Source organism: Lacerta agilis, chromosome 16 (genome assembly GCF_009819535.1).
Source record: "Lacerta agilis isolate rLacAgi1 chromosome 16, rLacAgi1.pri, whole genome shotgun sequence".
NCBI lineage: Eukaryota > Metazoa > Chordata > Lepidosauria > Squamata > Lacertidae > Lacerta > Lacerta agilis.
The window spans coordinates 19,506,362-19,567,533 of record NC_046327.1 but is presented as its reverse complement, the minus strand read 5'-3'; the positions used below and the strand labels follow the sequence as shown (position 1 = coordinate 19,567,533).

General features: G+C 45.4%; 1 protein-coding gene across 1 annotated transcript; it reads left to right on the top strand.

Moving 5' to 3' along the window:
* Positions 1-15,404: 15,404 nt before the first annotated feature.
* On the top strand, positions 15,405-58,304 carry FAM131B (family with sequence similarity 131 member B). The gene is made up of 7 exons (XM_033173191.1): positions 15,405-15,545; positions 47,342-47,451; positions 50,363-50,398; positions 53,351-53,444; positions 54,559-54,765; positions 56,077-56,220; positions 57,466-58,304. Exons 1-7 carry the CDS (start codon positions 15,518-15,520, stop codon positions 58,110-58,112), a joined length of 1,266 nt encoding a protein of 421 aa, XP_033029082.1. The 5' UTR covers positions 15,405-15,517; the 3' UTR covers positions 58,113-58,304.
* The last annotated feature ends 2,868 nt before the right edge of the window (positions 58,305-61,172 follow it).

Below are 61,172 nucleotides of genomic sequence, written 5' to 3'. Positions count from 1 at the left end.
CCCTTAGGTATAGATTCATTTTTCCCCTACAAAGAATTCACCTATGCAATGCTGTCTCTTTAATTTTAGCTGGTGGAGTCTGTAAGGTCTGCATTTCTATATAAGCTTGTCTGTCTTGCACGATTCAGGTGACTAGTAAAGACCCAGAAATCCTGTTCCTAGCTTGTGCTGCAGATACACCACTGCTATGCAAGTGAACTAGATATTGAATCCTTAAAAAAATAAAATAAAGTTACATTGCCTACACAAACTAAAGACTTCTATGTGATTTACAAAAGGCAAAAAACTCCCAATGCCTGCTCAGTGAGGGAGGGGAAATACAGCACCAAGAAAATATACAGAAATTGGGAAATAACCAACACACCCAGCCCAGATTGTGTCTGTGTCGACATGTCGTGTGGACACAGTGGCAGCCAGTGAACTGAGTAATAGGGACGCATCCTCAGAATTGCCACACAATGTACAGACATCCCTCATGCTCCCACCGGCACAGCTAGCAAGTGATTTCGCTCGAATCCCTTGATGCCAATCCCTGCCATTTTTTGAGCGCAACATCTGAAGGGGCAGAAGGGGAGCCCGCACAACATGGTACCCACGTGGCTTCCAGGGCAAGAGGAAGCCAGTCCTCCTGGGACAAGGGTTCAAAAGCCACTTAGAGTGGGAAAGACAATCCTGGCAACATGGACCACATTGACTTCCAGTGGCCTGCTGCCTGGGGCTGGGAAGCAGGAGTTGGAAACCTCCTATGGGGAAAGGGGAGAAAGTCCTCCTGGGACTTGAATAGGCACTTTCAAGTCCCACTCGGCAACAGCAGCACACAGAGATCAAAACGCACCCTGAGGATCTTCAGCAGGGGTTGCGAAAGAATCTCTAGGTGGGTGCAACAGCTTGCGTTTCACAGCAGCCGTAGCCAATGTGGCCCCTTCTTCTAGATGTTGTGGGCTGCAACTCTCATAATCTCTGACTAGTGGCCATGCTGACTGGGACTTACGGGAATTGGCATCCAACAACATCTGGATGATGCCGCCATGTTGCTATCTCAAATCCACAACAGGAAAGAGGTGAGGCCCTTTGGTAATATGACGCACTGAGCAAGGACAAAATTTGGCATGCACCCCACCACCCTAAATATTTCTTATTTTCACAATAATTCCCATAGATACAGTTGCTTTTTATAGATCTTCTCTGTAGGTACCCATATAAATATAGGCTTGTTGTTGTTTTGTGCCCTCTTGGCTTGGGGCACTTCCTGCACTGTCCTAAATCAGGCACTGCCCCCCTCCCCCGCAACTGGGGACACCTGATGCAGTCAGCAAAACTTGCATAAGCCAATAACTAACCTTGCTGGCCCCCCATGATAGCTCATGTGACCAGTCCACCTCCCCTCCTCTGTGGTTTGAAAGGCCAGCCCTGCTAGGCAGCATGATCCCGCAAAATACCATTCCCCTATGGCAGGGGTGGCCAACTCCCAAGAGACTGCGATCTACTCACAGAGTTTAAGACTGGCAGTGATCTACCCCCTTTTCGGGGGTTCAGGTCAATGTTTTTGAGCTTCTTTTAGGAAGGAGGGAAGGCCGTTTTGGGGGCGGGTGAAGGGCCAAAATGTTGAGCTTTTTTTAGGGGAGCCAAAGTTGTTCAGCTTTTTGGGGGGAGCCACTGATCTACCAGTGATCTACCATAGACGTCCAGTGATCTACCAGTAGATCACGATCTACCTGTTGGACGTGCCTGCCCTATGGTATCCTTCCCTCATTGTCCCTCTCCTCCCCACACTTCTTGGGGGCAGCATCACCCCCAGAGGCCTATCCCATCACAGTCTAGAAAACCTGAGTGGCCAGAGGGAGAAAGGACCGTGGACTGCATCCCTCCACTCTTAAAATCACATTCTTATAGGTTTGCTGGAATCCCCCAAAACCCTATAAATTAATAAATGGTAGGATCTTGATTATGTGAAGGGAGATATACAAGCTGCAGAGGAATTCCTGGGCTAGCCTATGTAAAAAAAACGACCTGGCCAAACTCGGGTCATTAAGAAACAATACAGGGCCATTGAGGGCCATTGTCAGTGCAAGAGAACTGTCCTTCCCCCCCCCCCCCTTGTCCTGAGATGGGAACAAAGACTGTGGGGTTGGAAGTTTGCCATGGTAACTGAGTGTGAGGTGACAGGAAGAGAGTGTCTTCTTGAGCAAGAGTTGCTGGGGAGAAGAAGGAGGAAGAAGAACTGGGATCCATCTTGGGCAGGCTGGCTGAAGGCTGGCTGGGAGAGATACCTTGGACTCCAGCGCTGCACTGCTGGGGAAAACAAGCCCCTCTTGAGATGACCATGCTGTGAGATCTGGACTCCCTCCATGCAGACTGAAAGTGTAAATGTGTGTAATTAAACTATATTTCTTAAAGCTACAACAGCCTCTGCCGTGTCTCAATTCTCCAAAGGAACACAGTCCCTGGTTGAGGGCCAAGACCTCTGGAATCCTGTGCAACAGCTTGGCAGGGATATCAGTATCAAACTAGAGCGGAATAAAGTGTTTACTTCTCTGTGTACTCCTCCCAGGAACCCTCAGCGGCTGGGAACAGCATTTGGTACTGGATGTTTGTGTCTGGAGTCCAAAGTGAAGTGCCTGTTAGGGTTCTAGGCAGCAGAGGATTAGCAATATGCTCAGGTATGTTCTGAGGTCTTGCCGTTTCATGCAAAGTCCTTTCTCCATAATGTCTCTTCTCCACAGCCTCCCCACCCCATGAGCTCTGAGTATGCGCAACCTGACACCAGAAAGATATGCAGCCTTATGCCATGTGCTCTATCATCTAAGTTCTGCCCTCTTTATGTGGGGTCTATAGTGGTGTGCTGCAAGTGGGGTTGTGTCATATCTTACACTCTGTGGTGATGATGTGAGTCGTTTGTGGGGCTTCCTCTTTTAATCCCCTTTCCGTTAAAATCAATGGGAGAGAAATTTGTTGCGGTAGGACTGGGGTTGAATTAGCAGCGGAGGTGCTGACTGGGGGGTATTGGATGTGGCATCAATGTGCTCCCCTTTTGGTCTTCCCACCTGCAACTCAGCCCTGTTTGTGCTGTTCCACCAGCGTATTTCTTATGGCGCCAGCACACCTTGCGTTCTGTCAGCAAAGGGCCGTGCCTGCTGCCCCCTAAAGCACCTTAGCCATTAGTGAAGGATCGCAAACCATGCATTGCAGCACACCACCTCCCCAGTTAAGGTTGGCTGCCATAGTGTGACGGCAAACAGTTCTGAATAAAAGTGGTAATTCTTTACACCATGGGTAGCGAAGATAGTGCCCTCCACATGTTTTGGACTACAACTCCCATCATCCCTGGCTATTGGCCATGCTGACTGAGGCTCCTGGGAGTTGTAGTCCACCATGTCTGACAGGCACCACATTGGCTATAACTGCAATGCACACTATCCTGCACAGCCATAATTCCCAAATTATGTGTTACAGCATATGCCTGTATTTCCCCCCTTTTAATTTTTTTATCTTGACAAAGTAATAATCATAAATAAATAAGAATAAAAATGTGCACCCCATTCCATTGTAACTATCCAACCTCCCAAAATTTCAGCACCTCTTGTGATGGTTTGACCCCTTTCTGTTTCAACAGTACAAATTCTGCAAACACCTTCCATATCTCCTCAAAATCATTTCTCCTGCGTATTCCCCATCTTACCTTAATGGCACACATTAATTTATCATTACCGTGTTTCTCCTAAAATAAGACACCGTCTTATATTTTTTTTCGCTCAACAAAACACAGTATGGCTTATTTTCAGGGGACGTCTTATTTTAACCGTGTCGCATCGGTATGCTGCATAGCCACGCCTCTCCAGGCTGTTTTAATGGGAGGTACCACGTCACTATGGCTTATTTTCGGGGTATGGCTTATTTTTGGGGAAGGGCTTATATTTCGCAAATGCATAGAAATCCTGCTATGGCTTATTTTATGGCTATGTCTTATTTTAGGAGAAACAGGGTAATAGGTATAGCCCTCACCTCTTTATACCATTCTTCCGTTTTATATTTGCCTTGCCCCTTCCACTTCCTAGCTATCATAACTTGTGCAGCTGTTGATAAATTTGTGAGCAAGTCCTTCATAGGCTGTGTACCTTCCACCCCATCGTAAATTGATAATAATGCTACCTCTGGACTTTCAGTCAGATTTAACCCAGTGATTTCTGTTATCTCCTTAAACACCCTTTGCCAGAAAAATTGTACATATTTACACCCCCACCACATGTGAACATAATTCCCAGTTTCCTGGCATCCCCTCCAACGTAACACCGAATATTCCTTGTTTATTTTATTTAATCTGACTGGTGTTAAATACCATCTCCAAACTAATTTATGATGATTTTTTCTTTTATTCTTATAGACAACATTTTCAACGTACGATTCTCCCATATTTTCTCATGCCTGTATTTCAAGAGGATGACTGGGTGCATTGGAACAAACCAACAAGCTCTCCAAAGTTCCTCACTTTCAAAGGAGTGTGTCTGTTGTATCTCAGCATAATTCACTGTTCTGGTGTCGCCTCTTTGCAGTCAACCTCTCCTAGTGATGGCTCTGCAAGTTGCCGCGGCATGGTTCAACCATTCTTGATGGAAAAACACAGCAGAATGACTCATTCTCAGAGGAAGTGACAGATAGTAGTACCTTTCTACATGAGTTACTGTACCTCTCTGTGGGCTGGTAGTTCCTGCTGCTGTGAACTTTTAAAAAAAGTAAACATTTTCGACTGTTAAGATGGAAGTGTGCTTTCGTTTTCATGTCAGAAATCTGAAACTGAAATCTTCCACAGAGATCAAAAACCTGGAAAATACTGCCCCATAGATTGTGTGGCATTTCTAATTACAGTGCAACAAAATATGTAAGGGGGGGGGGATTAGGGACGCAAACAGCTTTAGAACTTAATGAGAAAATTATCCTAGAGAACCTTAGTTTATCACCAGTAGGCAAACATTTCTCTCAACACAACCACTCCCTTTCTGATACCTAGTCTCCTGCCCTGATCTAGACAACACCGGAAAGGGTGTGTTCCTAGGAACTAAAAGACTTTTAACTCTTGTTACTGGCATGAGACAATTGGTTTTAAAGAAAACATTCCGCTTCTGAAGTCATTGTAACAGTTTGTAGCCCCCTGCTGGTCAATGTATTTTGTACAGTATCTGAAGTGTTGCCTGATTGAAACACAGACAAGTCATGGCATTTGCTTACCTGATTTGCCTTCCTGTACAATTGCTGCGAATCTCAAGGAAAGGACGCAATGAGGTGTGTCTAACCATTTTCCTCCCATGCTTTACCCTATATATGCCGACTTGACTGCTTCAGACCTTCCACTTTTTAAAATGTGTTCTGCATTTGCTAGAAATCAGTCTGCTAGTCTTTTAGCGTGCTCTGGAATCCCTCACCTTCGCTGTTCTGCTTTCGACACCTGCTAATATTTTGTTTTGTTTAGGCAAGCTTACTCAGACATATAATTTACTTCTGTCTACAGTACTTCTTTTTAAATTCTGATTTTATCTATATTTATGATAACCTTATTATGTCTACTTGTTTTTAAAGTTTTTTAACCTTGTCAGTATTTTTTTAAAATAAATATTTTACACTGTTTTTAATATTAAGGGGTTTGGTCTATAAATTCTCTTAAATATAAAAATAAAATGCTATTTTCATGATGCAATTCCTACCTCCCCTGACTGCTATTAGCTGGCACCTTTACTTTTGGGGGGCATGCACATATAGGTATTTCTGTATCTGTGTGTGCATCTTCAAAACATATTTTTCACAGAAAGCGCACAGAGCAAATGTTATCAGCCCCTGGCTATCGTGCTTCTAAATGGGCAAATGGAGCTTTTGGGGGCAGAAGGCAGCAACATCCATTTACATTTGGTGCTTGAAAAAAATATATACAGAGCTTTTGTGCAAGACTGATATTTAGCTATACTTACATGCCGGTAAGAAGGTCTTGCACAGGACTTCTATGGGGTTTTTTTGTACTTCAGGTCTTATTCACACTTTTGCTTGCCCCAAATTTTGTTCGGATTGTATACCAATTAATTTCCCCCAGGTCTGAGAGCTTTTCTTGCTTTTCTGCAGTTGTGTCTTGGGAAAATCCAGTCTTACCTGCTGAATCAGAAGCTTGGTAAGCAAAGTCTCTCTTTGGATTTTCCGTGCATGGAAAGTTCCAATTCAGCAGCAGGTAAAACCCAATTTTTGCAAGGTGCAGCCGCAGAGAAGCTTAGACCTGGAGGAATTAATCAGTACACAATATAGGCAAAATACAGGTCAAGCAAAAGTATAGATGAGCTCTCAGTTACAATCTCCAAGGTAACTCCCCATGCATGTTGAGATCTTGAGAGAATAGCCCTTCTGAACAAGATTCAAACATACTCTCAGCATGCAGCACTTGGAGAAAACAATTACAGGTAGGTAGCTGTGTTGGTCTGCCGTAGTCAAAACAAAATAAAAAATAAAATCCTTCCAGTAGCACCTTAGAGATCAACTAAGTTTGTTCTTGGTATGAGCTTCTGTTTCAGTGTATCTGAAGAAGTGTGCATGCACACAAATGCTCATACCAAGAACAAACTTAGTTGGTCTCTAAGGTGCTACTGGAAGGAATTTTTTCTTTTTTCTTTTGTTTGGAGAAAACAAGTACAGTATGCTCATAATACTTGGGCTCCTATGGAAACAAAATGGCCAGATCGCGCTCAGGTGAGGAGCAAGAGGAAGCAGAGTGACGATAGGGACCACCCGCCAAAACATTGTTTGTGACTAACTGCCCAACCCCGAAAAAGTGTATTAACAGGCAATGACTTTGGATGTATAGTCTGTTGTTTTTACTTAATGGGTTTTTCACAGGAAGATGTAACCTGGATTAAATGTAAAAAATAATGAGTATGGGCTGGCATTTTGATTTTCCATTCTGATGATGAAGATTTATATGGAACTCAAAAGACTTCTTTCTTCTGTATCAATAAGGTGTTATTCTGTCTTGCTACCTATTTTGTGTCCTTTCAGAACTTCAGTCTTCAAATGTTACACATACCTAAAAAGTGGATAGCCGTGAGCCATGAATTCGTTTTTTGTCCCTCCCGCAAGGCTACCTGCGAAATGGACAACTTCCCCACTTGCTTTGCTGCTTCTACACCGAGGTCCACCTCCAAGAGCCTTCTGGCGGTTCCCTCACTGTGAGAAGTGAAGTTACAGGGAAACAGGCAGAGGGCCTTCTTGGTAGTGGTGCCCTCCCTGGGGAACGCCCTCCCATCAGATGTCAAGGAAATAAACAACTATCTGACTTTTAGAAGATGTCTGAAAACAGTCCTGTTTAGGGAAGTTTGTAATGTTTGATCTTTTACCGTGTGTTTTTTTCTGTTGGTAGCCACCCAGAGTGGCTCGGGAAACCCAGCCAGATGGACGGGGTATAAATATTGTATTTTTCCATGTATAAGACTATATTACCCCCCAAATCTTTTAAGTTTAATGTTGCAATTAATTATTTCTTAATTTTGAGCTCAAAAAATAGGGGTCGTCTTATACATGGGGGCATCTTATACACGGAAAAATACAGTAATAAATTATTATTATTATTATTATTGTTATTATTATTATTATGCCTCAGAAAGGACTTTTGCTCCAGCCACCGTGGAACTGGTTCTCCAGACTGGCATGAAAACATGGTTTCCTGTGTTATTTATTTCCTTAAACCAGATTCATTGAGCTTGCTCTACAACTGATCTGCAAGCCTAAATTAACACAGAACAAGCTTGTTCAGCAGGGGTGGTGAATACATCCTTAGTGGACGGAAATTTGTATGTTTCATCTTATCCAGTCACACATTTGTGTGAGAACATTGCACTGAAGAATGAATGGTAACTGACCTCTAAGGACCTGGCGGAGTCCAGCGTAGCTACAGAATGGTTGATTCAAGAAAACCAGTATTAACTTCAAATCGGTGTCTGTGTGATCAGGCTGGTGTATAATTTAATTGTAATATTAGCTATGCTCAACTATCCCAGAACGGACATTGTACAAATAATCAGGTACTGCTTTATCTCCACGGCGTGGGACTTTCAGCCCTGGCTGAATGTGTTCCTGGAGGTTTCATGGCATGATGTCATGGCTTAAGATTTCATGCATTCCTGGGGAATCTGTAGTCTCGTTGGTTTTGGAAAAACAAAGACATGAAGAGAACTAAGAAAGAGACAATAACACCAGTGATTCCTGGAACAAGTCTCTGTGATGTCCCCCCTCTCCCCCGCCCTGGTTATTTGCAGAGCAAATATGTCCTGGAAAGATGTCTACCATTCTTGGGAGACTTCAGAACAGTAGAAAAAGGATTTATCCACCTTTCAGAATCAAAGGGATTAGATTATAATGAAGTAGTTAATGGGATAGGGGAGAGATACACATGGCCTTGGGTGACTTAAGTCACATTAGTCTGTACAGCACGACATGCAGCAGCCGTGGCCAGGATCAGTTTCCTTGTAAGCAGCATACTAAGGTCTTCCAGACCGTTGCTGTTTTGGACAGGATTCTGTCACGTAACTAGCAAATTCAACTTGCGCAACTATAGCTCGTTGGAAGGTCTCGTGCAACAAGGTAGACTCGTAATCTGGGGAACCGGGTTCGCGTCTCCGCTCCTCCACATGCAGCTGCTGGGTGACCTTGGGCTAGTCACACTTCTCTGAAGTCTCTCAGCCCCACTCACCTCACAGAGTGTTTGTTGTGGGGGAGGAAGGGAAAGGAGAATGTTAGCCGCTTTGAGACTCCTTCGGGTAGTGAAAAGCGGGATATCAAATCCAAACTCTTCTTCTTTTTCTTCTTCCCCAAAAAATCTGATTTTTTTGTGCTAAGTAAAATGACTTGAAAGCGTACTGGGAATCATAGGATAACACTTGCTTTGGTGCAACTGTCACCTGGCTTCCTCCTCAAACAAATCAGAGTGGATGCTCATTAAATAGCAAACGTTGTATACTCTCCCTGCAAGCCAATCAGGATGAATACTCATTATACAGGTTCCCCCGGAAGTGCCCTAACTTATGCAAAAACGCATAAAGCTTATCAAATGTTGAATGCAAACAAACCACACAAAGCAACTAACTATAAAAGTGGACCGTTTAAAGGAGCTGCAGAATCGAAAGGCTGAGAGTGCTGCAGAGTAAGGCTCCTTCCCAGTGGAAGGTTTAACACAAATGGGTCATTTCAGACCTTCCACAAACCCCAGTTTCAGTCACAGATTTTCATCGTCACCGTGCTGCTTGTTCTCCACATCAGGGGACAGAGCTTGGTGGCATGTGCATCTGGAGGTGCCAGGTATACAAGTATTTCTACACCTGTGTCTGCACATCTTTTTCTTTTTAACATTTTGCAATTGGCAAAATGGAGGCTTGTGCATTTTTAGGGGTGGCTGGGCAATATCCATGCCTGTTTGGGTTTTTAACAGAAGTTAAACATGGATGTCTTGAACAAGAGTGGTATTTGCGTAAGTCTCACACAAGAGTGATAAAGAGGCAAGACCTGTGTGTGTGTGTGTGTGTGTTTATTTATTTATTTATTTAAAACTAACCCAATGTATGCACTACGATTACAAACTCTGAGGCAATTCCCCATTTTTGTTTTGTGGTGAACGTGAGAGAAGTGGTCCTCAAGCTTCGGCTGTTGAAATTTAAACATGCCTTCAGCCTGTTGTGATTGGTGGAAATAGGCATTTGGGCTGTCTGAAACAAAATGGCTGGGTTGTGCTCTGGTGAGGAGCAGACAGGAGTCGGGGTGTGTGGCATGCCCACTGAAACATCACCACATATATGATGAACCACCCTAAAAATAAAAAAGTCCCAACCCACCACAAACAATATTCCACATCAGCAGTCACTGCAGATGTACAATGGGTGGTGCTTGCTTTTAGAATTTTCCACAGAAAGGGGGAATTCAGATTAAATGCTTACTAACTCCCACCCAAGTTCAGTTTCCCACTGGCTCGCCACCACTGTCTCCTTCAGAATCAATGCATCACTGGCGATCTCTTGAGACTCAGATGAACAGATCTGCTCTGACCACTTCATTCAGCCAGGATGGGCAAGGCCTAGAACCTCAAAGCAGCCTGTGCACATCCTCGGGGAGAACAAACCAAAATATATCCATTACAACATGGACAGATGGTGCCTTAGCAGCTCCCACCTCTGACCGTGGCCCCAAAGTGGAACCCAGGCATTTTTAGAACATTTCTGTGCAACATCTGCTTCCGTCGGGACTCAAATACACACACAGGCAGGAATATTCTGAACTGTACAGGGCTGCCCCATGTGGTGGGCCGCTGAACTGCATGTTGCAGCAACTCCATAAGCAGTTTGATATGCTCATAACCCACTAACACCACTTCTTGATCCTTAAGCATCAAGGCTTCTTTGAGCTCTTGTGTTTCTGCGTCCTTTGATTGCCTTTTGGTTCTGCCTTGTTCTTCTCTACCTTTATTTCTGGTTGTCCCTTGGCCCTGATTGGCTTTGTCCCATGTTTCCTGGCTCACCTGGTTCCTGGCCCAGTCCCACAGGGTTCCTTACAAATATACAAGTTTAGCATTGGCACAGGTAAGTACCCAGACACAACGCTAGCTTTAAAACCACATCAGTGCCCCTAAAAGCAATAAGCATCTCAGCACTGTTTGGTGGAACAACAGGATACAAACAGGGGCATACCCAGGATCAAAACTTGGGGGGGGGGGCAAGCCGTGGTCGTTCAGGTTCAAAAACAAAAACAGCTTCAAAAAACAAAAACAGCTTCAAAAAACATAAAAACTCCCCCCCCCCAAACAGAAAGCCCCAAATGGCTGAAAAACTCAGTTTCCCAGGATCCTCAGTCCTCGCAAAGGAACTACTCACCATGCAAGGGAACTCAGTTTGCCAAGCTCCCTTGCAACGATGAATCCCGGCAACGATGAATTCGCCCCCTGACACTGCCCAAGTCTCAGCCTGCATCCCCATTTGACCAAGCAGGGTGCAGGCTAGGATCCGGTCTCTGATAGGCACGCCAGCTCTTTGTCGGCATGAGGGAGGGGGAAACAGCCGGCGCAACACACACACACACACACACACACACAGAGTGGCCAACTGCCTCAGCAAGAGCTGAAGAGCTCAATTGTTATTGAGATTTTGGGAGGGGGAGAAAGACCAGTCCTGAGCTTTTTTTTCCTTTTAGGCTGCCGCTAACCATTTAAATTTTTTTTGCTTCGGGGGGGGGCAGCTGCCCCCCCTGGGTACGCCCATGGATACAAACGGAAGAAGCAAATACACGAAATGAATTGAACTGCAAAAGTGTCTCCATCATCTGCCCTGGTCCTGAACATCGTGTGTGAAATAGCAAGTAGCCACCAGCCCTCAAATGACATTGAGCAAGCACCTCCTAGCCTTTAGTGCCTATTGGCTCTTGCACTTGACACAACATACCCGGTAATACATTTATCGGGTGCTGTGCCTAGTTCCAGGGCTGACATTGGATGGTTCAATGCAACTGTGCCCTGCATGTAGTGATAGTTGTGAGGTAGGAGAGTTGTGTGTGTGGGGGGGGAATCACATCTGGCAACCTTGGGTTTCAGAAAGTATATAGGTAGATGAGTCTAAAAAGCCCAGGACACATATTTTCACAGCCCTCTAGTGGCAATCCAACTGCCTGCTAATTTCAAACTTGCTTGCTCAGGATTCCAGCGAACTGGGAGGTGATGACAGATTTGGATCCTTGCCTTGACCTCGAAGCAGATGGGCAGTCTCCACAGTATGTACATGGGAAAAAACCTTGCAGCTATGTCACCAATGGCAGCCCTCAAGTGTGGCAACCTCTCACCATAAAGCACAAGAAAGGATGAACTGAAATTTTAAATGTCTCATAAACAGCAAAGAAATCTGAAGCACTCTCCCAATGTGGGAGAGGCATGTTTTGCTGTAGCTGCGGCAGATGTTGTGCTGCTACAGATGCACCATGGTGTTTCTTCTCCCTGAGCTCCTCCCAGCACAATTCACTGGGAGTAGGATTTTTTTTTTAAAAAAATCATGCATTATTTCGGCTATGGCTTCAGGTTAACACTTGAACTGGCTCAAACATAGGAAGGAAATCATTGCTCAGCAATAGTGCCCCTGATTATTATTATTAAAGCTGACATCAGCTGGAACTGTGGTCCAGGGTTAAGAATGTGTCTGTGCAGAAGATCATGCACTTTCCCCAATGGTTGTATACCAACTCCAGTGTCAGAGGGAGGAAGACTAAGAATTGCAGGAGCTGGGGGGGAAATGCAAGTGGCAAGCTTGTTGTGGTGCTCAGGTCTATATTGCTTGCATGCAGGGACTAGATGAGCCTTTGGTCTGATCCAGCAGAATTCGTCTTATGTTCGTATGTCATAGGAACACAGGTGAACTCACTTGTCCATCTAGCCAAGACTGTGTATCCTATCCTGTCTGGCAGCGACTCAACAAAATCTCAGATTTGTTGTTGGCTGGACTGATCATGAGACCTGCCAAAGTATGTGCTCTGCTGCTGAGCTACCTTTGTCATACGCACCCCAAGCTACATCACAGCACTGTTCAGTGCTCCCCCCCCCCCCCCCGGCTTTTTGCAGTTTGGCAATGGGAGAAGGAGGAACTTAACAGGCTCCGTTTTCATTGCTGTGATTAAAGCAGTATTTGGGCTGTATACCACTCCTTCTTAAGTGCACCTTCAGAACAAAATAGTAAAATGAAACGGGCATGTTAAGGAGTTAAAGCTAGGACAAAATCGAAAATTCTTAAAGTTAAAGCTAGGACAAAATCGAAAATAAGCTAGGACACTTATTCCTGGCAAGGAGCTTTCAATGGGGAAGAATCCCATTGGAAACAGAACGAAGTCCGCACTAATGTTGTGGGTTGGCTGGTATCCAGATAAAATGCATCTCCCACCCGAACTCCCAACACCACCTGGGGGCTCCAATTGCTCAACATGGTCATGCCTGCTAGCAGAGCAATAACAGTTGTATTTGCAAGCTTTCGAAATGTTTGGTTTGTTGACCTTCATTTACCAGATGTCTCTCTCCAGATATCGCACCATTGGAATAGCAATGCTCGTTAACTTGGGGGGGGGGGAGTGGCTATTCAAATATTGTATTTGGGGGGGGGGGAGAAGGAATTGGCTCCTATGGTCTGGGGCAATCACAACCTTGCTGGGGGATCTGTGAAAGGGCGTTGTGTGGGGGCAGTCATGCGCACCTGATGGCAAGTGGGTTCTGGCCCAGGCAAGACTCTGTCCCAATATATCTGTCAGTGTTTCGGGGTGCCTCTTTCGCCTCCTCCCACCCCGCCCCTGCAAGAGACTAACAGGGCTGCTGTCTCTCTGGCATTTGGGGCTGCAGGCCCCATCACCCCCACCAACCCACGTGAAGGGATAAGGGCTGCCAGCGGGTCTCCCGGGCATTCACCGCGAAGATCAGGTCGCCGGAGGAGCTTTGGACTGGATCGACAGCGTGGAGCTGCTCAGGGCTGCGCTGGTCGTCCCGCCTCGGCGGTAGCTCGCTCCTCCCTACCCGTCCCGGCCGGCTGCCGCCCTCCTTCAAGCCTTCCGTCAGATCTTCCTGCTGGTTCCCGGCTCTCGAGCGCGTGCCGGGGATCCCCTCCTTCGCGCCCCGCTACTCCCTCCCGCCCTCTGGCACTGGCAGGAACCCCCCTCGCACGCGCCGCAGACAATGCGATGGATGCCGCGCCGTCCACTGCGGGTGTGGAGTGCGCGCTTGTAGGCGCCGCTGCACTTCTCGGCGGCGGACGCGAGGAGGCTCCGGCGCACGCGCCTCCTTCTGGGTCAGAGGCGTAGAGCCCGAAAGCAGCACTAGAAGAAAAAAGCGGCCCCAGCTCTCTATCCTTCCCCGTGAGCCTTCCGTCGGGGCAAAGGGGGCTTGCCAGGGGTGGCAACTTGAATAAATTAATTGGAGGTGAGCAGGTAAGCCCTGCCTTGCATAATCGATCGTTTGGTGCGATGCACGCACACTATTTGAATGGCAATGCCCGTCAGCTATTGGGGGGGGGGGATAAAATATTTGAGGGCTGCCCTCCAAGTTGATAGGCATTGCCAAATAGTGCGCGTGCACCCCGCCATGTGATCGATTATGGGGGCAGGGCTTACCCACTTACCCAATATTTCCTGCAACGGGCACCGCTACTCTCCAATATTTTATTGGGGGTCCCTCGGCCCCTAGGAGTTGGTTGCTATGGCTATGGGGCTTGCGATGCCCGGGAGCTGGCCTCGCTCATCCCTCTCACGCTCTCTGTCTCGACGGGCCTCGCTGTTCGTCTCCTGCAGCGCCCCCCTGCGCACGTCGACTCGTATTAGGCGTGGGCTTCCTCCCCGGCGAAGGCCGAAGACGACTGCAGTCGTAGCCGCTCTTCGCCGGCTACCCTTCTGTACGCAGTGCCCTCTCCCGGGAGCCAGGTGGGCGCACGCACAGGCTTGGCAGCCGCAGCCAACCAGCGGCGGCTCTGCTTCTGAACAGGTGCGGATTACGACACCCGCCGGACTCTCCTCCCCGACCCCGACCCTTGACCCGAGGCGACGACCCTGGCGTCTGAACCCCCGCCACGATGCCACCCATAGAATCCAAGAACTGTAGAGTTCGACGGGACCTCCAGGGTCATCTAGTCCAACCCCCTGCAGTGCAGGAATCTCCACTAAAGCATCCGTGGCAGGTGGCCACACCACCTCCTAGGGAGGAGAAGCCGCAACAACCCGTGTGAACACTCACGGCTGGCTGGCTTGCTTTCTCCACCCGCCCCGTTTGCTCCTCGGTGCCGTTTCGTACGGCGGCATGCCTCAAAATGGCCCCCTGGTAAAGAGCGGAGACCCGCTCTGCTTTCTCGTGTGAACGTGCCAACACGCCGCTTTGCAGCTTCTCCTCTCCCTTCTCCTCGCCACTCACCCGCCCCCCTGGCATGGCAGGGCGTGTACCAGGCCGGCTGCTCGCTCGCAGGCAGCCCCCCAGCAGCAGTGGCGCGCGTCTCCTTGCCGCCTTGCGCTCCTCGCCCGCTCCCTCCTTCCTCCCGCCGCGGCTCCGGCTCAGCCAATGGCAGCTCCGCGCCGGGCTCGGGAGCTGTTTACCCAATCTGAGCCCTCCTCCCTCCTCGCCTCCCTCCCTCGTGAGCCCCGGGAGCATCTTCCTTCCACCGAGCCGGCCAGAGAGAGAGGGAGACGGCAGGCAGGCAGGAGGCGGGTCTGGCTGCTCGTCGGGGAAGCGTCTCGCGCGGCTCCCTCGGGGCGCCTCGGCCTGCCGGGCTCGCGCGCGCCTTCGCCCCTCGGCGCGGTGATGAGCAGCCCTGCGGGGCCCCCGGCGGGCCACCCTGGGGACTCGCCGTGACGGAGCCCCCGCTCCGCAGCCCCGCTCCCGCCGCCGCCGCCGCTGCCTCCTGCTTCGGTGCGCACAGGCTGCGGCGGCCGCTTCCCCCGCCGCCTCCTGCACCTGCTCCTGCGCGCCCTCCCCGACGAGGGAGCCCCGCGGGCCGGAGGAAGGATGGGTTGCATCGGCTCCAGAACTGTCGGTAAGGAGGGGCGGAGAAGCGCCGCGTCGAGCGAGGAGGGGAAGAAGGGGCCTTGGGCTGGAAGGGCCGTCTCCCACCGCTCCCACCCCCGTCTGGGTGGAAGAAGGGGCTGCTTCCCTGTGCCTGAGTGGGGAGGGGGTCTCGCTGGCCGGCCCCACGTCTGGAGTGCGTGGTCTCCCCTTTTGCAGCCTGGGCTGGTTCTCACCTGCTGCCAGGATGAGAGCCCCCCATCCCCAAGGGAGGGGAGCTGAGGGGTTGGCAGCGGCAGGCGCACTCGGAGGCAGGAGGTGTGCTTCCCCTGTGACAAGGAGAGACAGAAAGAGAGGAGGATGGTAGTCACCCCGCCTCCGTCTTCCCCCAGGAATGCCCATAGCTTGCTGGCCTAGGTGCCTTTGGCCGCGTGGAGATGGATGGAGAAAGCCTTAAGGTAAAGCCAGACAGTTCCACCACTCCTTGAGTGAGTTTCCGACCAGCGCCTGGGCTGCCAGCTGATTCCTTCCCCTCCCCTTCATGGTTATTGTTATCAGATTCTCCATATCACTGCAGTGATGGCTGCTCATCCCTCCCTCCCTCCCTACCCGTTGCTGCCCACGCCTCAGCAGAAGGAGCAGCCACTGGATCCCTCCCACAAGACCGGAGTGCCTTGCCAAGGGCACCCCCGCTTGCTTTTGCTACATGGCTCCTTGCATCCCTCTAGAATCTAATGGCACCCGCCCACCACGGTCTCCAGCGGGGTTTACTTTACGGGCTGCAGCCTCAGGCATTTCCAAAGAATTGCAAAAAACCGAAAAGGACATATTCTGGGATGAGTCTTTCCAAAGGCCCTTCCAGGCACGAGGCGTATCAGGATGGGTTTGGGTACCACTTAAGAGGTGTCCAGGCTGGGCTTTTGACCCATGTGCCACAATCTTCCAGGAAGGCTCAATGCAAAAGGGATGGGTATTGCCCAGGAAACCCATCCCAGTGGATTCTGCCCCACCCACATTGTCCATTAGTGGTGCTGCTGCCATTTAGCTTTTCCGACTCTGGCACTGAAATGCTTTGGGGCGAACTCTGCCTCTTTCCCCCTGTGCTATGTTTGGCGTATCAGCTAAATTACTCTTTCGTGTTTCTTCAACATTCCTTCCCTGCCAGATCTCAGGGGCTCATGGTGCATTGCAATATAGATCCCGTTTCACCCTCACAACGTACGAGTAAATTAGACAGAGGCACTTGCCAGTCCCTTCACAGATTCTTGTTATTTCCAAGCAAACATGCTCAGGAATGATAGTGACTTGCCCGTTGCGTTGCCCACCCAATGAACTTGGTGGCTTGGCAGAGATTTGAAGGTGTCCTGACTGACTGAGTCTCTTCCTTCTTCCGAGTAACCAATACATCTCCTCCCCGTATCTACACTTCAGAAAGCATAACAGTCGTCAGCAGAGAATTGGTGCTTTCTTGAATAAGGTGTCAAGAGGGCATTATAGGTAGCAATTTGTTTGGAGGCTATGGAAGCCTTGCTTCCCCCTGATTCATGGCACCTGCTTAATAGATCCAGTACCCGTGGCCTCAGTATGGGCAGTGACACAAGAGACCTGAGAACCCTCACTCCTTAAATGTGCTATGTAGGAACATAGGAAGCTGACTTACTCTAAGTCAGATCATTTATCTAGCTCAATATTGCTGGCTGACTGGCAGTGCCTCTCCAGGGTTTCAGGTGGGTCTATCCCAGCCGTACCTTGAGATGCCAGGGGTAGAACATGGCACCTTCTGTGCATGAAGTAAGTGTTCCACTGCTGAGCTTCCACAACATACAGTGTGTTGTGCCACGTCCTAAGGATGCCGTCCTACGTTGCTGAAATGGAGTTGTACCCCTGAAATGAGTTGTACCCTATTTTTTTATCTAATGTCGGAGTTTTCTTCTAGCAATGCTAGTGTTGGTATTCTGCTATACCAGGCACCCCCGAACTTGGCCCTCCAGCTGTTTTGGGACTACAATTCCCATCATCCCTGATCACTGGTCCTGTTAGCTAGGGATGATGGGAGTTGTAGTCCCAAAACAGCTGGAGGGCCGAGTTTGGGGATGCCTGTGCTATACCCTTCCTTGGAATTGAGCTCTCATGACTTTGCCAGTGTAGGGAATCTGGTGGCTCTTACTGGTGGCCCTAACCTTTGGTGGCAGAGCAGGAGACAACCAAATCCGATCTATAAGCCCCAGGTAGAAGCCATTCATTAATGCAACAGCGCTCTCGTGTAGCTTCTGTTCCCTTCAGTGAGGCTTACGTAGGAGAGATTTCAGTGCTGCATGCCCGTGAATGGCGTTTAGGTATTTTCTGCCTCCGTCACTCAAATGCTTAGACTGACCTTCATTCTAAAATTTCAATATTTTGTAAAATGACTGTTGTAGTGTTAAATGTATGCATTTGACAGCCACATAACAGAATGTTGAGCTGTAGGGATGGAAGTATTTTGGACTTAGTTTTAAGGTGTTCCACCAGATCTCAAGGAAGCTTCTTGCACATTGGGTGAACCCTTGCTTATTAGCATGTTAGGATCCCCTTGAAAAGTTGTCCGTGCACCTGATGAAGCAGTGTCTTTTGCAAAAACAAAAACAAAAAACCCCCCAAATACCCCCATAACACCCTGTTGCCATCATAAAGGCGTCAGACTTCCAAGTTGACATAGGATTTTTTTACTGGTTTTGCTGTGACACACTAAAGGCAAACATTTATTAAAGTCAACTGGTTGCTGCTTCTGAAAGTACTTGTGAAAATTGGGGGAGTGTGTGATTTGCAGCAGAAAAGTGACGGGGAGGAATGCTTCCAGTGATATCTTACCCATGGCTATTCAGAAGCATGTCTCATTTGAGTTCAATGGGACTTTCCCCCAGGAGTGTATAGGATTGCAGCCCTAACCCTTTCCCCCATGCACTGCTTTCCCCGTGTATGCAAGGGTTTAGAAGGGCTGATAGGCAGGTAGGCTAAAACATCTGGACTGCTCCAAGTTGGCGAGGACTATCTTAAAGGCTGAAGACTGAGCTTTCACAATGCATTGGTAGCTGTGCTGTGCACATCCATCCCACGATTGCCTTTAGATAAATAGATCTGATAGGTTTTTATAGTGCTTCGACATTCTGTCACACCATATCCCGCAACCAATGGGTATGGTTGGAGTATGCTGCTTTTGTTTATTTGTCTTTCAGATTCTAATGTGTTAAGATGAAAATAACAACATATTTATGGGAGAAGATATACAACCGGTTTGAGCCAGGGGGTGGTCGAACAAAGGAATGAATGTTAACACTGTAATACTGTAATGACCTTGCCATTCACATAGGTATAAACAAAATCTGGAATATAGGCTAACCCAGTGTTCCCCAGCCTTGTGTCCTCTGGATGTTTTGGGTGACAGTTCCCATCAGCCCCAGCCATCATTGCCAGTGGTCAAGGATGATGGGTGCTGTAGTCCAAAGAGATCTATATAGAACACTTCATTGGGTAAGGCTGGACTAACCTGTGGCCCTGCAGGTGATGTTAGGCTGCAACCAGTAATCCCTGATCATAGGCTGTGCTGATTGATTGAAGCTGGAGTCCAACAATGTCTGGAGAGTCACCAGTTAGCCACTCCGGGCCTCAAATGAGATGCAGTCTGAACTTCTGGTAAGAATGGAATGCCACCATTAGCTATGGTTTCCTTTGGTAACATTGCTCTGTTTCTTGGAAAATCTCTGTGGTGGATGTGAGAGTGGGAGAACAAGTTAATTCTCCACCAAAATTGCCAATAAGGACTGTGACAGTAGTCATTGTGTGTGACTCTAGATCTTCTAGATCTCTGGTGGTGATGGGCAGCCTGTGGCGCAAGGGACCATATGCACCCCTAGATCTAATGTGATTCATGTGGAAAGTGAATCATGTAGCTTTTGTACCACTGACCACCAGCTGCAGCACACAGCCCCAGAGGTATAACCCCTGAGGGAAAGTGTCCTTGAGGGGTGAAGGAAGGTTCTTCATCTTTGAACTACTCTCATCATGCTAACTTCAGCTCTCAAAAATCTTGCTTGTCTCTGGCCCAATATACTTTCTGTCCTGTTGTCAGGTGAGCAATAAATTACACAGAGTAAGTGAAGTTAACTTTGTAGTAGAAGAAACAAGGCTGCTCATAAATGCCAGGCTTAAAGAGCACAGCAACTCTTCCCAGTAGGTCTTACCCCATGAGGCAGTTGTGGGGAGTGAAGCTCCTCACCTTCCCACAGCTGCCTAAGACTTGTGGTTATCTCGGGTGCTTCCCAAGCAACCTGAGACTCAGCCGGCACTCCTGTCTCTGCTCCTCCTTCTCTTCATACCTCTTCTGGTCCCGGAAGACCAGCGGGGAGGGGAGCTTGTTGCAGCAGGAGTGGGAGACACCCTGGTTTCTTCACCAGGTAGACTCATCTCTGTCTCTTGGCCTCCCTCCTCTTCTGCTTCAGCTTCTGCCTCTGATTCTGGTTCCTAAGCCCTGTTACCTCTTCAGCTTCCAACAGCTGGTTCCTCCCACCATTCCTCTGAGTCTACCCAGTCCATGACACATGAACATATGCTTCTGTTTACTAAGAGTAACTGATAATGTCACCTTTTAGTTTCCCCTTCCTGAGTTCTTAAAAGGTGCCAGCTTCCGACACCTTCTCTTCCAAGTCTTCTCCCTCTGACCACTCATTGTTGTCTCACCGCCACTCCCCAGGCTCTGAGCCTTCTTCCCTTGGTGGTTTCCCAACTGGTGCCTCCTACCACTCCTCTGCGCCCAGCCTGTCACTGGCACCTGTTGAGGCCTTTTCCTTATAGCATTTCAGCACGTAGTCAAAGGTGGCATAGTTCAAGTATATTATCCATAAATCTAAACCAAAACCAATCTCTTCTGTGTCCCCAAACATACTGCACTCTTTATCTTGCATACGAATCCACAGCATCTGATGATCTTCCTTTCCGTATCACCCACGCATTCTCCTAAAATAACAAGCGCCCTCCCCGGTGACACCCACTCTTGGTTGGCCAAGCATTTAACCGAACTGCTCGTAATTATCCGTTTAGGAGACTTTTAAGGCAAATTAGGACCGAGTGCCTGAAGCAAACAATATTGTGAAGGATCAAGTTTATGCATATTCCCACAAGGGTTCTGCTGCTGAATTTGTGTAGAAGAAAGTGGCAGTCATGGTTGGTGATGGCTGTGGAGAAATCCCCACTTAAAATCTCACCTCTGCCGTGAGCTCACCTCCTCTGCCTGCAATCTGAAGATCATAATGCTCCCAAGTGGATCGGGCTTTTTCAATTGAATAAATTTGTTTATGGTTGTGCTGTTGCTGACTTGACTGCAGTTTTCATGCGTACACATCTGTGCTGTCTCTTTCCTTCCCCCTTCCAAACCAACTGCACAACATTATTGAGTCTGGGTAGAGTAGGAAGCATTGCAATGCACTTGCCTTGCTCAACCTGCCACTGTTTAGCATTCTCAGCTCTGTGGGGGAAGCATAAATCTCTCCGCTGATGCATCTTGGAAATGCCAAGCTGGTCGGGGGGTTTAACAGCCTCTGAGCAATGTGAACAAGGCTCCTGGTAACATGGGATATGATTCAGAGCTTGCTGTGGTTCTCTTCCATTGCAGTCTCCAACTAGTCTCATCATCTGGGAAGCACAGCGGCTGTGAAATGTGAGGGTGGCAGAACTGATCATAACCAAGACTGCCAATTTCATGCTTTTGTGTGTGTGGGGGGATCTTCTTGAAACAAGGTACTACATGGTGCTGTTTTCTTCAAAGTAAGTCTTACTGTGTTCAGGTAGGTGTGCAGAGGGTTGCAGCCTTGATCAGATTCCTTTTCCTGTTAGGTTTATTAAATAAAAGGAACATAAAATGAAATAAGCAAAAGCAACATGGAACAAAATGACGATGGGAACCGCAGCATAGAAATAAATCTGGAAACAACATTGTTATGAAACTGATGGAAAGAGAAGAAACCAAATCAAATAATTATTACAGCTTGTTCATAAAGACAAGGTTAGTTTAAGAAACAGAGAGGGCACCTGCTAAATAAAGAGCAACAGATCTGCCGGCTTCAAGCGCTAATACAGTAATATGTTATATAATATATAATACAGTAATATAATATATTATATCCTTTATAACCTGGAGGCTGCAGTCCCAGGCACACTTGGGAATAAGTCCCACTGAACTGAGTAAACATACATAGCATGTCACAAGGTCCATTGCTTTTCTGATCCATTTCATTTTCTTCAGATTTTCTTGCTTTCCTGTCCTTTGCGTGTGTCAACCTGGCAACAAGATGTGTAAGAAAATATTGCTGATAAAAAAAAATTTATTGGGAGATGCTGCCATATAACTTACCGGTAACACTGCGTTAAGAAGGGATATTATAGGTGATTCGCTGCATTGTGAAGATCTCATGAGGCGCATGAATTCATTGTGTGTGTAAAAAAAAAAAAAATCACCTTTGTGTGCTGAATCAACACCTGCAACATGGATCTCAGTTCTGTATTGTCAAATGGCAATGGATTGCATTGGTAACTACCATCTAATATTTGTTGCATGTAAGTGAATAAAAAGTGCTAAAGTTTTGAAATATTTTCTTGTCTCTGTTCTATCTAAACATCTGCCACTTTATTTGCTCTTCCAATCAGGTAGGGTGCACTTCAGATATTTTGTAAAATTCCTCTGAGGATACCTTTTATTAAAATTCAAACTCTGTCTTTTGTCCAGGTAATATAGGCTAGGATCCAGAGATCCTGCGGCCCACACAGGAGGTACTTGCATTCATACAGGGTGGGTTGCTGTTACTCCACCCCAACACTACAAATGTCCTAAGTAGCTAATCTAAAGGATTTCCGAATCCTCTGGAGCTTGTTTTCATTAGGAGAAACAAAATAGAAAATTCTTTCTAGTAGCACCTTAGAGACCAACTGAGTTTGTTCTTGGTATGAGCTTTCGTGTGCATGCACACTTCTTCAGATACACTTCATTAGGAGAGAGAGCAGACAGGAGGACAACAGTGAATCTCCTAAATGAGAGGAACTGACTCCAGCTGCTTCTTTGGATCTAACCCACTAAACCTCTGCTAAAAAAAATAAAATAAAAAAAATCTTTGGAAGTATTGGTAGAAACGAATGGGTCTTGAACTCACTTTATTCAAGTATTGTAGGAATTAAGACTCTGGTCTCTGAAGGCTTTCATAGACGCTTGTAGTACTTGCAGCAAGAAACAATAAAACAAAACATTAAAGCCAGCAGAGCAGCCATAAAAGCAGGGGAGAAAGTTCATTTTTAATAATTCTTCTTCCAATGAACGATCTATTGAAATCAGACCATAACTTCATATCATTGTGGACCCCTTTCCAGTGATTGGGTATAATTATTTTTAAGTGCTCTGATAGTCATTATAATAAAATATGTCTAAGTGGTATATAAGGGCTTTTAGTTGGAGTTGTTTAAAAGCAAGTGTCCTGTGTCTTTTAACCAGAAAGGCAGCGAGGTGGGGAAATAGAATGGAAATCTACTAATGAAAATAGTTTGGAAGTTATTTAGAAATAGCTTTTGAGGAGGCTATTGAGCCCTTACTGTGCTGCCCTGCAAAGGTAGTAGCTTGATGACAAATTGTGTGGGTCTCCACTATGTTAAAAGATGCAGCGCCGATGATACATAACTTCTCCCCTTCCCCACACACAGATAAAGGAGACTGGAAATTTGAGCTTGGAATGAACGAGTGGATACAATTAGTGTCTGCTATTTGATTTTTGACAGTCTGCACATCACCCGTTCCTTCTATCCTTGCTTGGAAGAAGTAGAGCTGGAGTAAAGCGTAATATTCCAGCACATTTTACTCAGAGTAGACCTGTTGAAATTAATGGGCCTAACTTAGCCATGTACATTAATTTCAGTGGGGTCTGTTCTCGGTGAAAGTTTGTTGAATACCACCTGGAGAGCTAAAATGTCCTATTCTGTCTGCAAGGCTCTCTTGAGTCTACTGGGTCAGACTCTTTCTTGACCGTGTGCAGGAAAGATAATATTTTCTCTGGGGCTCAGTCACAGATGGCCTCAGCACTGGAAGCCTGTCTGCTTTCTTGAGATCAATTATAAGATGGAAATAAACATCAGATGCTGAACATTCATTACGAAGTAGCAATATGCCCAGCTCTGCCTTGAGAGTTCTTAAAGCAAATATTTTGTTAGCCTCGTACTGAGGAGAGCCTTTCATTCCTGTGTGTAGAAGCTATGTTCAGATGTCACACCATAGCAGGGTTTCCCAAACTTGGGTCTGCAAGTGTTGTTTTTTTTGGACTACTGTTCCCATCATCCCTGACCACTGGTCCTGCTAGCTAGGGATGATGGGAGTTGTAGTCCAAAAAAGGCTAGAGACCCAGGTTTAGGAAACTCTGTACTATAGTTACAGGTAGTACTATAGTTTAGTGATACCTGAATAAGCCTAGCCTCTTCCTAGGGTGACACATTCCGCCAAGAGGAGTTGGGATGCTTCTGCTTTTAGTTAAACATAGCTTGCCCTGTCACCCGGACCCAGAATTATTGATAACTTAAAACAAGCCATCTTCGGAAACCATGGCTTGAAGCTGGTTTGTTTTTAAACTAACCATAGTTTGTCAGTTTAGGTGACATGGCAAACCATGGTTTGCCAAAAGTGGAAGCAAACACTTCCAAACGCCTTCTTGAAATGATTCAGAAGGAAGAGGGGTGAGGTATTAGTGTGGGAGCACAAAGGGAGTGTACGCTTGTTCATGTCTTGTTAAGCCACATTTTTGTATGGCATCTGAACACATCCAATCTGTCTCTGTGCAGAACCCCAAGAGACCCATTGGCTCCTGGTTCCAGGATCCCCGCCATATAGAATTTCACTGTTCCTCCTGCTGTACTCCATATGTCCCTCGAATAGATGCTCTGAAATATATTCTAATTTTCAGGAGCTGATAATCAGGGGTGGGAGCACTGAATTTCATCAGTGAACCCTCTACATGAAGATGTGCCTGCAGGATCTGGTACTTGGGTTTGGGTTTATAGCCAGGTTTAGATAGAGCTGCACACACCCCTGGAATATTAGGTGCATGGTTTGGGTTTTGCTTTATTTGCTGCTAGGGATGTGGGTGACGCTGTGGTCTAAACCACTGGGCCTCTTGGGCTTGCTGATCAGGAGGTCGGTTCGAATCCCCGCGATGGGGTGAGCTCCTGTTGCTCTGTCCCAGCTCCTGCCAACCTACTTCAAAAGCACACTAGTGCAAGTAGATAAATAGGTACCGCTGCAGCAGGAAGGTAAACAGTGTTTCCATGCACTCTGGTTTCCATTATGGTGTCCCATTGCGCCAGAAGCGGTTTAGTCATGCTGGCCACATGACCCGTAAAGCTGTCTGTGGACAAACGCCGGCTTACTTGGCCTGAAAGTGAGATGAGCGCCGCAACCCCATAGTCGCCTTTGACTGGACTTAACCGTCCAGGGGTCCTTTACCTTTTACCTTTTACCTACTTCTCCTGCTAGATGTGTGGCCAGCATTGGGAGTGAAGGTTGCTTGGTGCCAGCTACAGCTCTTCCTGACAACCTTGGACTTTTCAACAATCATTCACATTCCAGTAGCTAGACTACTGGAACACACTTTACATGGGACTGCCCTTGAAAACTGCAGTGTGGAAACTGCAACAAGTTCAAAATTATGCCACCAGGATGCCGTCGGATGCTAAGAGAGTTTTATTCCATTATGCCAGTTTTGCATAATATATAGTATATTCATCACAGTTATTTAACAGGGGCAAAGAACTCCCGACTCATGACATATTTTAACATGGCATGTTTTGATTTGTTAGCTGCCTGGAGTCTTTTTTGAAAATTAGGATTTTTATTTTTATTTTTTTTAAAAAAATAAAGTATGTGTAATTAGTTCTGGTTCTCAGTGTAGTTACATGACCCTTTAGAGGATCATCCAAAACAAAATTGTTTTTCAAACTTTGTGCCTTCAAGGGACTGTTTTCCAACCAGTGTGTCTACTGAGCTACCCCGTGTCTTCCATGAACTTCTACGGATTGTTGAAGTTTGTGGCGTCATGGTAGGGTGCATTGTCAGTTCGGATGGAGTGCTGGCGACGTCTTGGCCCTCGCTATTGGCGCTGCCTGAACTATGAGATCACTGCAGAGCCCATCCAACAATCTCCAACAGCTGCAGATTAACTGGAGAAGATCAACAACGGTAGACAAACTATCTTTCAAGAAAGGATTGCTGAGATAAGGCAAGCAAAGTGCCCAAAGTACAGTATAAACACAAAGTAATTTGTTGCTGTTTATCATAATCAGTGTACCAAGTCATGTGGTATTCATTTGGGAGTGGTTTCCTGCTTCTAGGAAATAGTAAGGCATTGCTTAATCTTATGATGTGTGTTTTGGAGGTCTGATTGGAGGACTGCATTTGGACAATCATATATTGGTTTATTAAGATGAAATATGCATGAGCCGATACAGCTGCTTCTCTTCTCCGTTTGTGCTGCATAACAGTAAAACCAGGAAGCCTCTAATTAACTCTAGTTTGTCTGAACAGGGAAAACCATGGTTTATCAGTTTCTGAATGAGCCAAGATCTCAAACCACGGTTTGAAGTGGCTTTTTGTTTGTTTGTTTTTGTTTTGCAATCCTAGCTTATACTAAAGGTTTTAAGTATAGTTTTCCATTTTGGACAAAATGAGAAACTGTGGTTTAATTAGAGACTTTCCTGGTTTAATCATGTGAATGGAAGAGTGTCGGGGTTGCGTGTACAGGGAACAGGCTAACCAAATGAGAGATGATTATGTAAACCAGGCCAGTGAAAAAGGGCAGCAGGGCAGGAAGGATGGAGGCCCTTGAAAGAGAAAGAGCTAATCAAATTTGGCCTTATTAAGAGACCAGAGCTGGGTGGTGCTAGCTCCATAATGCATTAAAGCTGATTGGGGAGGCTGTGCCAAACCACAGCGTGCCTTCAAGCAGTGAGGAAGGGGAGGGCAAATGGAAGAAAAGAATACAGCGAACCAGGGGGATCTATCATTAAAAAGGGAAGGTTAGCTGTGTTGGGCTATAATCCTAACTCACTTACCTGGAGGTAATCCCAGTTGAATTCAATATGGCCTACTTCTGAAGAGACATGGCTAGAATTGCATTGTTAGTCTGTCATGGTAAGAAAGCAAAAAGCACAGGCCAGAATCTAACTGAATTACCTCTGGCATGAGTTTTCCATCTAAGGCAGCAGCCTTTTTAATTAAACCCAGGGCTTTTTTTCACCAGGACTCAGTTCCGGCACCTCTCAGGTGGCCACCATTGCCATTATAAGGGAGGCGTTCATGGTGAGTTCCAGCACCTCATTGTCTATAAAAACAGCACTGATCAAACCTGGAATTGAACAAGAAGTAGGTGGTGACTTTAACATGATGTTTTTAAATGTGTGGACACAGCCCTGGGGCAGGAACTAACTTGTTTTATTGCTCTGTAAGCCATTGCAGCAGGGTGAAAACTTTCTTAAACAAAGGTCAGCTTATCTGTCTGACTGAAAACCATGCTTCTACATGTGGCAACTGCATATTTTCTGTTTTGCTTCATGTTCATTCACTAGGAAGCACAATCGTAGCTTCCTGGTGGTGCCTGTTACCTGCATGCACACAGCAAAACATGTGTGCTATCATCATGCTATCATTTACACACAATACACACAACACACAATAACTCTGTGCAAGAGTTTCTTAATGTTAGAAGGTGCTTGTCCATAGAGAGAAGGCAAATGACCATGGAGCTGAGTATAATATGTGAACTAGTAACTTGGGTAGCAGCAGCAGGTCACCAACAGCTTGCACTGAGTTATTCAATGCCTTGTGATTCTTGGAGCCACTTTGTCATCCTGGCTGGGGCTGATGGGAGTTGCAGTCCAACAACATCTGGAGGGCTCTTGGATGGGAAAGGTATGGTCTAAGGCAGTGTTTCTCAAACTTGGGTCTCCAGCTGTTTTTGGACTACAGTTCCAATGATCGATGACCATGGGTCCTGCTAGCTAGGGATTATGGTAGTCAAAAAACAGTGGGAGACCCAAGTTTGGAAAACACTGGTCTAATGTATTGTACTACTCTTGCTTATGTGTTGGTTCAGTCATTGGCACTTTATTCTCTCCCCCTCCTGTTTCTCCTCAGTTTGCCTTCATGGTGCCAAAGCACTGTCAATCTGCAGATACATTTGTTCATCTGTTTTCCTTCCCCAATGCTGCTACCCTCCATTGTTTAGTCTCTTGACTGCTTTCCAGATCCCACACAACTGCCCCGTCTAATTTCTCTACAACGATTTCCGCTTAGCGGTCATACAGTGCTGTTTAGCTTGTATAAATCCAGTTCTTGTGCAGTGACATCATTCCAGCACATCAAGAGATGCTATTACACGTAATGGTATTAATATAACATTGACCTCCCCTCCCTTTCCTCCAGCTAGCTTCATTCCCTGGGCTAGCTAAGCTCTTTCTGATTTAGTGTGGTGAGAAAGAGACAGAGAGAAACAAACTCTTGTTTTTCACTACAGGAAACAATGTTTATTATTATTATTATTATTATTATTATTATTATTATTTATTGCAAGAATTTAATATTTCATGGTTCAGTTTGAGTGGCTTACAAACAACAAGATAAAAATTTGAGTGGCTTAAAAACAACAAAATAAACATTACTGAAACCAGCAGAGCACCTTGAATTCAGAATAATAAAAGAGTGAAAAATAAAAAGCAAAATTCTGCACCCGGCACAAAAAAAATAACAAGGCTTATTATGCCAGGCAAGCCTCTCTTGGGGGAAGCTTTCCAAAACTCAGGTGCTGAAGTGGAAAAGGCTTTAACCCTGCTCACCGCCTGCCTCGCACCTAAAGCTTATGGGGGACCCAGAGAAGGCCCTCTGAAGTCAGTCTTAATACTCTGGCAGGTTCATAAATGAGTCCCTAGAGTACTGGATTTAAAGGTAAGATCAGCACACTGAATTCTGCTTCAAAAGACCGGCAGCCCAGAGCAGTTGTTTCAAGACTGGTGCGATGTAATCCATATGACCAATCCCTGTCAGCAACCTAGCTGCTGCATCTTGTGCCAGCTGAAATTCCCGAGCAGTCTTCAAAGGCAGCCCTTGTGTAGAGTGGATTACAATAGTCTAAACAAGATGTTGCCAGAATGCTAATGATTTTGGCCAGGCTGTCTCTGCCTAGGAAGGCTTGCACCTGGTGTGTGGTCAGTCTATATGTGGCCTAGCAAAGAACTTTGAAACCTGGTTTCTAGACAAGTTTTCAAATGTAGTTATGGTGGTTAGTGGGTGTCGAAGCAAGTGCCTGCACAGATGCTGTGCTACCTATGGGTGTCACCTTGATAATCTCCTCTTTAGGCAATGGAGGGCAACCCTATTTAGAACATCACCTCCCCAAATCTGGTACTCCATACCCAGTATTTTGTGGATTCAATTTATGCTGTTCCTCATTCAGTTCTTTACTCACTCCGTATTTCAGCAGAGCCTCGCCTCAATCAGAGAAGAAGTAGATATGGGTGTCATCAGCATGTTGAAGACACCTCCCTGAAATTCTGAATTACCTCATTCAATGGATTCATGTGGATGCTGAAACAGCCTAGAGTACAAAATGCACACAGTTCCATGGGGCAGAACAATAGCTACCTAGAAAGCCTGATTCCCATCCTGGACAGTCAGTCCAGAAGTAGACTGAGTCGGTTGTAGACAGAGTCAAATGGATCTAGACAGCTGAGGTAATCTAAGAAGGCCAGGCCTAATGTGGCAATTGGAATGCCCATGGTGTCCAAGGGAAAAGACAGCATGTGAGAGGACAGTGAGTGGCCACGGCTGTTAAACATTTCAATCCCTGACACTTCACGTGTAGGGAAAAGTTCCACTGAAATTAGGGCAGTTCTACGTACCAGCTGCATAAAGGAACAAATGAATGAGTACCATTGGCACATAAGGGGCTTTCCCTGTGAAATATTTTAATCTTATATCTTCATCTTCCCAGCTGACACTTGGGCCTAACAGTTCAGTCTTCCAAGCTGTGTTTACATTGCGAATTGTCTCCTGTGCCTTTATAAAAATGTTGGCTAGATCACTTATGTTGCGTTTCTGTCTTGCTCCTTCCCATCCTCCCATAGCTATGGCATTTTTGGACTACCTCTTTTTTAAAATGTGTCTTTCACAAGGTGTTTTTTATTGCAGCTTGCATGTCCTTGTGCCTTCCTTGTCATAGTAAAGGGGCGGTGGGGGGACGGGACTTGGCACAATTTTTCTGTCCATGTATAACACTTAAGATCACCCAACCCCCGGGTTAACTCTTAAGACATTTGTCTTCTGGTGCAAATTGAGCCACCTCTAGTTGTTTTATAGGGCTACCTTAGTTGTCAGCTGACACTTGGATAGATACGGGAAGCCAGTCCTGTGTTAAGTCGGTTTTAACTCCAGACAGCTGTGTAACTGGAAGGCAGGGCAAGCTGACCTCTAAGTGGAAGACATTAAAGTGGAATGAACTTGTGCAGGTCACTTTTCGGGGCTGGCATCAAACCATGGATTTGCATATTTGCTTGCCATGGTGAGTATTCCACCCCCAAGATCACGAAAATGCTTGAAGCTTGCAATGTTCACCAGAAAGGCAAGGAACTCCCAATATGAGACTTGGTGGGTGAACTGCAGGGCATGAATGCACAGATTCGTCACAATTGCACTAGAGGCTTTTCAGTACCCTGTTTCTCCTAAAATAAGACATAGCCATAAAATAAGCCATAGCAGGATTTCTATGCATTTGCGAAATATAAGCCGTTCCCCAAAAATAAGCCATACCCCGAAAATAAGCCATAGTGACGTGGTACCTCCCATTAAAACAGCCTGGGGAGGCGTGGCTATGCAGCGTACCGATGCGACACGGTTAAAATAAGACATCCCCTGAAAATAAGCCATACTGTGTTTTTTTGAGCAAAAAAAAAAAAAAAATAAGACGGTGTCTTATTTTAGGAGAAACACGGTAGTACTGAATTCTAATCTTCAAGTACATTTCCACCTTTCTGGAAACGGGGGTTGTTTTGCGGGAAAAAAGAGACAGACAAGGGACAGTTCTTCTTCAAAAATTCCAGGCACTTAAAGCTGGAAGGCAAGAAGCTTGCTAGTATGATCTACAAAGATTATAGACAGAAGAGAAACTAAAAGGACTGGGATGGATTTTTGTGGAAACAACCAAATATAGAACATGGAAGCATTTTTTTATTATTTTATTTTTGCTATATGAAAGGATGCTGTTATAAAAGGAAGGGCCCAATTTCCAACAGGCAGTGAGGGGAGCACAAGAATTATGGGCTCATGTTGCAGCCAACCAGATTTAGGGTAGATACCTGGGATTGCTTTCTAATCGTAAGGACATTTGGACAATGGAACAAGAGGCAAAGAAACTTGTGGCAGACTGAATAAGCTTGTGTTGGGAGTAGTTAAGATCCAGGGAACACTGCCATTGAAGACCAGGCTGTGGAGTTGAGCTCCCTTGTTATAAGCTCCAATTTCGGTGACCTTCTAGTTGCAATAGAAGCCTGAGTGGGGATCTCTGGTCCAGCTTTGTGTTTAAAGAGTTGTCCACTTACATGTTACATTCAGCAGTAAGGGCACAAAATAGGTTTATTCAAAACCTCATGAAATTCTAGCTTACAAACCTTTGGGAAAAGAGACAGAGCCTTTGCTTTGTAGAACACTGTGAAACTGAGCAGGCTGTAAGTTTGAAGAGAACTGAAGACTTGCAGAGGAGAGAATTGCCTCTGAATTAAATACCAAGTGAATTTCTGCCTGCCCCGTAAGCCGGATTATTTGCATTATATGACTCTAACCTACTTATATTTGTAATTTGATATTGATGGGGGGGGGGGCGGGGAGACCAGCAGGTCAAAATGCATGTTTTTAAAAGCTTGTTTGTGATGAGAGTGTTATGCTGGCCATTTTATCTCTATTCACTTGTACACTGACAAATGTGCATAATGTTATTCCTGGATAAGTAGAGCTGTCATTTCTCAGTGCAAAAGAAAATATACTTTTAGCAACATAAGCGGCAGCCATATCAACAACAACAACAACAACAACAACATTTATTAGGTTTGTGAGGTCCATGCCTTTACACAAAACACCATACAACACCATTAAAAAGTAAACAATAAAATTATTAAAATAGGTTTAAGATTTTAAAAGCCTGTGCCGCGCTGCCGCAGCAAAGGGGACAAATCCAGACCAAACAAAAAAAAACAGAGGCAAAAAATGAAACCCAACACCCCCCATACAGGAAAAAGGATTCAACAGGTTAGGAGAGCGATGGGAGGGCCTTCTCTGCCTCATTCAGGAACCTCACCCTGGTTTTCATAGCCCTCGCCATGAAAACCGCTACCACGTGGGTAATCCGTGGGTCAGCGTCCACCAGCAGAAACTTTACTTGGTCCTCAGAGTTGACTAATGACTTGGGAATAGTTTGTAAGATCGCATCCCTGAAGGCCGAGTAAATGGGACAGTACAACAAGTAATGCGTGAGGTCCTCTTTGGTTCTCATGTGGCAAGGACATAAACGGTGCTCTACTGGGATTTTTGCATATCTGCCTGACAGATAGGCCGTAGGGATAGTTTGAAAACGGGCCATGGTGAAAGCTCTCCGGAGTGTGGGATCGGTGATATTCGCCAAGTAATTGGCGCAGGTTTTAACTGATTTCAGTCGGGGAAACCAGTGGGAGGACCCTGGGTTCTGTATTTTTGTGATGTCTAACAGGGCGTCTCTCTCCAGGATCCATTCCCGAACTTTGTCCGGGCTCCACAGTTTGAGTGTATTAAACTCCGGTAGGGTGTATCTAACCAGGATATCAGATAGATTTTGACGCCAAGTGGTGTTCTTTTGAAGAGAAACAAAGGCTTGTTTGGCCAGTAAGGTGTTCGAGGTATTTGCAAGGTTGATGTAAAAACGTAAGAATCTCAAGTGGGCCCTGGCAGACACAGAAGGTAATCCTACCTCTACTCTCAAGTAAGCTGCCGGAGTTCCTTGAGGAAGGCCTAGGATCCTCTTGAGATAGTAATTTTGCAAAATTTCAAGCCGTTCCAACAGCCTCTGGTTCCACCCCCAGAGCTCTACCCCATATAACATCTGGGGAATAGCAGCCATATCGCAAGCCAGATCATTTGTCCAGCCAACATAGTATTGCCTACCCCAGGGGTGGAAAATCTGTGGCCATCCAGATGTTATTGGAGCTCCAACAGCCATCAACCTCGAGCATGGTCAGTGGTCAGGGATGAGGGGATCTGGAGTTCAACCACCGGTTAGCTAATCCTGATCTACAAAAGAACTGGCAATGGCTCTCCAGGGTTTCAGGCAAGAATCTTCCCTAGCTGTACTGCAGATAAAACCTGGGACCTTTTTGCAAGCAAGGCATGTGTTTTACCATTGATCTGTGTCATTTCCCAGCTTTTAGCAAGTTGCATAAAAAATAATAAAAATCCTTCCAGTAGCACCTTAGAGACCAACTAAATTTGTTCTTGGTATGAGCTTTCGTGTGCATGCACACTTCTTCAGATATATATATCCTGTTCTTCAGAAAAGTACTCTCAAGGCAGCTGGCTATGAGAATAATTAAAACATAATAACCAAAATAGCAAACCAAAATAGCAAACAAAACCAAAATAGCAAAACAAACATATTAAAACAGCAAAGGTATGGGGAAATGAAAAGGTTTTCAGCTGGCACCAAATGGTCAAGAAAGCCAAACACCTGACTTCAGAGACCTGTGGCACCTGCAGAAGAGCCTTTGATGGAGACATCTGTACACAAGACAGGTTTGGATGGAAGAAAGTAGTCGTTCAGGTTCCAAGCTTTAAAGTTGGAGTGTCTAACCTTTGGTCTTCATATGTTGTTGGGCTCCCAACTCCCTTCAGCCACAGCCACCATGGCCCAATATTCAGGGATGGTAGGAGTTGTAATCCAGCAATATTGGAAGGGTAGCCACTCCAGCTTTAAAGGTAAGCACCAACCCTCTGAGGTGCCCCACGCAAAAACAGAATGGCAGCTGAAATAAATTAAAAAAATTAAAATTGTCCAGTAGCACCTTAGAGACCAACTAAGTTTGTTCTGGGTATAAGCTGTCGTGTGCATGCACACTTCTTCAGATACACTGAAACAGAAGTCACCAGACCCTTATTTATAGTGGGAGGGTGGGGTGGGGTTTTTCTCAGAAGGGTTGTAGGAGATGGATGATTGACTCAATATGGCAGCTATTGCAGTTGGATCAAAATTGGCCAGTCTTGGAAGCACAGCAGCTAAACTAACTAAACTAAGTTAAGAATTCTGTCTTTTATGGACTGCTTTAAATAAATAATATGCTGTGATTTTGAATAAATAGGTCATTTCATTTTGGACCCCAAGACCTGAATATAATGCAGATTTTTGTAAAAAAGAGTTTATTGCCATAGCGCCACATACCCTTTTTAGCTAATGCACAAGCCTCTATGCATACTGGCTGTGCATACTGAGTTTGTAAAAGGTTGCACATGGACTAAACACCCTTCAAATGTGATGCAAGCCTGCAGTGGACCCTATACCATACCATGCCACCTCCCCATTTTAAGCAGGACACCCTGGGTTTAGAGAAACCTGTGGGAATGATTAGGAACGTGGATGAGGATATATTGTCAGATATATCCTATCCCAGCTTGTGTTAGCAAGCTCCAAACTTAGCAGAGTTTCATTCCCTTTTAAAACACACACACAGCAGATGCGCTTGCACAGGCTTGCTAAAGCCTAAAATAATACATATATTCCTGGTATAATTCCCCTATATCCCTCTTAAAAGACTGCACACGACACAATATATCTTAAATGAATAAAAATAGTTTACTCACATTACTTCCTGAGTTACACAGCGTTTCTCAGAAGGCAGGCGTGCTTAGTAAAAGTACATGTGGTTGCTACTTCCATAGGGAAAAAGTAGTTTCCTTTGTTCTCTTGGCTGAGAGCCAGGAGGACATGGTTGTTGCTCATTCAAGAGACGAGAAGAAAATGGTGACTGGTCTAGGGATCTTGCTCCCAGGTAAGACCACACCTACTTCTGGTCAGAGGAAGTTAACTCAGTCTAGATAGCAGGAAGTTATGCCTGGAGGACTGAGTTACCTTCATGTCCACTCTAGCAATGTTGTGTTTTGACTGCTCTGTGTTTACATCCCACAAAACCACCCCAACGTCTGATCCCAATCTCAGATGTCCCCTTTTGGCGGACCAAAAGATTCCCCCCCATCCTGCACTGTGGCGCAAGTCAGTTGCCCCTGCGTGCCTCTACTCTTCTTCCTCCTTCTACTGCAGCTTTCCAGTCAACATACTTCCAAAAGCTTCTGGAAGTATGGCGGAGGCAGAGGCTATGTGATTGCTGTGGCGGCTGCCACTGCGAAGGCGGTGGATAAAGGAGTGAAGGGGGGAGGGAACCGAGGGTGAGTGAGAGGGGTTGCAGCCTCTGTTGAGGCTGTGTCCCGATTTCCCTCACTCCAGTATTGGAAGGTATGCTATATGAGCTGGTGCTTTTAGCACAACTCCTTTAAATTGGACCTACTTACTGAGAGGCAGACTAGAGGTGAGGCAGTGCCATGTCCTTTAAACATAAAAATGCTCCAGTTGGAGGATGGCACTGTATAACTGATGATAAATTAGGGAACAAGTTTCAGCATGGAGTGCTCCAATCAGTCAGCCTTGCCAGCCTCCACCATCTTCCATTTCATCCCCCCCCCACCTCATTTCCCACAGATGTTGGATAGTCTTTGATATGACTTTCTGACGTTGATTTAAAACCGAGCTCCCAAAACTTTGATTTATCCGAAGAAGCCAGATACCCAGGTTTGCTCGTTACACTTTCCATCCTTCCTTCAAGGAGCTCAGAGTGGCATACGTGGCAGCTTCCCATTTTAGCTTTACAACCTCTCTTGGAGTTGGGCCGAGATAATGATTTGCCTAAGGCAGCCCAGGAAACTTGATGACAGGCTGACCAGATGCAGTGCAAAGTATCATATAGAAATTGAAAAAGACAAATGCCGCCTCTTGAACCAAAGGGAACCAAACAGAGATGATAAGTTTAAATACATAGGTTTTGGTTTGACCAAGTATGTGTGGAGAGGCAACCGGCCATACTTCAATAGCACTGTATTTTGTAAGGAGAAAATTATTGGTGTGTACACACATTTATCAGAAAGTTGGAGCTGGAAAGTTTTCTCTGTAATCTGGTAATTTTTTAAAAAACACCAATAGATCATGCCTGTGACCATTCCCATAAATTTCCTGCATTGATGTGCAAGTGAGCTGCATCTTGCAGTATGTTAAGTGTAGAGCAATAGCACATTAAGGCACCCATGCAGATTAACCTTCAAAACTTACTAGCCGCTATAAATGTTTAATGGCCAACCTTTCCACATGTACCAACACTAGTCCTTTGGGAGGCTGTAAACTCATTTCCAGTTTACAACAGCTTCCTTTCGGGGTTGACAGGATGCAACTCTCACTTGACCAAATTAGTAGCTATGCACAAGCCTGCTGTCTTTAGTGAGACAAATCTATAGGGCAGGAGAGAGCACCTCTCTTTTCTTAGACCACATATTAAAAACCACCAGGCTTGTAGAATGCAATTTTCGTTCTGATTTTGTTGATGGAAAAACTTGTGTATTGTGCAAATCTTCCAAACCACACAAGATTTCTATCAACAAAATAAACTTTAAAGAACTACAGCAGGTCCACGAAAGCCCTGTGTTAACAGTGGCCAAAGCTGAGCAAATAAAACGAGCAGAATGTTTAAGAACAACTGATATGTGTGTTAATTAAATACTCCATGGAAACCCATTCTTTTCCAGAGTGACAGTGGCACAGGAAATTTTATACGATGGGTTTATTAGCCTTTTGGGTGCCTCCTCCTTAGATGGTAATATATATATACAGGTATTACTTCACTTGTTTCCAACCCTGGTACATTTTCAGGGCCATACTATTTGGGCTGCTATCTCGCCAACTTAAGTTCACACCAAAAGGTGAGGCAAAATTGTACACTCCCCACCCCTGGAGTGCCTTGCTTTCACTAGGGGGCACCCAAAAAGCAACAACAAAAGCGGGTAGCAGCCTTGGTGCAGCCCAAATGGGGCAACTCACCTTTGGCCCACCACAATGCAGCTGCACTGGTTATAGGTCCATGGGCTGAAAGTGTCCCTAGCAAGCCCCAGGTATCTTCCTGCATCTCCAAGTTCCACCAGGCTTGTTGCTTCCTGGCTAGTCCAATGTGCAATGCTTGGACTTGAGGGATGTTGCTTCTGCTGTCCCACAGCTCCCTTTGGCCACTGCTTGTTAGTGGGGCAGGAGAGCTGAAAATAATGCCAATGTATTTCACATCTGGAAACCCTTTTGTGAAAATTTGCGTCCCGGGTTTTTAAGACTCATCTACCCATGTACTAGGGACGCAGGTGGTGCTGTGGGTTAAACCACAGAGCCTAGGGCTTGCCAATCAGAAGGTCAGCGGTTCGAATCCCTGCGATGGGGTGAGCTCCCGTTGCTCGGTCCCAGCTCCTGCCAACCTAGCAGTTCGAAAGCACATCAACGTGCAAGTATATAAATAGGTACTGCTCCGATGGGAAGGTAAATGGCGTTTCCGTGCGCTGCTCTGGTTCGCCAGAAGCGGCTTAGTCATGCTGGCCACATGACCCGGAAGCTGTCTGCGGACAAACACCAGCTCCCTCGGCCTATAGAGCAAGATGAGCGCACAACCCCAGAGTCGTCCGTAACTGGACGACCTTTACCCATGTAGTATGTGAAACCAAAGGGGCACATTGGCTGCCAGATATGAAATATATTGGCATTATTTTCAGTTCTCCTACACCATTATATGGCAGGTGGTGAGTTGCTGGGTTTGGGGAGCATGTGCCACCACCGTCTGATCCTTGGGAGGCAGGTATACCTGGTGCTGAGTTGTTTGGTTGCCAGGTACTTCTCAGCCTGCATCAGGCTGGCACTGGAAGCAAAGGGTGAGAGATTTGTGTGGAGAAACTTGTCTCTTTCTAGTCCTCCTGCCGCTATTTCAAGAGAGATCAGGAGTGATGGCCTCGTAGGCAAGTTACTAGTTCTAATGTATTTTTCTACCCTGTCAGCCAGTTCCACAAATAACCCGTCAGCTTTCTTTTTATATACTTTAAAAAAAATTCAGAGCGAAATGGGAGCTGTAAGGAAGCCTCTAATAATAAAAAAAAGCATATGTATATATATGGTGATAGTTTTAAGAAAACACCAAAGACTGGGGACAGAGCCAATAAAACAAATTAGTGGCTTAGTGAAACAGAATCTCTTGCCATTCACCTTTTAGAGTAGGTAGACATAATTGTATATTGCATACTGTTTATTATATTTACTCTATATGGGCATAATTTAGTTAGTTGGCTTTTAAAAAACTACTTTTAGTTGTGTTTCTACAGTCCTTGTTAATTTCTGCTTATATCTGCTTCCTGTTGCTATGGTTGTGCTATCTTAAGGAGTGTGTCCAGGTTTGGTGCTGTGAAAATGGTAGAGGCAGTTTTGCTGCTTTTGTAAAACAAGTGTGCTACTTCTGTTTTGAGGCACGTTTTTTTTTTAAAGGCTCCAAAACGTGGTAGAACTTAAATATCAAAAGATCTGTCTAGAGGTGGTGTCTTGTGGCACAATGAATTTACCATTCTTCACAATCTCCACAGCAATTTTTCAACATTGTACGTTTTAGGAGAAAGGAGGAACATGGCTGAAAACTTGATTGAACAGTTTGCAACACTAGAATCTGACCAGCAGCCACTTGCTCAGAGTGTTGAACTGTTAATATTTGTAATGTAATTTCATTGAAAATGTATTTCACAAAGAATAGATGGAGAAAGGAGGTGGTAGTTGACAAATGACAGTTGGAAATTGGCAGTTGGAAATTGGCAGTTGGCAGTTGGTTGGTTTTTTCTGTTATTTATATTTTGACTGTGAAGGTGAGAGGTGTGGAGACTTCATGCCGACCCTGTCTGGAGGAGTTTGTAAATAATACTGTTGCCAACCTGACAAGTAAAAATTAAAAGTATCTTCAACTATTTGTGTAAGATATACATTTTTCATCACAAATAGCCAACGTGAGCTACTGTCAAGCAATGTGGGGCTGACGCTGGGGACACTGCAGATAGCAAGTCCCTTAGCTTTGAGCAGCCAGGATTGTGAGTTGAAGGCGGGAGCTATGGCCACATTATTATTATTATTATTATTATTATACCGCTCTTCATCCTAAGATCTCAGGGTGGTTCACAGGATAAAAAAACAAGGTAAAAGAACAAAAAATACTTAAAAACAAAAAACCCATAACTTTCCCTCACACAAACACATTTAATAGGCTGTAGAATATTCATCAGCCAAAGGCACCAGATGAACCTCCCTGAGAGCATTCCACAAATGGGAGCCACTGCAAAAAAGGCCCGTTCTCATGTTGCCACCCTCTGGACCTCTCATGGAAGAGGCACATGAATGGCCTCAGATTATGAACCCAGAGTCCGGGTCAATTTATATGGGGTGATAACATTTTACATGTCAGAGACAGTCCTTGAGGTATTGTGGTCCTGAGCTGTTTCCCATCAGGCAACAGGCAATATTGGCCAAAATCCTCCTGTCAGAAGTCAGGTGACCTAGGAGAACCAATCCTATATGCCTTTGCCATCTATATAACACCAACGACTGCTGCACTTCTCATTCAGGATGAGTTGCTGGCTCTCTATGCTACTAGAGTCTTCCTGTGCCTGTTTTTTTTTTTTTTAAATGACAGGTTTCTTGGCCTATCCATCCTCCCAGACGCCGCAAACATAGGAATCACGTCAGTGGCTTTGCCACCTCCATCTGAGCTATGGACTCTACTACCATGGCAGACCTCATCTGCTTTGAAAGCCTGACTAGATCACCAAAGCAACCCTGCCTGAAACAAATTTCCTAGACTTGAAAAATCAAGGTGGGCTCCGGGCACCGTGTGTGCAGCAGCCCTTCGAAAGGAGCAGATGTGAAGCTAAGTGGAAAAAGAGAAATCTACCTAGGTTCCCTCATAGCGAGGCACAATTAGGGCTGGATTTTTCCCCCTTTCACCCAGCCCCCTGCGGTGGTGCTTTTAGCAGTGGCTTTGACCTGTAGGAATTAGCAAGTGAGATTGTAAAATCCCTCATGTTGCAAAAAGCTTCACCTGCTGATTCCTAAAGATTAAGCCAGGGGGTCAGCAAACTTTTTCAGCAGGGGGCCGGTCCACTGTCCCTCAGACCTTGTGGGGGGCCGGACTATATTTTGAAAAAAAATATGAATGAATTCCTATGCCCGACAAATAACTCAAAGATGCATTTTAAATAAAAGCACACATTCTACTCATGTAAAAACACCAGGCAGGCCCCATAAATAACCCAGAGATGCATTTTAAATAAAAAGCACACATTCTACTCATGTAAAAATACGCTGATTCCCGGACCGTCCGTGGGCCAGATTTAGAAGGCGATTGGGCCGCATCCGGCCCCCAGGCCTTAGTTTGGGGACCCCTGGATTAAGCCATTCTAACAAAGAAACAAGAAGCAATTCGCCACGCTTTGGACTGCATGGATCGGAGATGGGTTAGGAGCAATTTGGGGACAAGCACAGACTCTGTGTGATGGGTTTCCCTACATCCTCAAACTGCTGGCTGCTGGGAGGATGACGAGTGAAAGTAGGGTGCTGTGGATGGCCCCCAACCCAAGCAGTGCAATGCAAGGAGGTTGATCTCATCCCTCTCCCAACACTGTATGGTCAGCCATGAATGTTGAGTGCTGTAATATTATGAGAGTGGTAGAGAGGAGGGGATCAAAACTGTCTCGCTAGTGCTACGTTGGCAGGTTCAGAACTAGATGTGCAGCAAGCTGTGTTGCATTGTTGTAGATTAGGGGAGGGAAAGAGAATTTGGAGATAGTTGTGCAGTAAACTGTTCAACCAGCTCCCAACCTGAGAGCAATTTGGTGTGGAAGAGAGCTCTACCCACTCCTTTCCTCACGGGCAGAGTGTGAGGGAAGGGAATCTTCTCTTTAAGGTCTAGTCTCTCTTCCCCTGCTTTCACCACTGCCAGAACTTTGAAACTGTTCTCTAATGTTCTTCTTGTATGGGAGCAATTTGAGCACATACAGCCCTCAACAGGGGTGCATTCTCTCTCATCAGAATAATATTTTCCCACATGCCTGACAAATGCCCCAGCATGCAGAACAAAACAAAAAGCCTAGTATGTATCACTGTCCCACTGTTTGGCTGGCATGCATTCACCAATTTGAAATGGGAGGAAATGATTTTCAGGTTCCCCCATCCTGTGTGAGGTTCCTCCCACCCTTTTGGTTGCATTTATACAGTTTATGTCAACCGACTCATCCTGGAGTGAAGGTTGGTGTTGTGGTAGCATCATGGGGTGTTGCTCCCATTTGGATTTTGCAAATCACGTTTCTGCAGCCTAATGCTACCAGAACTTCCTACTGGAGCTTTAAAGGATGTAGGTACAGTCGTGGGTAAGTGTATGTCATCCTACAAGGGGAGAAATCTTCTTTTCTATGTGCCACAACCTCTTTGAATCTTTGTGGATGTTTTGGCTCCGGCTGCAAAGCACAGCAGCAGAAGACCAGCATATTATTTAAGTAGCTGGGCTTCTTCCCTTTGAGTAAATCTGTCTGGGTGGGCTGCTGCCTGCTACCTTAGGCAGAATCTGCTCCAGATCCGCTTCAGCTCTCCTCCCAGAGGGAACATTTACTAATGGATCATTTCTCTGACAGGGGTGGAGCTCCATCTTGCCGTTTAAAACCCTCCTGGTTGATAGATCTACCTGATAAATGGCTGCAGCAAATCTGTCAGAGCTGGGCTCCGTTTCAAGCCGTAAATGGGAGTCCTTCCCAGTTGGCAGGTCTGATGGTCCCGTTATGTGTGTGTTCTAGGGCTTTTGCCCAATTTAAAGAAATGGTGTAGCCTAGTGGCAAAGAGACTGACCCTGCAAATCAGAAGGTTGCTGGTTTGAATCTCATGTGTCTGCCATGAACGTACTAGGTGGCCTTGGATGTCTCACTCTCCCTGCCCCAGTTGGTAATATGGGAGATAATGATACTTGTTGTGCCTCACAGGATGCTGTAAGAATTACATCTAGATAAGGCATGTGAAGGGTGTTGAGCACTGCGTATCACTATGCAAATGTTAATATTAATTGATTGATTAGATTATTAAAGCTGCATATATTTGCATATGATTAAAACAAAGATCAAGAAGCAAAAAACAAAACAAAACAGTAGGGTACCGCATGTATCACACTAGGCACAGTGTATGTGTGAGAGAGAAGGTAGGATGCTTCTTCTGAGATGGTACCAATGTGCCAAGTTTGTTGTATACAGTACTTGTAATACAGTGGTACCTCGGGTTACAAACGCTTCAGGTTACGGACTCCGCTAACCCTGAAGTAGTACCTCGGGTTAAGAAATTTATTTCAGGATGAGAACAGAAATTGCGCAGTGGTGGCAGGAGGCCCCATCAGCTAAAGTTGTACCTCAGGTTAAGAACAGTTTCGGGTTAAGAATGGACCTCCGGAATGAATTAAGTTCTTAACCAGAGGTACCACTGTAAATATAATTTAACACATTTAAATTTTTAAAAATCTGCCTCATTTATCACATAGGTCTTTTTAAATTTATGGTAACAGCAGGTATCTTGATGTTTAACTGGTTTGCTGATTTTTCTTAAAAAAGCTGAAATACTAGTTTTATGTGCCTCTATAAATAGCCTCCTTACCATCAGAGTTTGAAGTGGGACACCAGTCAGTGACTCCGTCCTGGATCTGATGCCAATGACACCAGCTTTTTCTCATACGTGTCCTGTGGGAGACACTGGTGCAAATGCACCCTGCCCTCGCTTGTTGCACCCAACTTTGGGTTTTACATTTTCCGTTCTCACCGGCAGCCTAATTGCAGAAGCTGCTTTCCCCGTGCGACTTTTAAAATGTCAGTAATCCTCTTCAATTTTCCGATTCTGCCCAGCTTCACTAATGGCTGATGCAGTCAATGAGTCAGACGCTCACTCCTAATCAGTAGCATCTATGCACGGTGGCAACCCGTACTGCTTGCTTCTGTGCAATAATTCAGAGCCAACTTGAAAATTATCTAAATATTGTAATTGCTTTTCTCCTATATTAAAAAAATAATTATTTGTCGTTTAGCAGGGTGCAGATGCATGTTGACTCTGAGAGTCCACTCCTGGCATATCTGACCAATTATGGCTTCATCTTATATGAAGCAAATGAGCTGAGTTATTCCATATGTTGAAAGCCAGCTGTGTAAGACTCGAGTTAGAAAGGCAGGACGCTCTTTGTCACTTGAGGCAAAACAGATAATGCCGTCCCACACCCCCACTGTCTCCTCCCCATCTTCCTCAACCCCCATCTTCCTCTGCCCCCAGTGCTGAAGGCAGCAGGGGAATAAAGAAGTCTGGAGAGGAGCAAGCAACAAGCATTGCACTCCTCAGAGGCTGGAATCGCTGCCTGAGGCAACTGCCTCACCTCACCTCATTGTCAGGTCCAGTGCTTTTTTCCAGCCGGAGCACAGTTCCGGCACCTCTCAGGCAGGCGCCATTGCAGGCCAACACTCCTCCCACCCGCTTCTTGCCTTGACATACTTCTGAGAAGCCCAAAGCAAACATTTCGATTCAAAATGGAAGCCGGCCAGCATATGTAAATCTACACTTAAAAAAAAAAATCCACGACTTCACCTAGCTGCTAGCTGCTGCTAGCTGTAATTGGTAAGGCTACGAGGTGGGGCCAATTCACATTTCCTTTTCTCCCATGTAGTAGCGGCAGGCTTTGAGCTTTCCACCCAGGTCTCTAACATTGCACATGTGTGCGTTTGCGCAAGGGCCCTTCCAAGCTGCCCTAGCCATCCACCTGAATCTAAGAGAACAAGGGAGGTAGGGTGCATTTATTTGACCTGCGCCAGAACCAGGGGCAACCCCCAAACCAGTTAGGGAGAGAGTTTGCCGTAGTTTTTAGCAGCTCTGTGGGTGGTGAACGTGGCTGTTGTCAGATTGGCATCCATTCAGGGCTGCCCCATGGTGAGTTCCGGCACCTATTTTTCTTTTTTAAAAGCACTGGGCGGGTCAGCCCTGTAGGTAACTTGCAGAATACTAAAGGTGCAATATCCTGTGAAGTTCTCCAGTAGTAGCCACATGGCATTCAATGAGCAGTAGTGTGCTTTTGCACAACTCCCACCAACTTTCATAGGGATTGTGCCAGAGAAGATCCCTGGGCACTGATCCCCCAGAGGTGCTTCTATAGTTTCTTGGGCATTAAATGGGCACATAGATGCACTGCCCACCTGCGAAAGACAAGTCCAAATCCTTTGCCGGTCCAAATGACTCTGGACTACGAAGTGGCTGAATATGGATGTGACACCGGTTGCTCCTGAATTGCAGAGAGGTTTGGTTGCCTAGCTTTGGGAAATAAGTTCCTGCTAGAAAATGAGAGAAGAGCAGCTGCAGGAAAGTCACATTGCTGCCTTCCTTTTCCATAGTGATGGGCTCCAAGCCAGATTCAAGGGGAACCCTGTTTTAACAGCAGGTGCCGCACACTTCAAAGTCAAGATTATCTTGGTATCTATAGAGACCTCATGCTCCTGTCCTGACTATTCCCTGCTGAATTCTAGGTTTGCTAGTGTTTAATATCTGATGCCAATAGGCAACACAGAAAGAACTCAGTTGTAATCCTGTCCACAGGTTGCTGTACTTGTGTTTGCAGAAACACATTTTTGGAATAATATATAAAATACAGGATTTGTAAGCATATGGGAAGGGGGAAAATACTACAATTTTTAAAGCAGCCAACAAATAATACCAAGCCAGTCTAGTTATTTTCATGCACTTATACCTGACCTTTCTTCCATCATGGAATCATTGGCTATGTTGTGCCTCCACTGTTGGAGGCAGTGGGCCTCTGGATACAAGTTGCTGGGAATCCCGAGAGGGGAGAATGCTCTTGCACTGAAGTCCTGCTTGTGGTTTTCCCATAGGCATCTTGGTTATGAGTCCTGGAAGACCTGCTCCATGTCTTGCAGGCCTCTTTCCACCTGACCTGGGAGGGTGGGGCCTGGACTGACTCCATCTACAAAAGCGGAGGCTTCTGAACAGACACTTGGTCTGGGATGTTGTTTAGCGGGTTTTGGTGTGGAGGGATTGTTGCTGTTGTTGGTATTAATTTTTGTGTATCCTTATTTTATGTGGAAATTGCTTCCACTTGGTTTTGTACTTTTTGATGTTTTATTTATTGGTTATGACTACTTTTGTTATGTTTGTAATTATGTATTTTTCATGTTGTAAGCCGCCTTGAGCATGGTTTTAACAATGCAAAGGCTGGAAAGGCAGCATACAAATAGAATTATGTATGTATCTCACAGGATGCTGAACTAGATGGGCCTTTGACTTGATGCAGCAGAGGCTTTCTTATGTCCTTAAGGTGGAATACATGTGATTTCCAGGAGGTCTCCTGTGAAAGATGCTGACCAGGACAAGACCTGCTTAGCTTCAGCAAGATGATGGCCGTATGCCTTCAGTTTAGACCATATCTTGAGAGTTTAAATGCTTTTTAGGTAGGACCACTGGTTTGCTGTACAAAGCCAGCACACTTTTACTTGCAATACGGGCAATGCACTTTTACTTGCTTATAGAGAATGGCAAACGCTAAAGTCATGTGGGCAGAAAAGCAGTGATTAATGCACAGGTAGAAAATTAGGCTTTAAAAAATGCACTTGGAAATATGAGCTAATGGATCATTGCTAAGCGGGAAAGGGACTTACTTGGATGGGGAATAAAAATAAAATATAACATCTGTTGCCGCAAACATTATGCACTCAGAGCCATGAAATAAAATTAACATTTTAGAAGGCAAAGTTCTTAGGGATCTGGGTCACTTTCTCTTTCGAGCTAGTAATGGGAATCTCTGTGTCTATATTATTGTCATCAAGTCTCACAGGTGCTTTGTGTTTATCATCATCTCTCACCTCAGGATCAGATGTTCTGCTTTCTCAGTTTCAAACCTTGTTTCAAGGCTACCTATAGATGCATCTTCAGTCTGAATCAAACGTGATCTTTGAACAGTTGGTCTCACGGTCCCTCTTGCAGGCTTCTACATTCCTTCTTAACAGATCATAACTGGCTTTATTGCATTCAAAGGAATGAACACAAGACAACACAATATGTGCCGTTTAAGCTGTTTGTATTCTAAAACCACCTCTCTTGTTTGAACTCTTCTTTCAGCCTTAAGAATGATGGTTAAGGAATTAGATATTTGCAAATTCCTAAATGAAATGACCTGATCCACACCTGTTGGACTAATGTGCAGGTCAAAAATTGACTATCCTTCACATTTCACACTCCTCCAAAATCTTCTGGTGCAGTTCAGACAGACTCTTGAGTAAGCTTAGCAGTCATGGAATATGAGGAGATCTCTTCATGTGGATAAGTAACTGCTTAAGAAACAGGAAGCAGAGGTTAAGAATAAATGGACAGTTATATCAATGGAAGAATGCAGAAAGTTGACTGCACCAAGGATCTGTATTGCATCCTATTTTTGTTCTGTTACCGGTATTTTTCTGTTTAATTATTTTACACCAAATTTAAATTTATCTTTGTTTGTAGATTCAGTAAGGATTGCACATAGGCTGTTTCGGTTTGGCATTTGTTATTTGATATTTAACGGTGTGTGTACAGTCCTACATTATTTGAGCAGTTGAGTTGCTGTGGAACATGGCTCAGAATACTACAAACATATAAGGCTCCCTGTTCAGAATGAAGCTCAGGTGGGAAACCGGTTAAGCCAGTTTGTAGCTGAAGCTGGTTGTGAACTGTACTAGTCGACCAGCATGTGGGGTACCACTAATCCTTCTCCTTAGAAATGTTTTGCAGCTCCCTTAAAATGGATTTTGCTTTAACAACAACAAAAACAATAACAATAACACATTCATGTTTAATGTATAGACATTAGTGCTATACTTTAAAAAATAAATAGGGTAAACTGCCAGCCTGATGAAGGAGTGAGGAGCAGGAAATATGCTTGATATTGGAGTCTGAATTGCTAGTAATTGTCCTCATCTGTCAAACGCATTTTGAAAGCTAAGGGAGCTGGGTTACCTTATGAGAGGTAAAAAAATAGAAAGCCCTCCACTAAACACATCCTAAACACATCCTATCTGAAGCTTGCCTTCAAGCAATACTGAATAACCTATGTTTTATCATCAGTCATATTTAATAATCTGTATTTTAAAACAGAATTATATTTTATGTATTCCTTATTTGATCAATGATATTGGTTGTTCATAACCAATATTTGAACTTGATATTTAGAGTTTGTGCTGATTTCATTGCACCTGGAGCAAAGTTGTTTTACCTCTCCGCTTGACTGGTATTCTGCATTGAAATACATCCGTTGTCTTTAGTGGATGGTGAGCCTGGGGATTTTTTTTTTTTGAAAAAGAGCCTTTCCTGGCCCTCACAGGTATTTCTCCTGTTGCTGCCCTGTAAGATTGTAAAGTAAATTTGTGGTCTTTGATTTGCTAACCATAAGACAACTCCCTGTCCTCTCCTTAATTTTAACAAGAGCGTGAGTTATTGACCCTACGAATGGCTTGTGTCACTATGGTTTGGATAAACGCAGTGGATGTTCCAGTTTTGGAATGAAATCTGTATGATGGAAGCAGCAGCAAGCTCTGACGCAGTTTCTGTGCAATTGCAGGAAACGAGGTGATTGCTGTGGACTGGAAAGGGCTAAAAGATGTTGACCAGATCAATATGGACAGCACCAGCTCACTCCATGGCAGCAGCATCCACCGGCCGTCCACCGAGGTAAGGATCCGTTCCGTGTCCTCTTCAGAAGACAGAGTATCAGGATCAAGTTTGGAGAACATAAAGTGACAGAAGGCAGTGTGCTTCTTTGTTTGCATTAGAGAATGAGTCCCAGACGTAGTTTGTTTTATTCATTTTCTGCACAATTGAATTTTGAGTTGCAGCAGACTACTTGATTAGAGCCAAATGAGATTGATTCCAGATGAAACTTTGGAACATCTCAGATGTTCTCCATGAAGTGGATGTCTGGGACAGTTTCTAATCTAAACAATTTGCCCAATGGTCTGGATGTGTGTTGGCAATACTGTGATATTCTCTATACTGTTGGCCAGATCATTATCTCCCCTACCTCTCATGGGACGAGTATGACAGGTGTGTGGGACCACCCACCTGTAATCATCTTATGTCACAGTGATGTTGGTTGCCCTGTTCTGCCTGCATGGATCTTAAAGAGCACTTTGCAGAGTGCTTCACAAGATAGCCACTTTCAAAGTGCCACTGGTGGCTGCCCAGTTGGCGGTGTGACAGGGCCTTTTCAGTGGTGCTTCCCAATTGCAGAATGCCCTCCATCATTATTGACTTTTGGAAGGAATTTAAAAACATTCCTGTTAACAGAGGCATCAGGGGGCTGAAAGCCACTGTTCCTGGCAACTCTGAGATCTCTAGTTGATAATGTTTGCAAAAAAAAAAAAAAGAATTCTTGCAACTGTTTTTAGTTGTTGTTGCTGTTGTTGTGTTTTTAATGTTTTATAAATACCTTGCGGGGCACTTTATAAGACCTAGCAGATACGTGTGCACAGCACTTCATATAGGGATATGCAGGCATCACCTTTTGGCTGAACCAAGTTATTACCTGCTCATACCTGATGTCATAGACAACTGATAACAAGTTGGCATGGCTTAGCCAGCATAATTAGGTCTGGAAGTTGCCCACCTTTGGTATAGAGGCAGGGATCTGATAGCGAATTTTCAACAAAAAGAGGAGAAGCTTCCTTGGATGGCTGCAGCAATGCAAAAGGATGCTACAGACTCTATAGCATACTCTTGCCTTGCTGTTGCCATACAGAGAAGAATCTCCTCTTTTTGCTCTAAATTTGCTTTCAGATATCTGCCGTTTGATAACCAGGCAGTGGTTTCGGTAGACGGTGTTATTTTTGTTGTTTGGCAGCCGCTGCACCATCTGTAATTTTATGCATGTGAGTTATCTATGTAATAAGCTTCAATGAATGCAATCTGATGAGACCTTTGGTCTTTTCAAATGATGAATACTATTTTTATTCAACCAGGCCACTTTAGCTTTATGAATCTCTCACCACTGCAAAATGCAATGAGGTTGAGAGTTTCGTTTCAATACATCTCTGCTAAGCTGTAGGAGATGACTCCAGAAATCCCTCCCTTTGTGCGATGATGGTTGATGTCAGTGAGTTACCTCAGGTTGCCACCTAACCCGCTGGCAACTAGAGTGGCTCAAGTGGGGACTCATTCGGTGTCATCTTGCTGATCTTGTGAACTTTCCATCTCATTGCCCATTGTTGGAGAGCAACTGCTGGACCAAACAGACCCTGGATGTGATCCAGCATAGGTACTGTCTACTTTGACTGGCAGCACCTCCCAAAGTCTATCTTTAACATTAAAGGCTTATCTTTAGAATAACTAGCTAGACAAGCTCCTTCCCTCAGCTAAGGAGGTCTGTGCATATAAGCAGGCCTGTGAGCACACATTTACTGCCTTGATTTGGTTAAATTGGATGTGCATTTAGAGGCGCACTTTGCATGAATTTGAATGGTGGGCACATTTCAGTGTGCTTTCAAATGTGAATCCCCATTCTCCTTTCCACGCAACTAGCTGTGCATTACCATCATGTTTATTCATGACGAGCTGGATTGTGCATAGGATGTGTGTCACAGTTTTTGCCTGCAAGTTTGTAATTTAAAGAAAATGGGACAGAGCATGAAAGGGCTGAGCTGAGATGGGGAGGGAAAGAGTTCAGTCAGGGCAGGGGTGGTTAGCTTGTAGCTCTCTAGGTGCTGCGGGACTACAACTCTCATCAGACACAGCCAGCAAAACCAATCATTGGAGTTGATGGGAATTATATCCCAACAGCACCTGCAAGGCCACACCTGAATTGGGGACAGAAGCATGTGAGAAAAGCTAAATTTTAATGTGTGTATAGCCAATGCAGAACATATATTTGCAGTGAAAGGGAATTCTGAAAGTAAGATGGCACAATAGAAAATGGAGGGCTAAAGGAAAGAACAAAAGGAAGACAGGGCTCATGAAGAGAAGTTGGAAGCAGCAGAACCAAAGGAGCTTGAATGAATGTAGAAAAACAGAAAAAAAAATTGGGCAGCATGCAGGGGAGCAGAAGAAAGCCTCTAGCCTCAAGGTACAAAGAGCTCCATATTGTTGTATAAATCTATATGCACTTAATCATCCGTTACTGTTGTGAATAAGCTTTTAATCTTGCACATTCATCCCCTTTGAATGTACGTCTGCTGGTGTCAGAGATCTGGTGTTCAGCCATAAAAGACTGAAGGGGTTTGATCGCCATGGGATTCCTAATCCCAGAAGAGTTTTATATATATATTTTCTGCATGTCTGTGGTTCTCTCTCCCTTTCTCCCAGCCCACTTCTGTTCTTCTCTTTGTCTCTTCATCTTTCTTATTCTTTATGTAGCACATGATGGCTGCACACGTACAGCTGCACACGTACAGCTGTAGCCATCAGGAGCAAATTGGACTGGCATGCACTCTGCCAAGCATGCACCCTTGAAGTAACACCCTTTTTCAATAAGCGATTAAGTAGTAGGTTGTTCATAGTAACCAGTAAGATCAGTTGGTAGAGGAAGTAATGTATGTTATATGCAGAGAACTCACATGTGACATTAACTTGGCCTCTTCTTTCTCCATAGCAAACACGGACAGATTTCTCCTGGGATGGCATTAACGTGAGTACTGTCCCCATTCCCTAAAACAGAGGTTGGCCCTCTGGAAATTGCTCAACTACATCTCCCATCATCCTTGAGCATTGGCTGTGCTGACTAGGACTGATAGGAGCTTCAGTCAAACCACATCTGGAAGGCCCCAGGTTCCCCACTGTTGCCCTAAGAGATTTTCTTGCACAGATTCCATGTGTCTCTGTGGGAGCCTATCTTGCTACTGGTGGGTTTTGGATTATATCTCAAGATGGGTATATTGCTGCTTCCAGTCTGATGCATAGTGATTACATGGGTGCCTGCTGAACATTTAGGAATCACATCAAATAAAAATTGGCCCTCAGCAGGCATGTGAATGGCCCGCCACGTCTCCTTGCAGTCATTCCAGTGAGGACTGGCACCTCCTTGCCACCCACTCCTGCTTTGCATTAGTTACCCAGAGGCAGGGAAGCAGCAGCAGAGATCTGTACTTTTGAATTAGGTGGATGGATAAATGAATATTTATTTTGCTAAATGTTTTAATTATGCTTTCCTGCATTTAAGGATTTCGGTTATGAGGGCATCTCTGTGGCACACAAGCACTAGAATTTGAAACCACAATTTGCCTACTTTTCTCTGTTGTGAATGGATCCAATAATAGAAGTAGTGATTTGCCTCATACATTTTAGTTTAACTCTTCATATTGCACTCTTTCTAAACATAGGAGGCGGTCCCATTCATTTTGAAATTTTGTCACTCTCCTTTACTCAGTTTGGACATCATGCCAAGCTATGGTTTGCTCTACTTATAGTTTAGAACAAAAGCCATGGGCTTCTCCTTCAGAAAGGCAAACACAGAGTTAAAGCCATAGTTATGTAGTGGTTAGAGTACTGCCCTAGGACTGGGAAGACCAAGGTCCAAATCCACACTCTGCCATGAAGCTCACTGGGTGACCTTGAGCCAGTCACTGTCTCTTGACCTAACCCCTGTAGGGTTCCGGTGAGGATAAAATGGGGTGTTACCTTGAGCTGATTTGAAGGAAAGGTGGGATACCAATGAAATACCCGTAAATACATAAATAATCCTCACAGGAACCCTGCGCAGTAGATTCGACCAAGTGACTGGCCCAAACTCAAACAGTGGCTAAATGTTGATCAGAATCCTTGTAACAACGAACTTCCATTCTTAGCTATCTTAGCTAATAGCTGCTGGTGAATCTACCACCTGTGAATTTGTGCCTCTAACCCCTTTTAAAAACAACCCAGACCATATACAAATAGGATGTAGGCAGGAAATGCAAGTAACGCTTTCCTTCATTTTTTTTAAATGAACAAATCCCTTCCATTTTTATACAAGAATAATAAATTCCTGCTGAAGTGAACTTTATTTTGTTTGGCTTCTGCGAGGTGGAGGAGGAGGAGTTGGAGAAGGAGGACAACTTAAATTAGCTTTATTCTGTTGGGCAGAGCCTGGAGTTGCACAGCTGGGGTGGCCTGGAACTTATTGCCACACACACCTGTACACAGGCTCACCTAAGATCAATGGTTGCAAACAGCTTTGCTAGATAGCATGGCGAGCATCCTCAAGAATGGCCTATTCAGACACCTATCAGGCAAGGACATGGGTACAATGGCGTGAGTGAAGCATGCTGGCATGGCCTGAGACTCACCTGCCCGGTATGGCTCACCCTTGTGATTCATGTTTTACTCCCTCTCTTTCACAAAGAGATTTGTGCTTCTCTGAAGAGGCGCCAACCTTTCAACAATTATTTTGTACACCCCCTCCCCCCAGATCCAGAGGGGTAGCTGTATTAGTCACTTCCACAAAAGCTTCTGCCATAGAATACATTTGTCAAATCTTTTAAATTGCCGCAAGACTCTGGGCTGTTTTTTAACACAATGTTCCTCACCCCAGCCATTATTCTAGTCTTCTTCATTAGCAAAGCCTTTTTATTTCGGGAGGGAGTTGGAAATAGAGAGAGATTTTCTTTTGTACAGATCAACTGATTTACCATCAACACAGTGCTTAAGGTTCTGTAATGGTTTTGTTCAAGGGCAGGAAAGGAAAAGGTTGGATTTTTTTTTTACCTCAGCGTCACATTCCTATGGAGACATCTCCAGGTGATAGAAATCCTTATACAGAAGGCTCTGAATACTCAGCAGAACTATACTATAAATGCAGCCCCACAACCTCAAGAATAAGAAGCATCAAAGCTTGGGAAGCGTATGAAAATGAGGGCGACCATATAGATAAACTCAAAGCATCCCCTTTCAGGCTATCTCCTTTCCCTTTGTAACATTCAGTTCCATTTGCCCCATGGCCCATGCCAATTGCACTGAGTGTTGCCCCTCTAGTGATAGCCAATGTTTTGGGGGCGGAGGCAAGGAAACAAAGAGCACAGTGACATCAGAAAGTTAAGTAAGTTATGCCACATGTTGCTGAACTTAACACAGGGCTGCAGTTTTCAACAGCAGTCCTCTGTTTATTGTAATTTTAAAGCCCTGCTATAAACATGGGGCAAACTGAAATAAAAAATGTGTGGCACCAGGGACACTGGCCTGGACACCTGCTTAGTTACATTTTTAAAAAGACCTTTCTGACCTCCTTTCCTCAGTAATATCTTCATCCAGTCACTATTAATCTTCTACTCTCATTCTTCTCCTTTCGCTCCAGTGCTGTGAATACAGAACAATCTTACTTTAGGATTGTCGTTGCTGCTGCTTGTTGTTATCTTCATCTTTTCATAAATACTTCATAAATATCCAAAATGGCATACACAATCCAATAATTCCCTCCCATGGGCAGTTCCTGACCAAGCCCCATGCAGGTTTTCAGTCTAGTTACTAATTTCCCCATCTTTTTTGTCCCTTCTCCTTTGGTTTCTTCTGCTTCCCAGTTCCTTGTGTTCTTAGAAGTCCAGACTGGAATGTCTCCTTCCCTCCCCCTCTTACCTTTTCATTCCTTTTACATGATCTCTCTTTGCAGCTCTCCATGGAAGACACAACCTCCATCCTCCCCAAGCTGAAGCGAAACTCCAATGCATATGGGATTGGAGCTCTGGCAAAGTCTTCCTTCTCTGGTGAGGATCTCAAACCTGTGGCTCTCAAGCCATCTATCTCACTTTTTACCAATCTTGGCTTTATATATCCCTTACTTTACACTGAACCACACATACCCTTTTTAAACCTGAAGTGACTTCATTACCCACTCAAATTCCAGGCTTGTGTGTCAATATACTCACCAGTTCCATTAAGACTTGCACTACTACTTCCTATGACAAATTTCCATTGTGGAACAAGTGAGTATGTCAAAATGTGTGAATAGTAGAACACCTGTCCCCACCTCAGGAAGACATTGTGACAACTCAAACGCCTTTAGTAGCATATGGCTTAATTGCATTTCATATGCATGCATTAGCAAAAGAAATTGGATACAGGCCACCAAGGACCCATGGAGATTTGTGAAATGATGTGTTTGCATAAAATTTCTCTCCAAAATATCCAATTGCTTATATGTTGTCAACTAATGGAGAGTGCTTAAGACGGGGGGGAGGGGGCTGCTTTATATTTGCTTATGTCTGCTATGACTGCTTAATGTTATATAAAATCAGTAAACTTTTTTTTTAAAAAAAGAAGGAAATTTGACTAAAATTGTTTTGATGTGAATGATCGTTAGACTATGGGGAGGTTGAGGTTTTGTTTATTTGTTCATTAGTGGGTCTGAGTATTGCTTTGTTCACTATTTGAGTGTTTTATATGAAATACTAATGTATTATATGACCCCCCTCTTTCCCCCCTATGGTAATATGTGTGGTATATCTTTTTTCTCTTTTTTGCTGTAAATTGCTTGGAGATCCTTGGGTGACAAGCAACTAATAATGAAAATGAAATAAATATCAGTGATTACACTGTGGCCCCCAATAGCCAGATGCCCGGTCCATTTCCCCCTTTGGTATGATAAAGGGCTGCAATGTCCATACTTTGTCAGATTAAAACATAGCAACTAAGTTCATTATGGGGCCCCATGCCTTATGACTTTTATGTGCTTCCTTACTTAAACCAGTATATAGATAGAGTTTTGGAAGCAGGAATGAAGGAGGAATGGGAAAACTGGGTGAAAATGGGCCCATACTAGGTTGATGATCAATGTCTCTGGAGCTGTATAATAGCCCCTTTTTGTTTTCCTAATGTCTGGCGCCTTAGGGATATCCCGCACCATGAAGGATCACGTCACCAAGCCCACTGCCATGGGGTCAGGTCGCGTCGCACACATGATTGAGTGGCAAGGTTGGGACAATGGCAACACCCAGCAGCAGCAGCACACGCACGAAACGGTGCGCAAGGACGCCGACGCTTACTCTGACCTGAGTGATGGGGAGAAGGAGGCCCGATTTCTTGCAGGTAGGCTGCTACTGTTTGGCCGTCCATCAGTGGATGGTTTGTGGTGGAGCAGGAGGGTATGGGGGGGAACAGTTCAACTGGACTGGATTGGTTGAGCCACCTGGATCCGTTTTCTCTGAATGCATCTGCTCTCTGGATTGCATAAACATTAACCCACTTGATGTTGTGGGTGCAGGGGAAACTTAGAAGGAATGACCTTTTGATCCCTTCCACCTTTCTGGGAGCAAAGTGGAAACAGCCCGAGAGACATTTCAAAGGAGAACACACATGCTAAGGAAATTGTTGTTGTTGTTGTTGTTGTTAAAATTAATATACTGCCCTTCATCAACAGATCTCAGGGAGGTTCACAGAATAAAATAAAATAAAAACAAGTAAATAATTAAACCAAAACAGCAAAGCAATAACTGCCACCCCTCTTCTCATAGACACTTTTAAAAGGCTATAGGATATTAATCAGCCACAGGCATGGTTGAAGAGGAACATTTTTGCCTGGCGTCTAAAAAATATAATGAAGGTGTCAGGAAAGACTCAGCGCACTTATTGGGCCAGATTCAACTCAGCATCCTTACCAGCAAAAGCTTGCATGAGGACTGCCACTAACACAAAAGGGCTTTCCCCCCCTCCTGTGCCCACGGTATTGACTTAGGGGGGTTAGGAGAGCCCCCTAGGGGGGAAGGAGAGGGGAGATTGTTTCACCAAGCAAGCCAAAATGCTTGTGCTGATGGAGCGATCTCCTTAGTGCTATGCTGAATTCCTCTGGTTATCTGGCTGTGAGATACACTGGGCACTTCCCAGTCGCATTCCATATTGCTGGCCTGCCACTGGTGCGGGGGGGGGGGAATTCTCTGTGTAATGACATCAAGACATGGGGTAAGTATACTATGCACTACAGAGCAGGGAGGAGGAAGCGCAGCACAGGGCTGCCATTTGCCACTCTCTGCCCTGCGTTCCCTATTAAGGTGCAGTTGCAACAGGATGCTTACAAGGGTTTATTTCTTCCACAGTCCTTTTCAGGCATGCTTTTGTGTGCAGTGGGAATTAGTGGAACCAGGGTAACAGCAGCTATTCTGGATTAGGGTTCTGAACCCTTCAGAAAACCAAATCCTGGTACTTGGGTTGGGAGCCTGGGTAATTGCACAGAAGATCAGGTTACTCCATATTGCTAAGTTAGGATCCCAGCCAGAGTTTCTCAGGAACTGGCACAAACTGGGCAATGGGACCCAAGAGGCAGGATATGTGGCTATTGGCTGGGGGAGAAGAATGGGGCAATTCCATGTACCGCTATCCTTCTCTCTTCTCTGCTCAACACAGGGGTGATGGAACAGTTTGCTATCTCAGAAGCCACCCTCATGGCCTGGTCTTCCATGGATGGTGAGGATGTGAGTGTTAATTCTAACCAGGAGAACCAAGCTGGCAACTACAACAAGAACTACCAGGAGATGATGGAGAACCAGGGTGAGCATTGGCTTTTCCTCCTGGATTTGGTTGAAGTGAGCACAGGTCCACAGAGAATTATTCAGCAAAACCAATTGGTGTGGGCAGCTTGACTTTTCCGTGTTGGCTAAGGCTATATTGCATTTTTTGGGGGTGGGGAGGGAGAAGCCTTCATTACCCAAACCTGCCCACTGTTGACACTTTCCTTCTCAGTTCCTTTTAGGACATCCACCTGCCCCATTCTAGCCATTGCTAGTATAGTATCGTAGCTGAGAAGGGTGAACTGTGCTCTTAACATCAGCAGTGAACATAATAGGTGGTCCAGGAAGCTGCTCTGCTCCGTCAGGCGCACAACCCTCCCTGTCCCCATCTGCAGTTCGGGGTGGGTGGGGGTTAATGATAAGGACCTACATTATATGGATATTGTGAGAATTGTTGAGATGACGCCTTGGCAATAAGCATTCTGAGATAATTCTGATAAAATAACACAAGCCTTCTCCACAATAACTCAGGGCAAGTCTTTCATTGTAGCTGCCCCTTTTCTGTAGAACTTCATCCCCTCTTGAGATACTATAGACCAGTTCTAGTTACAGGTAGGTCTGCCATAGTTGAAACAAAATAAAAAAAAATCCTTCCAGTAGCACCTTAGAGACCAACTAAGTTTGTTCTTGGTATGAGCTTTCATGTGCATGCACACTTCTTCAGATACACTGAAACAGAAGTCACCAGACCCTTATATATAGTGAGGGGGTGGGGAGGGTTATGACTCAGAAGGGTGGTGGGAATGGGTGATTGGCTGATAGGTGTGGTAAACCATTGGACATTGGGTTCTTATCTCATTATACATGATAAAGCTATTTTTAGCCATCTCACCCCTTGCTTTTTCCTTTTTCCTCACTCCTTGCTTTTTACCACACCTATCAGCCAGTCTTCTCAATCCTCTCACTAAGGGGAATTTTGGCCTAATCTTGTGGGAGGGAACTGTCTGAAGCAATGGACCTTGGGCATTTGGGGAGGCTCCTCGCCCATTTAAAAACCATTTAAAGAGGCGCGGGAGCCTCCACAGAAACAAAGAGCTCTCTATAAGAGTTAGAAGGTTAATAAAAAATGGTGGAAGGGTAGAGCTGGCACATTTGTTCCCATTCCTCACATGCACACCCTGGGTGTTTTCTTAACCCTATTTGTAACGTCCAGAGATAGCTGGACTCTAATTTCATTTCTCCCATTTTTTAATTTTGTTTCTCCCCTCGCTTCCCTTCCCTGCAGAGCACCTGGCCCAGGCACAGTATGACAGTTGGCCTCACTCCTACGTCTCTCAAGGCATGTACTGCCTGGGTTCTTCTGATGCCTGGGAGACCAGCGACCAGTCGCTCATTGCATCCCCAGCGACTGGCTCCTATCAGGGCCAGAACTTTGAAGAGTCCCAGCCCAGCTTGCAGGAAAGCGTTCTGATCCAGAACAACCTTATCCAGCAGCATCAGTTGTTGCAGCTACAGCAGCAGCAGCAGCAACAACAACAACAGCAGCAGCAACTACTACAACAGCAGCAGCAACAACAACAACAGCCACAACAGCAGCAGCAGCAGCAGCAGCAGCAACAATTGCTCTCAAATACTAGCCTTGTGGATGTATGGCCTGCTCAGACAGTTCCTAGTGGTGGCGGCAGCAGCACAGATTCCAGCAGCTTTGTGGGAATCCACACAGAGGAGGAGGAAGGCAACCCCTTGCTGGAGAAGGCTCCCTTACTGAACAAGAAGCCCTCGCCCGAGGAGGACGATGCTGTCTGCCGGGACCTGGAGTCCCTGTCCCCCCGGGAGGAGCCAGAGCCTGCTGCCCTCAGCCGCAAGGTCTCTGACGTTACCTCGTCCGGGGTGCAGTCTTTTGATGAAGAGGAAGGTGAAGCCAACAACTGATGCTGCCATGGAGGAACCCTTTGCTCTTATGCATGGGAAACACACAGGTGGGGTGGGGGAAAGTGATAGGGAAACCCCCTCTCCAGCTCCTCAAGTCCCCAAGCGCACAAGCACACTTGTTTGTTTGTTTTTAGTTTCATGGCAAGGTAAGCCGAGGACCAAAAGTGCTGGGCAAAGTGAAGTCTCCCCACCCAACCCTTCCTCCTGCACACGTTGGGCTGAGCCTTCAAGACCTACTGCCTTGGACACCCAAACACAGAGAGCTCAGGGAATGCAAGACGGTGGCCTCCACTGGCTGTGTGGTGGATACAGGTTGTGCTTTTAGCAGAGATTTGGGTTTTTTTGAGGGGAGGCACACATTCGTACTTAATTCAGCGACGTGGAAGATGCTGCTACGATCTGCTTTGGCTCTTGGGACTGCGGGGTTGCTGAGGATACAGGCAAGAGTTTCAAACGGCAGTGTCGTGGAGCAGGAACAGCGTGGGGGTGCGGCTTTGTAGACAAAAACGTACCGCAGCAAAAATTGCAACCCCTGTGCCCATCCTAAAGTGAGGTGCTACCCGGAGAGGCGTGGAGAGACTCTGTGGATGTGCAGGCCATGCACCAGAATGAGGCTCTGTGGGTACCAACTATCCTTTGATGTGGACAGAGCTGCTCTATGAGTCCAGCCCAAACCTCATTCTCCAGCACGTGTGCGTTGTTGGCCTCTGCAGAAACCTTCCTTATTAACTTCCTGTTACCTCTGCCTACCTGGGAGCTGGAGAGAGGGGTTTCTCCCCCTATTTAATATTGGATACTGCATGCAGGGTAGGGGAAGGGGAGGGTGGGTCATCTGCCAGTTTTCTATTTTATGCAGCCATGGAGTCCTCTCCTTCCAGCAGTGTGCAGGTGCAGAAACCAAGGGAAGCAAGCATGCGTGGCTTCAGCATCACCCTTTTCCAGTTTATGTTAGAACTTCTGTCGCTGTTCCCCTCTCCCTGATTTTTTTGTATTTCCAAGTAACAGTTTTTGAAGCAGAAGCTAACAGAGAGGGAATAGCCTGGGTGCCACATAGCGTGAGGTCACATTCCTTTCCTAGCACCACCAGATCTTCTGTAGTGCCAAAATATTGATGAAGCAGAGACTGGGAAAAGGGTGATTTTCCTCTTTTCGTTAAAATCTCTCTGTCTCCTTTTTACGTTGACAATGTAAATATTTCTCAGGCTTCATCTTGGTTAGGAACGAGGAAAGGGTGAGTTGGGGTTTCTTAAGTTTTGCAGGGCATTTTTTTTTTTTTGACCGGGAGTGATTTTGTGAATGAGAAGTCATGGCTTGTGGGACATACTTTTTAGTCTGAAGTCCATTCTCGATTGCTGCTTTGCTGCAAAAGACAAGAGGGGTAGTGTTTTATCGGCATAAAAACCACATTTTTACCCTCCTGCAAGTCTCCAGAAAATTATTTTTTAAAAAATGGAAGAAAAGGGTAGAGTGAACAGTTACATTTTGCTGGGCAAAACCACACGTTTGTTATTGAAGTGGTGGAAGCTTATTTCTGATGAGGAAAGTCTTGCCAAAGGTGACTGTAGGGCTGTCTGATGAAGGGAATCCTTCAGGAAACAGCCCTGTCTCTGCTCCTCTCCGGAGACACTTCTCCAAGCCTGACCTGTTCTGAGGCTTGCCACTAATTACTTTCGGCAGACTACCGGTTGCAAGACTGAGGAGTGAACCAAGACTGAGGAGTGCTTTGCTTACCCATCTGGGGTGCTTCGTGCAGATAAAGAAGATGAATGAGCCCAGAAGGTAACCTTTGGTTTGCATCCAGAAGTTGTGAACAGAAGGTGAACAGGACACTGTTGTTCATGCACTTTTGATGGAGAGAATAGAGGGAGGTTTTTCATTTCATGGATTTCAAAAGCTGAGAGGGCCCCAGTCTTCCCTCTCCACTGCACTTTCCTTGAAAATGCCTCCACGGACACGTGCTCAGGCAGAAGTAAGCGCAGCAGATGCATGAATGAGAAGCCTCTTGGCAACCCTTCCCCACCTTCTCCCCTTTCCCTTCCTCTTCCTGGCTCCTCCAGTGGAGAGGCGGCTCTGATTCTGAGCTCTGGGGAATCCACCTCTCTCTTTTAAAAATATGTTTACATGCTACAGTGCCAACCTCTGAGGGCTAAGAGGATTGGATACAGCACTGCTCTGAATATGAGGGCGAACCCTCGTGTTCCTGCATTTATCTTAATTGCTGCGTTCTGGCTGGCTGTCAGTTGTTTTTTTTGCGGGGGGGTGGGGGGAGATTCTGCTGGTGTTGATGTAGAAGCAAGAAAGCGCAGAGCGAAAATTCTCTGCACGTGAAGAATGGATGAAATTCCAGTTGCCCCAACATTTTAGAGCCTTCGGGTTCTCGAGAAAGCTTTGAGATGTCCTCAGTATTGGGGTTGGGGCGGGGGGGGGGGCGGTGAGTCAGGCAGCCTGCTACTTCTTTCCTCCAAACCATTATTGCTCCACGTGCCTATCCAGGACCAGGACTAAACCTGGATGTTTACGGTAATTCTGTTTCAATGTAAATGTATCCTGCTGTCATCTTGGCACTCACCGGACTCGAGACAAGTGGTTCATCTTGTCCAAACCCGTTCTTTTATTATCTGTCTTTTTTAAAAACAAAAATGCAAGCAACTTGTGTGCATTTGGTAATATTATGTGACACTAATGTTTTGGGAGACGTATATTTCTTTTTTCCTCTGTCTGAGATATGGTGCATAAAGGGAGCAGCTTTCCCCACCCTTGGGTCTCCCAGATGTTGGGCTACAACAGCTGTTGTCCTTTAACCAGCATGTCCAGTGGTTAGAGATAATCTGGGTTGTAGTCCGAGTGCTCTAACTCTAGGGGGTGGAGGTGTTGCTCAGCCCCTTGAATATTGAGGGAGGAGGCTGAATCGCTGAGCATGGCACAGCATCAAAAGCAGGCTCCTGAGTTTGAGAGGAGGAGCTGCAGCCATTGAAGCTGTGCAGCACTAGGCAAGGCGTGACATCACAAGCATGCGACACGCGAGTGATGTCACAAATGCGACGCATCACTAGGGCCACC

Bases quoted from the DNA above. Each gene is read 5' to 3' on its own strand.
- FAM131B (XM_033173191.1), top strand. From the start codon at position 15,518: ATGGGTTGCATCGGCTCCAGAACTGTCG. The intron at 47,452-50,362 runs GTAAGGATCCGT...CTTTCTCCATAG, and splicing joins TCCACCGGCCGTCCACCGAG to CAAACACGGACAGATTTCTC. The intron at 54,766-56,076 runs GTAGGCTGCTAC...TGCTCAACACAG, and splicing joins GGAGGCCCGATTTCTTGCAG to GGGTGATGGAACAGTTTGCT.